This window comes from Vipera ursinii (assembly GCF_947247035.1).
Source record: "Vipera ursinii genome assembly, chromosome: 7".
NCBI classification, from domain to species: Eukaryota; Metazoa; Chordata; class Lepidosauria; order Squamata; family Viperidae; genus Vipera; species Vipera ursinii.
The window spans coordinates 33218089-33290177 of record NC_139521.1 but is presented as its reverse complement, the minus strand read 5'-3'; the positions used below and the strand labels follow the sequence as shown (position 1 = coordinate 33290177).

The following is a 72089-nucleotide window of genomic DNA, read 5'->3' as shown; positions in this document are numbered from 1 at the left end:
AACTAAGATCATAGCATCCGGCCCTCTCAATTCCTGGGAAATAGATGGGGAAGAAATGGAGGTAGTGACAGATTTTATTTTCCTGGGCTCCAAGATCACTGCAGATGGGGACTGTAGCCAAGAAATTAAAAGACGCTTGCTCCTGGGGAGGAAAGCCATGGCAAATCTAGACAGCACACTAAAAAGCAGAGACATCACCCTGTCAACAAAAGTGCGTATAGTCAAGGCTATGGTCTTCCCAGTTGCAATGTATGGCAGTGAAAGTTGGACCATAAGAAAGGCCGAGCGCCAAAGAATTGAGGCCTTTGAGCTATGGTGCTGGAGAAGACTCCTGCGAGTCCCTTGGACTGCAAGGCAATCAAACCGGTCAGTCCTAGAGGAGATCAACCCTGACTGCTCTTTAGAAGGCCTGATCCTTCTAATACTTTGGCCACCTAATGAGAAGGAAGGACTCACTGGAGAAGAGCCTAATGCTGGGAAAGATTGAGGGCAATAGAAGAAGGGGACGACAAAGAATGAGGTGGCTGGATGGAGTCACTGAAGCAGTAGGTGTGAGCTTAAATGGACTCCAGAAGATGGTAGAGGACAGGAAGGCCTGGAGGAACATTGTCCATAGGGTCGCGATGGGTCGGACACGACTTCACAGCTAACAACAACAAGCTGCAGTATCTTTTTATTCATATACAGCAAGATTTGATAGAATTATATTAAAAGAAAATGTTATTTAGAAAAAGACTATTTCATAAGGTAACATGCTTTTTTTAAAACTGAAAGGGCTTGAATCACATCAAAGGAACTGTCATAGTTCAAATAGACAGAGATGAATAAAGTGGAATTCCGAGGCTTGAAAATTCGTCAAAGAACATGTTTATTAGTTACAAAGTATCTGCACAATCAAAAGTGAAACCAAATCTGAAATTCCCACTAAAAGTTCCCAGTTACAAAGTATAATGTCCCACCCACAAAACTATGCCATCACTAATGCATTCATTTGGTGGGATTTCTAATACAACGCCCAGTCTCTGATCACAGGAACAGTAAATGACCTTGGTTCCCATGGGACAGAAGATTATTATGACTAGTGAAGCAACTGGGCAAGCCCCCTCCCTCCATTCTGTGTGGCAACCTAGAATGAAGAGAAAGATGGCTGCAGCCAGGCTCATTGTAGAGTTGACAGAAATCTGCAAATTATAATGTAAGTATTGAAAGAAAACCCTTTATCCTATCTATATTAATCTGCACTTGTTCTGGGCTAGTAAGTGGAAGAAAGGATGGTAATTGCACAGTGCACCAAACACTCTGTAAACTTCAAATGGTATTCATTCATGAAAACTCACATAAAGTATTTGATTACAAAAGAAGCTAACTGTAATCTTTGTCGTAGAGCTCTTTGACTGAAGTAACCAAACAACCAAAAGATTAGCTTAGTGCTACATCACTAGTTTGATTTCAAAATATTATATTTTAATTTGATGTATTATTTACAATATTCTTTCAATGTATTGTTCACTATTTATAGCTTTTCTTTTTACTTTTATTGATTTCACTTGTGTTAACCAAATACTATTACAATTTATTAAATACATCTTTTGCCTGGAAATGGGTATGAAATCTTTTATGCTAGGTATTTTTTAAAAACATATATTTTGTTTCAATTCTTGTTACTGTAGTTGCATTGGAGAGATGGAGAGCCATATCAGACAAGATGAATGAATGTATATATGAATGAATAAATAAATAAATAAATAAAGTACCTTACAATATATTGTTGTTGTTGTTAGCTGTGAAGTCGTGTCCGACCCATCGCCACCCCATGGACAACGTTCCTCCAGGCCTTCCTGTCCTCTACCATCTTCTGGAGTACAATTTTGAACCAATCAGTGGTTCCGTGTCCAGTTCTCACTGTTGCTTCTTGACCCGCACATAGGTTTCTCAAGAGACAAATAAGGTGGTCTGGTACTCCCATCTCTTTAAGAACTTGCCACAGTTTGTTGTGATCCACACAATCAAAGGCTTTAGCATAGTCAATGAAGCAGAAGTAGATGTTTTTCTGGAACTCCCTAGCTTTCACCATGATCCAGCTTATGTTGGCAATTTGTTCTCTAGTTCCTCTGCCTCTTCAAAATCCTGCCTGTACTTCTGGTAGTTCTCGATCCACATACTGCTGGAGTCTAGCTTGTAGGATTTTAAGCATAACTTTACTAGCATGAGAAATGAGTGCAATGGTGCGATAGTTTGAACATTCTTTGGCACTGCCTTTCTTTGGAATTGGAATGTAAACTGATCTTTTCCAATCCTGTGGCCAATGTTGAGTTTTCCAAATTTGCTGGCAAATTGAGTGTAGCATTTTTACTGCATCGTCTTTTAGGATTTTGAATAGCTCAGCTGGAATACTGTCACCTTCACTGGCTTTGTTGTTGCTCAGTTTTTTTAAGGCCCACTTCACGTTCTAGGATGTCTGGCTCGAGGTCAGTGACCACCTCATCGTGGTTATCAGGGACATTAAGCTCATTCTTGTATAGTTCTTCTGTGTAATTTTGCCACCTCTTCTCAAACTCTTCTGCCTCTGTTAGGTCCCTGCCGTTTTGGTCCTTTATCATGCCCATTTTTGCACGAAACGTTCCTTTCATCTCTCCAATTTTCTTGAAGAGATCTCTGGTCCTCCCTATTCTATTGTTTTCTTCTACTTCTTTGCACTGTTCATTTAAGAAGGCATTCTTATCTCTTCTAGCTATTCTCTGGAATTCTGCATTCAATTGGGCGTATCTTTCTTTTTCTCCCTTGCCTTTTGCTTCCCTCCTGTCCTCAGCTATTTGCAAAGTTTCCTCAGACAGCCATTTTGCTTTCTTGCATTTCTTTTTCTTTGGGATGGTTTTAGTTGCTACCTCTTGTACAATGTTACGAACCTTTGTCCATAATTCTTCAGGCACTCTGTCTATCAGATCTAATTCCTTAAATCTATTTGTCACCTCTACTGTATATTCAACAGGGATATGGTTTAATTCATACCTGAGTGATCTAGTGCTTTTCCCTACTTTCTTCAGTTTAAGCCTAAACTTTGCAATGAGAAGCTCATGGTCTGAGCCACAGGCAGCTCCTGCTCTTGTTTTTACTGACTGTATAGAGGTTCTCCATCTTTGGCTGCAGAGCACATAGTCAATCTGATTTCTGTGTTGACCATCTGGTGATGTCCATGTGTAAAGCCGTCTCTTGGGTTGTTGTAAAAGAGTGTTTGCTATGACCATCGTATTGTCTTGACAAAATTTTATCAGTCTGTGCCCTGCTTCATTTTGTACTCCAAGGCCAAACTTGCCTGTTATTCTGGTTATCTTTTGGCTTCCTACTTTAGCATTCCAATCCCCCATGATGATAAGGACATCATTTTTTGGTGTTAGTTCTATAAGGTGCTGTAGGGCTTCATAGAACCGGTCAATTTCATCCTCTTCAGCACCGGTGTTTGGGGCATAGACTTGGACTACTGTGATATTGAATGGTTTGCCTTGGATTCGAACTGAGATCATTCTGTCATTTTGGGGATTGTATGCCAGTATTGCTTTTCCTACTCTTTTATTGACTGTGATGGCTACTCCATTTGTTCTGAGGGATTCTTGCCTGCAGTAGTATACCTGATGGTCATCTGAATTAAATTCACCCATTCCTGTCCATTTTAGTTCGCTGATTCCTAAGATGTCGATGTTCAGTCTTGTCATCTCTTGTTTGACCACTTCCAGCTTTCCTTGATTCATGGATCTTACATTCCAGGTTCCTATGAAGAAAAAATCTTTACAGCATTAGACTTTCCTTTCACAACCGGATACATCCACAGCTGAGCGTCCTTTCGGCTTTGACCCAGTTGCTTCATTCTTTCTGGCGCTACTAGTACTAGCCCTCTGCTCTTCCCCAGTAGCATATTGGATGCCTTCCGACCTGAGGGGCTCATCTTCCAGCATCATATCTTTTTTTCCTTTTGTTACTGTCCATGAGGTTTTCATGGCAAAGATACTGGAGTGGGTTGCCATTTCCTTCTCCAGTGGATCATGTTTTGTCAGAACTCTCTGCTATGACCTGTCCATCTTGGATGGCCCTGCATGGCATAGCTCATAGCTTCATTGAATTATGCAAGCCCCTTCGCCACGACAAGGCAGTAATCCATGAAGGGGTACAATATATTAGCTATTTGTTATTTTAGACCTGCTAGGTATTTGCTCATTATCCACTCACATTGTATTACTTTTTTAAATTGCATATTTTTTTATTTGTTATATTTTCTACACTCTTTTAAATGTACATTTGTATCAGTCCCGACTACTAGGCCATTATTAAGATGATCTGAAGTTGTCTTCTATAAAACAACAATGAACAGAAAATTTTCCATTTCTACATTGAAACAGCATGGCTTCTACATGCAAACTATAGAACTACAGTATATGACAGCATGCAAAAGAGAGTTTTTCCTTTCTCCAGAAGTTGTTTTAATAGAGATTATGAAAGTTAAACAAGGAAATACTTCTTTGGAAATATGCTGCCACTCATCTGTGCACATATACGTACTTTCCCTGCTCTCTCCTTTTCCTTTCATGGTATTTTGCAAAAAGGATTATGTAAATGCAAAATGTTATCAACTTACAATACAATTTTACAATAATGTTCTTAAAGCAGGCTTGCTGAATATTATTTTTTTTTAAATCTAGGGAGTCAATTCCCTGCTGGCATTAAAAATCCAAAAACTTTGGACATGTTTTTCTGATTTTCTCAGTGTAATAATGTTTTTTTTAAAAAAAAGAGGTGAATAAGTAGTAGAAGACTTCTAAATTCCCATATCTTTCCATGACCAAGGCAGAGCTACAGCATAATAAAACCTTTGTTTTAATAATTCCTGCTGAAAGCCAGATCCCAGCCCAATTTTAAATACTTTTTTTTAAAAAGTCCTTTCAACACTGTTTGTGTATGTAAGCAATATTCAGAATAATTGTCTTTCAGGCAGTTCATTGATATAAACTTAAATATTTTCTTATAAATTTGAATAATTTGGGTTTCAAAGCAGGCTTCTCCTTTATAGCCCACCTTTATTATTTTTTAAAATAACTCAAGGCAGTAAACATATCAAACACACCTCCCTCCTATTTTTTCCACAAAAACAACCCTGTGAGGTGGGTTGGGCTGAGATAGAGTGACCGGCCCAAAGTCACCAAGCTGGCTTTCATGGCTAAGGTGGAACTAGAACTTACAGTCTCCTGGTTTATAACCTACTGCAGGGGTAGGCAACCTTGGCTCTTTTATGACTCATGGACTTCAACTCCCAGAATTCCTGAGGCAGCTGACTCAGGAAATCTGGGAGTTGAAGTCCATGAGTCATAAAAGAGCTGAGGTTGCCTACCCCTGGCCTAGTGCCTTAACTAATACACCAAACTCAGATGAGTAGATTTTAAAGAAAGCATTAGATTATATTCACTTATACACACACACACACACACACACACACACAATGAATTTTCCAATGAAATAAAAGTATATTGTATTAAAACTTTAAGAAAAAAAGAATATAGAAAATAAGAACAAGAAAGTAGAAATGAAATAAAAAACATAGAATTATGATTTCCAAATTTTTTCTATCGAGTAATTATCACCTTATGCTTTTCTGTTCCTCTTTGACCCCGTTTAATTTTCACACTTTTATTTTCTAAGAATGGATATGGGGTTGGTGTGAGGTCCATTGACCACATGATATAAATAAAGATGAAGCTATTTGTAGCATGCCAGATTTCCCATTTAATTATTTTTAATTAAATATTTATAATTAAACTCCAGTAACTCAAGAGTTTCTCAGGTAGCCATGGAAGTGTCTGGAAGTGTAGCTATGCTGCTGGGACTACATTCCCTATTGTGGCTCAACAGAATATTATTTTATATGTAGATAGGTGGAGTATCATACACAAAAGATGGTGCTGCAATACATTTGTGTTTAAAATACACCAGGCTATATGCTGTTTTTGAAAGGACAGATGGATAATAGCTGAATTTTTACAGCTCTGTTTTATAAAAATAGAACAGTTAGCTGCTGTAATCAGCAGGTTCTACATATTTATTAAGTAGTCTCTAAAATAATATTGCAAAACCCATTCAATAATCAATGTTTTTCAAAAGAAGGGCAGTATTAATACCACCAATGTTGTTGACAATATGTTTGCAGTTTCAGTTTACACAACAACTTGCTCAGCTATTCCATGTTGCCATAGTAACAGTTCATTGCCTTCCCATGGTAACAGCATATGATTTCTTAGTACCTGAATGACCTTTGTGCTACCGATAAATTCTTAAAAAAATAAGATAGGCAGGGTAAATATAAGCTGTTTTGTGCAATCCAGCATTTCTGAAGGCTCACAAGGAAATGCAATGTACAGACAGAAATGCACCCTTCCCTGAAAGAGGAATTAAAGCATCGTTTGGCAAACTAAGGTCCTGTAGCATTTTGGTTCCATCAATAACTCATTGTTCCTAGTATGTTAAGTATCTTTATAGATATGGATAGGTTGCCTGGTAATTTGGGGAAAACCATGGACAATGTATTATTTAGAGCAAGGTTGTCCAACCTCGGCAACTTTAAGTCTGTGGACAATACTGAATTTCCCAGCAGCCAGCCAGAATTCTGAGAGTTGAAGTCCACAGGTCTTAAAGTTGCCAAGGTTTGACACCACTGATTTAAAGTAATGAAATATCCAGCTAGCCTAATTCTGCGAATCTTTATGTACTGTAGGTATCAGGAAATAAAAATACCAGAAAATATATAGAAATAGTGGACAGGTTGCAGCTTTGTGTATCAAAACAAATGAAGAAACAGAGTCATTTTTTTCCATATTTGCCTTCCTCTTCTTTTATAACTCTGGCTCTCTGTGAAAACAAAGAACACCCATGATGCAACCTAAACAAACATTGCATAATAGAAATAATCATATTTAAAAATAAGCCATTTGCACTAAATCAGTTCAAAGGTTACAATAGAGTATTTGAAACACTCCCAGCTACAACTGAATGGCTCAGCCACTTAAAAAAACCTGGAACAATCAACTTCCCAACCAATTAAAGCATTTACCAATAAATGGGTATTATTTTAAGCAAGTCACATGTTTAAAGCATCTCTGTTCATTCCCTCTTTTCCTCAGGTAAGCAATAAACAAAATAATGTAACATTTAAAAACTTTTATAGCTAGCACTCACTTTTTTAAAAAAAGTACAGAATTAACACTATAAAATCAATCAAAACAAATAAAAGGTTAAATCTATTCAATAAAACAGAACTTTACAATTCAAATATATTTACTCTCCTGCAGAACTCTGGTAGAGATAAGCCCCCTTTGAAAGGAGTTTAACAGATAACATATTTTTGAAGATCCTGAAACTCCAATATGTCTCTGAAGATAGCAGAGAAAGCCAACCTCTCAGATATTCTGCAAAGGATGTCAATATATTTTCATGTTGTACTTTTTCCTCCCTGACTGGGTTTCTTTATTTCAAATCCTACATCTTTCTCAAAAAGAAAGGTCATGAAAATGCCAGCTTTAGGGTTGGTCAAAAACAATGAACATGCAACAAAGATATATAATTCATAAATACAAATGTTAAAATCACTGCAAATTGTCATTGAGATTGGCATAAAAAGGGACAAATTGGGTTATCTATTGGAAAAATAAGAAACTGAATTCATTTTAGAAGTGCAGCCATAACAGGAAGTACTGATGTACCTGATGTTGGAGCTGCTTACCTCCAATCTGACAGTCATTATACCAATATAGGTTTTCCTGCAACCATCTAGACAAATATTGGCAGGAAAGAGGCCCTCACATGTTTCAGCTATCATGCAAAGTATTCCAGACAATCTGAAACCTTCTAATATCAGAAAATTGTAGTGTTTTTCCGCTTTCTTAAGGAAAAAACATGATGGCATCACATATGTCAAGTTTTCATTTGGGAAATGATGTGATTTGCCTCAGTTGTGTCATGATGTCATGACTGAAATGAAACCCAGTATAACAGTTATCTAATTTATACAATCACTCTTTCCATTTACAGATGCCCCCGACTGCACATACTGTATCCAGAGGAATACCAGTTTTAGGCTTAGGGTGAAAAGGGTAGAAGTCTGTGGCTGAGGGTGGCATTTTGAATACCCAGTATGATGAAAGAATGGAAAGAACTTGGCAAAAACTAAAATATATTATTGTAAGTTGTTACAAGGGTAAAGAAGATAATCCTGATGGAGAAATGCATGATGCAAGATCTAGGGAATAAAAGATAAAAATGTTTTTAAAACCACAAAAGACAGATAGTGTGTGTAAGCAGCTCAGATAGACACCTCCCTAATTCATCAAAGTATGAGAAGGAGAAGAAATTCTGTGGAGTTGATTTCTTGATCTGGTCTTCCTGGTGGGCTGAATGTTTATATAAACTGAGAGGTAGGGATGAAATTTAATAATAAAACAACCTTAAATGATAAGTGGACATATTGTTTCTTCCCTAGTTAGAATAGCTGGAAAACCTCTTGCCCCTCAATGTATCTTTGTGCAGAACAATAGGCACCAGTGACTTTATGACACATAGCAAGGCTTTAAGAATTCATTAAACCTGCTAATAAAAAGTGGAACTTGTAGACTTATTGTGTTTATCTTTTGATTTGATGTCTGTTACTAAGGAACAGGACAGGAAGGCCTGGAGGACTGTTGTCCATGGGGTCGTGATGGGTCAGACACGACTTCGCAACTAACAACAACAACAACAAATCCCACATACACCAATAAAACTTCTGACAATATGAAAGTGTGCTGTTGCTGTTGTAACATGGTGTGTTCCAGGAGTTAGACAAGGTCACAATAGATCCATGAAGACTATCAATACAGTTGCCTTTTTCTCTTCACCGAAATCTCCATGACAAGAATAAGACCTCCTGCCTCACTTATTCAACGATAAGTGAATATTAGGCTGAGTTTTGTCCAATTTAGCATAGTTTCTTCCTCATGAGCAACTACATAACCCATCCCATATTACCCAAGAAGCCCTCAAACACCTCATAGACCTCTGGAGGAAGAGCAGAAATGCCTTCGGGGGGAGGGGGGGAATACAAAGAAGACTTTTCTTATTTCACTTAATCTCTTGGCAATAATCATCATTTACACCATTTGGAAGCGATATTTCCAGGTATATCTTCTAAGAATTGTTACAGTTATATCTATAAATACAATGTTATTCTCACTTTCACTTACCACTGGAACCAAGCAGAGCCAAAAATAGAAAGATGAGTCTGGGAACTAGTCCAAGATATTAAAAATCTCCCTGTAAATAAACTGTGGAATATGCAGTCATTTCTGGCTTATTTAAAACAAATGTTTCCTTCTCTATTTTGCATAAATATTTGTCTTTAAATTAGAATGGTCAGTGTCAGTATTAGCAGAACCTAAAAGTCAGAGTTGAATTATTCTTACCTTTGGTTACATCACATATTCCTATGTGTGCCTAGATAGACGTCTTTAGTGAGTAACTGCAACTGTGTCAGATGAAAATACTAGCCTTTTTCTAGTATTACTAAAATAGAAACACTCTGTGCAGATGGAGGGAAAGGCTGAAAGCTTTCTTTGCCTCCTTCCCTGGCCTTCATCACCTCTTAAACTCTCCATATCATTGAGGATCTTAGAAAATCTGGCTGCTCGCCATTTTGCCTCTGAGTATAGAAGAACCGTTGATGGAAAGAAACTTAAGAATGAATCATGCTCATTCAATCCAAGGGTTGTTTTTTCTTTGCTGTAGCAGCCATGGCAACAGTTATTCATTTATTAAACAGTGGTTGGGATGTCAGCCAAGCACCCAGTTAGAGGAGAGGAAATAGCAAAGATGCTAGCATTTTTTAAAAACAATCCAAGGAAGACTTATATTTAAAATGGTGCGTAATTTCTATAGCATACTCTTAAAAGAAACCTTACTTTCATTTATATTTCCTGGAAAAGAAGTCATACGAGACACATGACATATGAGATACCTGAGCAACTTGTATCCTCAAGGCTGTCAGGATGATAAAGAGAGAAAGAACAAGGATTGCCATTCAAGCCCTCCAGAGAACAACTGTATAAACATCTCTACAGAAAAGGAGAACTGGGAAAAAAAAAATTTCTAAGTGCTCATCTTCAGGTTCCCCTAATCACAGAATAGAAACCAGTAAGTCAGGAGTGTCCAACATTGGCAACTTTAAGACATGTGGATTTCAACTCCCAGAATTCCCCAGCCTCGTGGCTGGCTGGGGAATTCTGGGAGTTGAAGTCTACAGGTCTTAAAGTTGCCAAGCAGAATAACTCTGCAGTAAATTCTCATCACATTCATTTGTCTCATCTGTGTTCTCATCTCAGCAGATCAAAGTTATCTTTAGCTATTCTGGCTTAAAATGAATATTTTTCCTTCTGCTAAGACAATTTTTCCCTACTTATGATGATGAGTATGATTTGTTTACCATAGGTATGATTGATTTCAACATACAATGATGGGGATCCTACTGTCCACTTAAAGCTGGTATACATATGTTCCCTCCTTGCTGAGGCATGATTGCTGAGCATTATCCTATGTGTTTGGTTATCCTGAGCTGGAGGAGACAGAGAACAGGCCCTGGGCTTAAACAACCTTCATGCGCACCACTCCCCAGCCTCATTACTTAGCTAAAATAGGTCTTAGCTAATCAAAGCAAGATATTTATGGAACATTATTTGCCAGTTCTTGATAGGACTGGTAAATTGCACTTTAATATAATATATATCTGGCTGGACCTAGGATCTAGTTAATATACTCCAAGAATAGGTTTTTTTTAAAATAACCAAGACAAACACCAATTCAACCCATTCATTTTTGTAGCACCCAGAAAGTCAATTCACAGTGTCTGTAATTGTTAAAGCATGGAAGGTGTTATATATTCGGTTCGATAGGCATAAAGCGAGATGAGGCATTGTAAACAGGAACTGGTTTATTCGGAAGGTTAACAGGAACAGAAGCAAAGCAATTGCTGCTGCACAGCTATTTATACAGTTGGCCACTAGGCGGCAGCCAATAGGTTTGAAGGAGGCATTCCCCACCTTAACCTCATTCCTACGTGTAAAATAGCTTTTCCTGGGCTATTTTCAAGCCATCTGGTGTGAACCCATGATAACACCCGACTCAAGGTTTTGTCTGTGGCTGTTTCCGCAGCAATGTCTCCTGCATGGAGAGGAAACTCTGGCAATTCTTGAATAGATAAGATGCGTGCAGCTGGAGCCGGATCTGGCTCCACGTGCAGCAATGGCAATCTACTAAGGCAGTTTGCGTGGCCCATGTCTTTTCCTGGTTTATGGATCAGCCTGTAGCTGTAGGCTACAAAAATATAGACCATCTCAACATTCTGGGGGACAGTATTTGAGGCATCTGCCTGTCTGTTGTGAATAAGCCCAACAATGGCTTGTGGTCAGTAAAGACCATAAAATTTCTGCCATACAAATAATCATGGAATTTTTTGGCCATGATGGCTAAAGCCTCTTTGTCAATCTGAGCATAATTCTGCTCAGCTGAGGACAAGGGCCTTGAATAATAGGCGATAGGGGACTGAGTCCCATCAGCCAACAAATGGCTGAACACAGCCACAACCCCATAAGGGGACACATCACACGCGATGCAAACTGGCAAGTTTTTGTTAAAATGCATAAGCACTGAATTTGAGGACAGTAATGACTTTAGCACCTTGAAACTGCTTTCCTGGACCTAGTCAGTGCTTCCATGGAGTGTTTTTGTCTAAGAGCTGGTGTAATGGCTCTGCCACCATGGCCTTATTGGGAAGGAAGGCATGATAGAAATTTAGGAGGCCCAGGAAAACCTGGAGCTCTCCCCTTGACTGGGGACTTGGTGCTAGCTGAATTGCCTTCAGCTTTGATTCTGCAGGATGGATGCCATCGGCATCAATACAGAACCCCAGGAATTCAGTAGAAGGAACCCCAATCTTAGATTTATCTTTTCTCAGCTTGAGTCCCGCTGCACAGAACTGCTGAACGGCTTTGAGCTGCCCCGCCAGAACCTCTGTAGATTCCCCGGTGATGAGTACATCATCGAAGTAAGGGCAGACTCCGGGGATACCCTTGAGCATGTGCTCCATTATCCTCTGGAAGATCCCTGGGGCTACGCTAACCCCAAATTGGAGGCGCTTGACCTTAAAGGCCCCCCTATGTGTCACAATGGTTTGTGCAGCCTGGCAGGAACCATGTTCCTCCCCTCCCGCCGGTCTGTCTAGCAAGCCATGCTGGAGACCATCACGCCCTAGGGATCCGTCCCAGGGCCTAAGCAGAAGCTAGCAGCACGAGGCAATGAGAGAGGCAAGGAGAAAAGAAGGCTATTCATCATGGTGAAGATTGGCAAGCTCGAGGAGTTTGATGTCACACATCTGGAGACATGGGCGTCCTACATCTCATGGGTGGAAAACTATCTACAAGCCAACCAAGTCGCCGAAGATGGACTGAGGGCCGCAACACGTCTCTGTGTGTGCAGGCCTGCAACATTTGATATCACCGAGAACTTGGTAGCACCGCCACAGCTGGAGTCCGTCACTTATGCAGACCTGAAGAAACGGCTTGGTGACCATTTTCAACCAAAGCTGTCAGTGATAGCATGGAGGCATGCCTTCGAACTGCGTGAACAACAACCCAGTGAGATGGCCACGGAGTTCATCGCTGCGTTGAGGCAGGTGTCTCGTCTTTGTCAATTCACTGACTTGGAAGAAATACTGCAAGACTGCCTTGTATGTAGACTCAGGAGCCAAGAGCTCCAACAAAAACTTTTTGTGAAGGAGACTCTCACTCCAGGAAGCCTTGAAAGAGGTCATGGTGGACGAAGCCGCTGGCGGGGCCATGAAGGTGTTGCAGCCCGCCAAAAGCACACTTCACACAGAAGCCGTCCACCACGAGGACACTGAGCAATGGGAAACGTCTACTCTGACCACGAAGTCGACAGGATTCAACAGCACCAAAACAAAGGACCAAGACCCCCTGACAAGGCAGTTCCCTTCCTTCGATGTTTGGGCTGCGGAGGCTGCCATCAACGAGCAGATTGCCGTTTCAGAACAGCCACGTGCCAGGCGTGTGGGAAACCAGGCCACATAGCTGCTGTCTGTAGAGGTCGCCAGAAGGACTGGCAACTGGATGAGCCATTCAGGAGAGGTACCAGGGCCCTGGGGGAACATCAAGTAGGGTTCTTCTCCAGTCACAGGAGTGTCTGCCACACAGGAGTTCGCCTCCCCCTTAAACAAAAATTTCGACTTCAAGTCGAGCTGCAAGGCATTCCTTGCAGGATGGAACTGAACACTGGTTCAGCTGTGTTTATTATTTCCCTTGGAACCTTCCGGCACATTTGCAGCCTTAGCAACAGATGGGCCAAACTTCAGCTGTATGATATTAATTTAACTGACTTCCAGAATTCCCAGGTGGTCGTCGAAGGAGAGGCCACTTTGGCTGTTAAGTTCAAGAGGTTTTGGGGGTCCCTCGATGTGATCGTGGTGGAAGGCCAGCGATTGAGTCTTATAGGGCTTGATTGGTTCGATGCATTGGGCCTCCAAGTAACCGGAATTCACTGGACACAAGTGACTGACTCGGTGTCAGTCTGCGAGGAATTTGCAGATGTTTTCAGTGCAAGCCTTGGAGAGTACAAGGGCCCTCCAATAGCCTTTAAACTTGACCCCTCAGTAGCGCCAATTCGGATTAAGCCCCATCAGGTGCCTTTTGCATTAAAGCACAAAATCGATGCAGACCTGGACAAGCTAGTCAGTCAGGGGGTATTGCAGCCTGTAGATAGTGGGCAGTGGGAGACTCCCATTGTAATACCACTGAAGGCCAACAGGGAGGTCAGGATATGCACTGATTACAAGTGCACCATTAACCGGGCACTGCGTACCCCGTACCAGTGGTCAGCCACATCTTGGCATGGCTGCAAGGGGGTAGCGTGTTTGCTAAATTAGATTTGGCACAGGCCTATCAACAGTTACCAGTGGATGAGGCCACAACGGCTGCACAAACCATTGTGACACATAGGGGGGGCTTTAAGGTCAAGCGCCTCCAATTTGGGGTTAGCGTAGCCCCAGGAATCTTCCAGGGGATAATGGAGCACATGCTCAAGGGTATCCCCGGAGTCTGCCCTTACTTCGATGATGTACTCATCACCGGGGAATCTACAGAGGTTCTGGCGGGGCAGGGGATAATGGAGCACATGCTCAAGGGTATCCCCGGAGTCTGCCCTTACTTCGATGATGTACTCATCACCGGGGAATCTACAGAGGTTCTGGCGGGGCAGCTTAAAGCCGTTCTTCAGCGGTTCTGTGCAGCGGGACTCAAGCTGAGAAAAGATAAATCTAAGATTGGGGTTCCTTCCACTGAATTCTTGGGGTTCTGTATTGATGCCAATGGCATCCATCCTGCAGAGTCAAAGCTGAAGGCAATTTTGAAGATGGGAAGCACATGTTTGGTCCTTGTACCTTAATGACTAGCTAAACCAGGTTGGATAAATCTACAGTATATTGGATAACTTTTGTCAAAGGCCAGGATGTCTGAGTAGTGTGCAGCCACTAGGTGTTAGCATTCTTTAAACATACAGCAGCTGGCCTCACCCCCAAGTGACTTCAGGATCTTACAAGGATGCAGCACAATCCCATCTTTGTCGCCAGTGTTGTATATTCGGTTTGATAGGCATAAAGTGAGATGAGGCCAGTGGCGTAGCGTGGGGGGTGCAGGGGGGCCGGCCGCACCGGGCGCAACATCTGGGGGGGCGCGCTCGCACTCGCAGCTCTCTGCCCCTGCCTGGCTCACTCACTCTCTCTCACTGCAGTGCTGGCTGTGCGAATCCGATCCGAGCCACCGGGTCGCCGCCCACTGTGGAGGGGGGGTGCCAGGCGTGCGGTGCGGTTAGGGGGTGCAAATTACTTGCCTTGCCCCGGGTGCTGACAACCCACGCTATGCCACTGGATGAGGCATTGTAAACAGGAACTGGTTTAACAGGAACAGAAACAAAGCAATAGCTGCTGCTGCAATAGTTTATGCAATTGGCCACTAGGCAGCAGCCAATAGGTTTGAAGGAGGCATTCCCCACCTCAACCTACGGCTCCGCCCTCGTAGACAGTCAGTCTGGCCAGACAGTAACCGATACCCCATACATACAGTAAGGAGCAGCAGTTTAAAAATACATGTGAAATTAACCCAGCATTCAAGCCAATACATTACAGAAGGCGCATTCATCTGGTCTACATTTTGAAGTAAGGCCCATTCTTCTTGGGCCTTGGACAGAACAGCCATTGCTAAGGATCCTGGTTACCTTGACATAATGCCCTTCTAGAATTTTCTTTATTTTATTTTAGAAAATGTATACACCTACTCCCTCTCAGAGAGTGTAGGCAGCTTACAAACAGTAAAAACGCACAATAGAAATAACAATAAAATAAAATAAAACATAAAATAAATAAAATAAAATAAACACAATAAAAAACAACCTTCTCCCTGCGACAGCACATGATTAAATAAGCCATTTGATGGGCTCCCTTGCGCTCTGGGTTCATTAGATATGCTGGCACAACATAGTCAGGGCCTTCCAAAAGACTGTCAAATCCTTCCATCATCTCGGGATAATGTTCCAAAGGGAGAAAGCCACCACAGAGAAGGCCCTTTTTCTGGTTCCTGCCAGATGTACCTCCTTAGGGAATGGAACCCACAAAAACAATTCTGCTTCCCTCATCCTTTTTCCCTCGGTCAGAGATGAACTAAAATATCAGGTGTTTTCAAATACTGCATTATTTGACCTGCAGCTTTCACCTTTGGAGAAGGCACAGGGCTCTCTCCCTGATTCCAAAGGTTTCTTTGATGGAATTAATTTGAATTCTTGGAATTGCTAGTTGATGGGAAGATTCTTGAGCGACTACTTTCTTATCATTTGCTGGGCTGGAAATACCATTTCTTCTTTTTGAAAGATATGGTATAGATAATGTAGTTGGATGCCAGTACCAGTATCAGTGCTAGGAAGGAACTGCTCCAAAATATTCTAATCACTTGAAGACTTCATTCCCAAAGTTCAATATATTTGTAGTTTTGAAGGAAAAGTCTTCATCATGGTTCAGTCCAAGCCGGGAATAAACAACATGGTGATTGCTTTAGAAAGAAGATTGCATTTTATTGAAGAGGAGAGCCAGAGAGAAAGATGGCTCTGGAAAAAAGAGGGAGCACATGTAGGGATGGGGTTTTATACCCTCTGGGGCTCTTGAGGTTGTTTCCTGTTCCTGTTTGAGGCTTTGTATTTTCTGTGTCATGTATTTTGACCTGAGTCTGAGTGTGTCCTTTGGTATCTGTGAATTAATCCTATTATGTCCTGTCTTAGACCTTGGGTGGGGTATGTAGATTTTAGGTGTCTTTGTCTTCCTAAGCTTCTAGCTGGCGGCCTCCAACCTTTCTAGATTTACATCTGCATTTCTACAGAGCTGGTTTCTGCTTGGAGGAGGGAGACTTGGGGCTATTAAGAAAACTGGGCATGCTTTTCTGCCTCTTTAAGATCCTTTGAGGAAATATATTTTTCTGCCCTTTTAATATTTCCTTCTCTGGGGGGCTGACTTCCCACAGTAGAACAAGTTAGAATGGATCATGTTCCTTACAGGTAGTCCTTATTTACTGACCACAACAGAGGCCCAAAAACCGGGTCACTAAGAGAGGCGGTCTGACTAATATAACTTCAGTTTTCCTTTGCTTCTTGCTACTACCTTCAAGTGAACTACATTCTTTCTCTGTGAGGAAATCTTGGTATGGTATAAATAAGCAAGTGAAAATAAGAGGAGAGAGATGTTGCAAAGATTGTAAATGAAAGAACTGGTTACTAAGGGTTTTTTAAGTATCACTACTGGAATCACCTTGTAGGCTGGTGTATGTTTATCTAATTATAATTTTTGTGCAGCATCAGGACAAGAAGAAGAGGCAAAAGTCTTGAGGCTTAGTTTCTTAGCATTAGAGATTTGCACAGAAACTCAATTCCTCTTTTACAATCAAGGAGAAAAAGCTATTTCTTTTCTGAAAGGATTTGAATTAGAGCTACCAAATTTGGACAATCAGTAGATGGTGATAAATCAGTACTTTTATCTCTTTTCTAACAGATAGTAGAAATTAGGATTTTTGCAATCCAGACCTGCCAGATTTAATCTATACACACCTCTGAGATGCTTTGAGAGAAACTCAAAAGTATGTTTAAAGAATGCTGACACCTAGTGGCTGCACGCTACTCAGACATCCTGGCCTTTGACAAAAGTTATCCAATATACTGTAGATTTATCCAACCTGGTTTAGCTAGTCATTAAGGTACAAGGACCAAACATGTGCTTCCCATCTTCAAAAATGGGGGGGGGGAAACAGATCCAGGAAACTACAGAGTAATCAGCCATTCTGAGAATATTCTAGAAAAGATAAGCAACAGATCTGTGAACATCTAGAAGCAAGCAAAGTTAAAACCAGAAGCCAACATAGGCTTGTCCTTTTGTTATGCAACCTAGGATTGTGTTTCTTTTTTTTGGTTGCTGCCGCACACTGCTAGCTCATATTTGAGTGATTGTCCACTAGGACTCCGAGATCCCTCTCACAGTTACTGCTATTGAGCCAGATTTCACCTAATCTGTACCTGTACATTTGATGTTTCTTGCCTAAGTGTAACACCTTACTTTTCTCTAGACTGAATTTCATTTTGTTAGATAGGGCCCAGGGTTCATTTCTGTCGAGATCCATCTGGACCTTTAGCCTATCTTCTGGAGTGTTGGCTATTCTTCCCAGTTTAGGGTCTTTTACAAATTTGATGAGTTCCCCTTCTATTCCTTCATGTAAATTGTTTATGAAGATGTTGAAGAATACTGGGCCTAAAATGGGACCTTTCATATCCTGATGATATGAAAAAGGAATAGGTCTGTTAAGTAGTGGGCTCTTGGGTGCAGGAATGATGACACGAGGCTGAGTACAGGATAACTCATACTTTATTCTTGCTAGAACTGTACTGAAACTTGGGCTGCAACCAGCCACAATATATAGTCTAGCCCCTAGGCAGCAGCCAACAGGTTTGAACCCACTCTTGCCGCCTGGGGCTAGCCAATTGCAGGACAGGAGACAGCCAGTCTGGGTTGCTGGAGAGCTGTTAGCTGCTCCAGCAACGCACGTGATGTATCACCACAAGCCCACAAGGCCTATCTTTAAATTAGATTTTTTCCATTCTCTTTCTTAGAATTCTAAAGTTTCATGAGAATTTGGGGGCCTTGAGAGGGCCAGAAATGTTGACTCAAATCTCAAATGTAACCAATTTTCTATCATGTGGCACCTTGCTCTTTTAATCAGTTATAAATGATCATCTCCCCATCACAGGCATATGACTGCATGTTGTTAACCTTTGTGTTCTGCTATCAGATGACTGGGATTCACAATATTTGCTGTTGGTTTTTGGCATTTTTTGCCAATTTCAAAGAAAAAAAACTGCCCATTCAAATGAATGGGTTCATTTAACAACTGCCATGTTCACTACCATGGGTTCATTTAACAACTGCCATGTTCATTTTTTCACTGCTGTGAAAAAGTCTGAAAAATTATTTCTGGTCACATGGGTGCCTTGATTTATGACTGCAAAAACTTAAAACCATAATTCCAGTTCAATTATGGTTGTAAGTTGAGGAATACCTATAGCATCAAACATCTGACCACCAGAACACCAGATTTTGAATCATGAAAACCAAGTGATTCATTTTAATATAAAGATCCTGGACACAGTGCACTTTGACCCTGAGTAAAGTAAACATTTAACTACCAACTCATAAATGTTTTGCCTGAGCTAATCCACCTATTTTTTTCCAAACAATGAACACAGAGCAGCAAAGGATGAGAAGCAAAGACATCTATTAGTGAATAAACAATTTGTTGTATGTTAAATAGGCTGGAAACTTGTTATAGTTAATTCAATAATTCTGTAATTGCCTTATTAATGAATATTTTGATAAGATGCAAATCTGTCTGCAGATACAAGAGCTAAGATCTTGAAACTGCGTATTACTTATTTTTCAGTTCCTGCTCTGTTATTAGGACATAGAGCCTGGTTTGATTGGATAAGCTTAGTGTGCTGTTTTTCTGCAAGTCATTTGTTTCATTAAAAGACCTCTAGTTGTTAGTGATGTTTGAAGACATTTAGAAATATATAGGAAATGAATATGTCTTCTTATATATCTAACTATTTCTTGAATTAAGTCAAACTGTCCAGACTATTTTTCTCTTTCTGTCCAGGACTTGAGAAGGCTAGGCTGAGAAGAAATTCAGGAGGAAGAATCCAGTCCATGATCCCATCCAGCGCAATTTCTGAAGAAGCTAAGCAGTAAGATAGAGGAAAACTGCTGCTTAACGTGCTATACTTCTACAACAGCTTATTTCAGTGTAATGGAATTAGCATTACTTCTTTATTTTGGACTCTCATGAGTCCAAAAATGCATCATTGAAAGACCAAGTGAGGCAACTGATCAGACCACTTTACAGTGCAATTTGTAATAAAGTTTTGTCTGTTCCTTATCCCTAGTGAGCTCTGTTTTTAAGATCTATACTATCGAAATATGTGAAATTCCCAGAGTGAAGATTTAATACACTTTTAATTACACTTTTACACAGACCTAGTCAGTGCTTTTTTTCTAAAAAAAAAAAGGTGCCAGAACTCAGAGGTACTGTCACTGGGAGCGATGCTGGTGTCTTGCTACGGCATCGCCGCCCATCCTTTACACACCCGCCCCTGGGGCTCGGAGCCCCATGCCATGGGGATTCCCCTCCCCACAGTTGCCATGCCATGCCCCATGCTGAGCCCCCACCTGGAGCTGCTCCAAACCCCGACCTAGAGCTGTGTTCCTCATGGCAGTGGTCTCCAGCGCCAAACAGCCTCTTTCTAACCACATTCAGAAAAATTTGTAACTAACATTGGAATTCTCAAGGCCATGTTTGGTATTTCCCAGCAATCTGTTACTGGAAGGAAAAAGCAATCCCTGCTGCGTTACTGATCCCAGAGAAGCATTTGCATGTATGCAGGTATCCTTAGGGTGCCATAGTTATGGATGAGAAATAATGGTTGCAATGTTGGCATTTCTGGATGTAATACAGGTATTTTGGACTTATTTTTGTTTCTTTGCATGTTTGATATTTTTAAAAAGGCATATGCTACTGACTACACTTATGCACATATGTAACATCTTTTGCTAGGATACATGACCACTGCTTGTCCAGAATGTGAAAAGTGAAAGATTGTGACTAAACAAAATTTTAATGTACAGATAATACCACCAGAAATTATTTTAGCCTTTTTAATAAATGTTGTTATTGATGTTAAGCTCACCATGGAAAACATCATATATTGTTATGTATATACTAGGTTAATTATTTAAAGATTGAAGTTCAACATAATTAGATTCTAAATAATCTATTTTTCAAAACACACAACAGTCCAAACAGTAAAAGTAAAGTCCAAATTAAGAATATTTCATTCTTAAGAATTGTTTAATTTAAAGTGGTTTAGTTGTAATAGATGGTTATAGATTCAAAATACGGTAGTTTTCAAGGGTGTACAAAAGATGCTATTTTTTTCTAGCATCAGCTAAATTAGACATATTACATTGAGAAAAATGTTTCTCATTTCTTTCCTGTTACCTTTATTGATTTCATTGCTGAGATGTTAACATAGGAAATAGATTATTTTGTTATCTAATTTTACCTTCCAAAAGACAGATGAAAAATGTGAGGTTCTTTCCTGTTGGCTTTTTTGAATTAGCTGTTTTAGATTCTAAAAGTTTAGTTCCTAAAGAAGTAACTGTTAAGTAGTGGGTTCTTTGGTGCAGGAATGAAGACGAGGTAACTGAGTACAGGTAAACTCATAGTTTATTTCGTGCAGAATCTGTACTGGCAAATGCTGCAACTAGCCGCAATATATAGTCTAGCCCCTAGGTGGCAGACAGTAGGTTTGAAGCAACCATTGCCACCTAGGGATAGCCAATTATAGCCCTGGAGACTTGTAGCTGTTAGCTCCTCCAGCAACCCACGTGGTATTACTAATGAGCCCAGTACATAACAGTAACCTTGTAAATAATTTTAATGTCCTCCTCTAGTGCAGGGTAGGCAACCTTGGCTCTTTTATGACTCAAGGACTTCAACTCCCAGAATTCCTGAGCCAGCATGGCTCAGCTTGGAAACTTCTCTCTTTCCCCTCAGCGTGGCTGGCTCAGGATTTCTGGGAGTTGAAGTCCACAAGTCATAAAAAAGAGCCAAGATTGCCTACTCCTAAAGCCAATAGAGGGAGCTTTTTTTTGCAAAAAAAAAGTGCCGGAACACCGTTCTGAGCGTTCTATGAGAAAAAAAGCCCTGGGCCTAGTTAAGTGAGGAAAATGTGCTAACTTGGGCTGATCTCAGAAAACTTAGGAGGCCTGGTCTTTGTTAGGATTTGCATAGAAGATCATGAGGGCTGTAGGCTAGAAATAAAAAAAAATATCAAGGAGGACAAGTTGAGTGGGATCTCCAGTAGATTAATTTTGAGTCTATCGATGATAATGAAATTATCATTAGCTTTATTTATAATGAATTAATTAGACATTAAAAATGTAGGACTGGAACTCTGATTCAAAAGATTGTTGAAGAAACAGTTTGGCCTGGACTTTGAACTGAGCTGTGGCAATCATATCCATCACAAATGTGCTGCTATTGAATAAAAGACTTTCCCAATATACCAGGAGTTCAGAGCCCACGTTGTCGTAACGGCATCTTCATTTACTGTATGTAAATCATGATGGATTAGTTTTTATGGAGGCCTAAGCTAGTTCAGATATGCTGTCTCAGCAATGAAACATTCTGCAAGCACCTATTTTGATCTTTTTACTACTGGTTTTTTTATACATAATGTACATACCTTTGTGTTTGGCCCTTTGTTTTATGATCTTTTTTCTGTTATTATTTTAAAAGCAATAAGATTATTTAAAAAATGTCTAGGGGCTTGCCTGATCCCCTCCCGCAATATAACATTTATATACATAATACTATGATAACACTAGTGAAATGGAGTCAATGGCTTTTACTATTGACATATTGTATGGTTTGGATTTTTTTTCTCAGCAAAAGCCATTCAGCCTGAGAAAAAGTGATTGCATTTTATCAGTCAATTAAATTTTTTTAGAAATGTCTTAATTTTTACAAAATATATTATCATCATATAATTCTAGTTGCACGATCATTAAAATGCTGTCCAAAATACAATGTTTACTCATTTATTTCAATCCTGGTTTACATATTTCCACACATTTTTGGAATTTTATATACAGTTGTGGTTGCTGATTATGATAACGTGTGTGTATTCACGAATGGCAGCAAGAAAAGAATTTGAAAATGCCAAGAGGCACATCAGATATTTAACAGCCACTTGACAAAGCAAATGGTTGTAAACACAAGAAATCACTAGGATAAAAATATCTCTCATACATTGATCCATTAGTAAACAAATCTCTTCCTTAAATTATAAATATATGCAGTTAACAAATACATTCAAACTTTAAAAAGCAAATCAAATAATCCTTCAGGTTAAAATTATAGTTAGTTGCTGATTGTAAACCTAAGACTTATCCCTGATTACATTTTCAAATTTATTCACTGTTCTGAAAAACTGACATCTAGGAAGACAAGACACATATTAATGTTTTTTTAACTCTTTGTATGGCAGTGTAGCAGCGTCAATCAGCAGGCATGCAGCTCGGTCCCTGTGACTCACTTTTTCATGCTTCTTTTGTTCTATAATTAGTATTCATTACTGGAGCGCAAGCAACCATAGTAGCAAAGTTCAAAGCTTCTTGGTAACTAGGCTGTAACTTGGAAAGTCTGGCAGGTTCAATTTGTGCTGCTGTACCTTTAAACTCTGGGGTAAGTCCAGAGAACTGTGAGGGCCAGCCCTTGGAGAAAAAAAACAAACCTCCAGATGCTTTTTTTTTTTCAGAGCAACTGCATAAAGACTAAGAGCATAGAGAAGATTCTGGCAAGCCTCCATCCAGCAACATGGAAAAGTATGTTGTGTATCTCCTGGTAGTCCTTACCCTGGTACACTCATCTCTTGCACAGCCAAAGCTCCTGTTGTTTTTGCTTGATGGGCTTCGACATGATTATATTTCTGAGGAAGCACTAGAGTCTTTGCCTGGCTTCAGAGAGATTGTCAACAGGGGAGTGAAAGTGGATTACCTAACCCCTGACTTTCCCAGTCTTTCTTATCCAAACTATTACACCTTGATGACTGGTGAGTACCCTCTTAAACTTTCTGCTGTTGTGTTCATCAGGGCCACCAGCCTGAAGTGCCACACTCAGATTTCCGTAACTCTCCCTGTGGGAGCTAATGCAGACAAAAGTATCTGACGAGTATTTGTCTTGGCAAAGGTTAACGAATTTGGTGGAAACAAACTGTACAAATTAAATCTGCTTGATACTAAGAAAGCAAGCTTTTGTATAAATACCATCCCACCAATTATTTAGAATTTATCATCTCAATTTGAAAATCCTCAAGGTAAAAATGCCACTCAATTTTTTAAAATAAATCTGAGTACCGATTTCAGTTAATTATTTGTATTCATTTAAAATTTAAATTTTAGGCACTGCCCATTCATTAACAACTCTGATATGTTTAGAAGGATTACAAAGATGAGTTCATTGCACTATTAAGTCCTGATTAGACATGTCCTATCTGGAAAAGAGAATTCCTGGAATTATTCAAAGCAATTAAACGGTTATAGAATGCAAGATGTTTTTCCAATTTAGCATAGAAATATAAATGGTTCTTTGTGTGCTTTTCAAAACAGACAAATGAGGAATATTTAGCTCACTGATAAAAATGAATATTCGAATTTCAGCATATTGTAAAAATACTTTGATGAGATCACCAGTCCTTTATCAATAAAACTGGCATTTTTTTAAACTAAACTTGGAAAATCACATTAGGACAAGAAATATGTTGTCCTATTTTTAAATGATAGTAAATCTGTTTATGGTTTGCTAATTACTCCTTGTTATGAGCCTGAAGAGCAGTTCATGTACATTGAGAGATGCAACTTCGTTTTTTCAGTGGACAAGTATGATCATTCCCATTTATATCTACCAATTCATCCTTAGCGAATTGCAATGTATCTGCTTTCCTAGAACATTCTAACATACTGGTACAAAGTACAGGTACCAGTGCTCGCCCATGTAACATTTGCAAAATAAAAATCTTTGCAGAGCGTCATAACATCACAATTAATTGAGTTTGAACTGATGCAGTAATAGCATATTGCATCCTATGATGAGAGAGAAAGCCTTCAACACTTGCAATTATTTGCTTAGGATGCTGGCATGTATTTCGTCCCATAGAAAAGTCCTTTGCTTTTCCACAGGACTCCTTCAGAACCAGCATTTATGACCTGTTCTCAAAGTTCATTTTTCCTTCTTGATCTGGTTGGAACAGTAGGAATGCCAAGCAAGCCACAGAAAATGTGTCCAAAAAGAGCCTACAGGACCTACAATTAAGAGGCAACACATCTTTTTAAAATGCCTACTGATTGGAATATCCCACCAAAGAAATAGCTGTATTTCATGGGATGAGAATTTTTTTTTTGCTGCCTTTGCATTACTAAACAGTATCTAAGAACAACACTGTGAACTATAATAGTTGCTCTTGTGAAAGTGGACAAATATCAGCTTCTTCTGACTGAGCTGCAGAAATCTTAAGTAATCAGCAACACACTTTCTTGCGATTTTCAGTTTAACAGCAATGGTGTTAAAGTCAGAAAGGGAAGGGAATTTGGTTGATGAGCTAGCAGCTAATAAATAGACATGACTTAGAAAAGAGTTGGTATTGCTCAAAATAAACAGAGGTCAACGCCAGATTTATTGATTTATACTTAAGGCACAATTTATCACATTCTGATTCTGACTTGCTTGCAGTTGTTTCTTCCAAGATAATAATAATAATAATAATAATAATAATAATAATAATAATAATAATAATAATAATAATAATCCCCCAGCGAGGCACTACCTTGATATGGTTGTGGGGTTTGTGTACTCTGAGGAAGATGAGAGCTATGCCAGACAGGTCTCATCAGAGGAGGCAGACAAAGAGTGTCTCTCCAATAAAAAATATGGTGAGACGTAAATTTCAGAATGCCATACCAGCTCGGATGTCACCTAAGTTAACAAGATCCGCATTAGATGTTGGAGTTCCTGATATCTGGTGAAAAATGGGTTACAGGACTCAGGACTGTTGGCTCAGCAACCAGGGCCAGCAGCTGCAGAACTACTGGAAGAAAAGGTGTTTACTTGTTGCAGGTACACAGTGATTTAAAACAAAGAAATAATGATCTGTTATTACAGATCAAGTCCAACAAAAAGAGGATATCTAAAATGAATGCACCAGTTCTGGAAAGAACAACATCCAGAATCAGAAATAACAGAACAGAGACTAGCAGATCAACACCGATTTATGATATGAAATAAAGTATTCACAGAAACAGAATTGGACGAACTGCAAAGGTTTACCCAGGGCAAAGAAATCAAAGCCTTGCCAGAAGTAATTCAGAATGTAGAGGCAAGCCAGGGGGAGTTGGCAGTGAAGGAATACAACAGAGATATACAACTGTTCTCATTTGGAAACCAGGCACCTTTTCTTCAGGAAGAACAAAGCCCTCTAACTAAAGAAATAAAAGAATTGAAACAAAGAATAACTGAGCATCTAGAACAGCAAAAAAACAATAGAATAAGGCTGCCTGCATTGAAGCTTGTTCCAAAGAAACAGCTAGCACAAGCATTAAAAGTTACAAATACTGCAATATCAAGTATAAGCACCAATTCACTGCAAGAAACAAACCAACTAATGTACAGCACAGCTGCAGTTATAACTGAATACCTGGGATGCAAAATCAACAAAGAAGAAAAACAAACAGTGCACCACAAAAATGGAAAGTTAGACTAGAAAATAAGATCAGCAAGTTAAGATCATATGCAAGCAAGCTAGAACAGATGAAAGAAAAGAAGCTGAAGAATAAGAAGACCAAAGAATACCTAATCAAGAAATACCACTTAGAAACAAGGAAGATCAAGGAAGCCCTGGGTGCCCCAGGGCTCTGTTCTGGGCCCAGTGCTCTTCAACACAACGATTTGGATGAGGGGATAGATGGGGAACTCATCAAATTTGCAGATGACACCAAGCTGGCAGGAATAGCCAGTACTCCAGAAGATAGGCTTAAGATACAGGAGGATCTGGACAGACTCGAACACTGGGCACTATCTAACAAAATGAAATTCAATTGTGAGAAAAGTAAGGTTCTGCATTTAGGCAGGAAAAATCAAATGCACAGGTATAGTATAGGTGGTACCTCCCTCCCTGTGAGAGGGATCTCAGAGTCCTAGTGGACAATCACTTAAATATGAGCCAGCAGTGTGCTGCAGCTGCCAAAAAAGCCAACACAGTGCTAGGCTGCATTAACAGAGGAATAGAATCAAAATCACGTGAAGTACTAATACCACTTTACAATGCCTTGGTAAGGCCACACCTGGAATACTGCATCCAGTTTTGGTCACCACGATGTAAAAAAGATGTCGAGACTCTAGAAAGAGTACAGAGAAGAGCAACAAAGATGATTGGGGGACTGGAGGCTAAAACATATAGGGAACGGTTGCTGGAATTGGGTATGTGTAGTTTAATGAAGAGAAGGGTGAGGGGTGACATGATAGCAGTGTTCCAATATCTCAGGGGCTGCCACAAAGAAGAGGGAGCCAAGCTATTCTCCAAAGCACCTGAAAGCAGGACAAGAAGCAATGGATGGAAACTAGTCAAGGAGAGAAGCAACCTAGAACTAAGGAGAAACTTCCTGACAGTTAGAACAACTAACCAGTGGAACAACCTGCCTCCAGAAGTGGTGAATGCTCCAACACTGGAAGTTTTTAAGAAGAGACTGGACAGCCATTTGTCTGAAATGGTATAGGGTTTCCTGCCTTAGCAGGGGGTTGGACTAGATGACCTCCAAGGTCCCTTCCAACTTCTTCTTCTTCTTCTTCTTCTTCTTCTTCTTCTTCTTCTTCTTCTTCTTCTTCTTCTTCTTCTTCTTCTTCGCGGAGGGGAGGAGCGGGGGTCGGTCGCCCCCGGGGCTCCAGGGCAAGTTGTGGGAATGCCTATTCCCACGACGTTAGGGAATGGCAGCAGGTGTAGGAACAGAGGGCCGTATCGATCTCAGGGAAGGCCTCTCCGCTACTTGCAAGCGGTGAGGCGTTCCGACCCTCTTGTTCTACCCCGAGGTCCCGGGAGTGAGGATGTGCAGCCGCCTGAGCTCCGGCTGGTGTACCTGAATGCCAGGTCTGTCGTTAATAAAGCTCCTCTCGTCCGTGACTTGGTCGAGGGTGAGCAGGCGGACCTGGCTTGCATCACGGAGACTTGGTTGGGCCCAGACGGCGGTATTCCTCTGGCTGATCTTTGCCCACCAGGTTTCCGGGTGCTACACCGGCCTCGGGCTCAGGGCAGGGGTGGGGGAGTGGCTGTTGTTATGAGGGAGACCTTAGCTCCGCGGGAGGCCACCGTTCCGCAGATAGTCGGGTGTGAGTCTCTCTTTTTGAGATGCGGCCCTGGTGCGCAGTTGGGCTTGCTGCTGGTGTACCTTTCGCCTAGTCACGCAGCAGCAGCCCTGCCTGAGCTTCTCGATGTCCTCTCTGGGTTGGTGGTTGAGTTCCCGAAACTTATAGTTTTGGGGGACTTCAATCTACCGTCTCTGGGAGGATCATCTGAGTTGGCTCGGGAGTTCATGGCTTCCATGACGGCCATGGACCTGACGCAAGTAATTTCAGGACCGACTCATGAGGGAGGCCACACCCTTGACCTAGTTTTCTTATCTGGTCGGTGGTTAGATGATCTTGGTGGGGGCTCCCCAATTATTATGCCCCTGTCATGGACCGATCATCATCACCTGCGGCTGGTCTTCCGTTTTGCCACCCCCCGCCGTGGGTGTGTGGAACCAGTTAGATGGTACCGCCCCAGACGCTTAATGGATTCCACGAGATTCCAGGCAGCACTGGGGTCCCCACCTGCCTCCCCCACTCACAGCTCGGCAGATGCCTTAGTGGAAGCTTGGGAAAGGGCAGCCACTGAGGCTCTTGACCGAGTTGTACCCTTGCGGCCCCTGACCCGATGCAGATCCCGTCGAGCTCCATGGTTCTCCGCGGAGCTCCGGGAGATGAAGCGCCGGAGACGGGGCCTAGAGAGCGGTTGGAGGTCCAGCCGATCCTAATCCGACCGATTGCGACTAAGAACCCATATTAGGTCTTATCTCGCTGCGATAAGGGTGGCGAGGTCTAATCACTTCGCTGCCCTTATCGCGTCCGCAGATAATCGCCCGGCCGCTCTGTTTAGGGTGACTCGCTCCCTCCTTAATCAGGAGGTGAGGGAGGAACCCTTGCAGGGTCGTGCCGAGGAGTTTAACAATTATCTGTCGGACAAAATCACTCGGATTCGGACCGGTCTGGACTCTGACTGGGCAGAGTCTGGCGATCAGGACACGGGTGGTCTTGTCGATATCACTTGGGAGGAGTTTGATTCTGTAACTCCGGAGGAAGTGGACAGGATTATGGGGAGACTGAGCTCCACCACATGTTTATTGGACCCGTGCCCTTCCTGGCTGGTTTATGCAGCCCGGGAGAGGACACGCAGCTGGTTCCAGGCAGTTATATCAGCTTCTTTGAGTGAGGGTAGCTTCCCTGCTGTCTTGAAAGAGGCGGTGGTGAGGCCCCTCCTCAAGAAGCCTGCCTTGGACCCAGCTGTATTGAACAACTTCCGTCCGGTCTCCAACCTTCGCTTTCTTGCGAAGGTTGTTGAGAGTGTGGTGGCGCATCAGCTCCCTTTGGTCCTGGATGAAGCGGATTATCTAGACCCGTACCAATCGGGTTTCAGGCCTGGGCACAGCACGGAGACGGCATTGGTCACGCTGGTGAATGATCTCTGGAGGGCTCGGGACAGGGGTCACTCCTCTGTTCTAGTCCTATTAGACCTCTCAGCGGCTTTCGATACCATCGACCATGGTATCCTGCTGCGGCGTCTCAGGGGATTGGGAGTGGGAGGCATGGTTTTACAGTGGTTCTCCTCCTATCTCCAGGGACGCTCGCAGTCGGTGTTGACAGGAGGGCAAAGGTCGACCGCGAGGTCTCTCGTTTGTGGAGTTCCTCAGGGGTCGGTCCTCTCGCCTCTCCTGTTCAACATCTATATGAAACCGCTGGGTGAGATCATTCGTGGCTTTGGAGTTGGGTATCATCAGTACGCTGATGATACCCAGCTTTTTCTTTCTACCCCAAACCACCCCAGTGATGCCCTCAACGTGATGTCCCATTGCCTGGAGGCGGTTCGGGTCTGGATGGGGAGGAACAGACTTCAACTCAACCCCGACAAGACCGAGTGGCTTTGCATACCTTCATCCCGGGTCTATTCAGATATTCCATCTCTCTCTATGGGGGGTGAACTATTACCCCCCGTAGATAGGGCTCGCAACTTGGGAGTCCTCCTAGATTCGCGGCTTACCTTGGAAGATCACATGGTGGCTGTGACTAGGGGGGCTTTCGCCCAGGTTCGCCTGGTGCGCCAGTTGCAGCCCTATCTAAGCCGGGATGATTTATGCACGGTCACTCACGCGCTCGTGACCTCTCGTCTAGACTACTGCAACACTCTCTACATGGGGCTTCCCTTGAGGACCACCCGGAGGCTCCAACTGGTACAGAATGCAGCCGCGAGAGTTGTGTTGGGAGTTCCCCGATACTCCCATGTGACACCTCTGCTCCGTGAGCTGCATTGGTTGCCAGTTGTCTTCCGGGTGAGATTCAAGGTGTTAGTAATGGTGTTCAAAGCCCTCCATGGCACGGGGCCGGAGTACCTCAGGGAACATCTGCTGCCGGCATCAAGCTCCCTGCGCCCTGTGCGTTCCCACAGAGAGGGCCTCCTCAGGGTGCCACCGGTCAGAGAATGTCGACTGGTGGCCCCCAGGGGGAGATCCTTCTCTGTGGGCGCCCCGGAGCTATGGAACCAGCTACCGGTTGAGCTCCGGACGGCGCCCGATCTGCGCTCCTTTCGCCGCAATCTGAAAACATACTTATTCGATCAAGCCGGCCTGGCCTGAGGGGGAATTGGTGGGGTTTTTATCTTTTTTATTGGGGTTTTTACTATGTATCAATTGTATTTTAATCGGGCATGTATTTAATTATTTTTTAGTTTTTGTAAATTTCTGTGTTTTATTCTTGCCCTGTACACCGCCCTGAGTCCTCCGGGAGAAGGGCGGTATAGAAATATTAATAAATTAAATTAAATTAAATTAAATTAAATTCTTCTTCTTCTTCTTCTTCTTCTTCTTCTTCTTCTTCTTCTTCTTCTTATTATTATTATTATTATTATTATTATTATTATTATTATTATTATTATTATTATTATTATTATTATTATTATGGTTGCTTATCAAGAATCCAATCCCACTTTCCTGAAAGAGGTTGCTTCCAAGATGCTATGCAAAATACAGCAGTTTGATTATTTCTGAATGCTAGATAACGATGGCAGTGATTTGTAATGACAGTAGTGAAAGTTCTACAGACAATAATGCTCTGTTGGAAAAATATTACTTACTTAGCTATTAGTTTGACTCTCCTATGTTTGTCTTCTCAAGATGACAACACCCAGAATTAACAATACTTCAACAACCAGAATTACCAGTTGCCTTACCAAGAACTTCATTGGCCTAGATGGGAAAGTAACCTACTTATTCAAAGGCTGGTTTTTAATTTGTCAAGAGTTTTTCAAACAAGTAATCCTTTAGTGTTATCTTTAGATTATAATGAAGTTAATCCTGACATTGGTTCTATTCTGAAAATCCTAAAGTCTGGAAGTTCTTAGAAAATATAGAACATGAAGAATTGATAGAAAAAATATTTTCAGATTATCAAAACATGTTTCTGAAATTGCTTAAGATGTAAGTATCCCATAGAGTGTTTGGTAACCAGATAATTGTTGCAGTTTTAAAATTTCAGTTTAACTCTTGTATTCCAATTTTATCCAGTAATTTGGCTGTTGTCAGGACCCACCTCAATCCACATCTTAGGAAATAAGAACTCTTGGATGCAAGTTTAGTCCAAAAGGAAAATGTTTACTAGGAAGGAATCGATTGTGGGAATACAAGACGGAATCTGACAAAGGTTACATTTCAATCCTATATAAACCATTCCCATTTCAGCCCCTCCCCTCATCCATTTGGTCAGGCTGTCGTCAGTTGCTAGGTGTCAGGTCCTTCCATGGGAAAGGGAACTCTCCTTGGTTTTATGGTTATTGCTTTCCTTTTCAGTTGTAAATGAAGATACAAGCCAGATCTGTCTGTCCCCCTCCCTTCCCCCGTTAAAACATCCCCTGTTGTTTGAAAATCGCTTTAGTAACCATCCTCTCCCCCCCCCTCGGAGAGATGGCAGAATCCCCAGTAATAGCACGTTGTTCTACCTATACAATTATGAAATGTTTTAGCCTCCTCACTGGGATGCTCAATCTCTCCACCAGCGTTGGGCTGATAAGGTAGCGGATGCACCCAGAGTCTATCAGAGCTTTTATTTTGGCTGCTTCAGGCATAGGGGAAGCTATTATAGTCACTGTCTTAAGTATGGGTGGAAGGGGTCCACTTACCAATGGTTCTCCCTCTGAGCTGTCTTCCGAGTTGTCCACCGTCCCTGCGGTGCAGGCCGGAGTCCAGTCCCAGTTCCTGGCAGGAATTGTGGACTCTACAGCCTCTGTCCCCTTCATGGAAGATTCTTTTGTGTTGCCTTGGGGCTTCCCCGGCTTCTTGGAGGATGATGCCTCTGGTTTTCGTGGGGGGGCTTTTGAACGACATTCTGCAGCACGGTGGCCCTCTCTCCCGCAGTTGAAGCAACTTGTTGATTTTTTGGCTGTGGCTGGTGGTTTTTCCCCCTCGCGTGTTTGCTCGGGTGGCAGGCGGCCCCATGGTTTTCCTCTGCGGTGTCTCTTCAGTAGGTCTATTTCCACTTCCTCCACCAGGATGTACCAGTCATCGAGGTGGGGTGGGTCTCCTCGAGGCAGGCAAGCATCATACAGGTCGTAGTTCAGACCGTCTTTGAAGTGGCTAAGGAGGATGTCTTCTGGCCAGTTCAGCTTGCTGGCAATGGCTCGGAATTCTTGGGTATAATCAGCCACTGCTCGCCTGCCCTGCCTCACCGTTTTGATTCTCTCCCAGGCCTTACGGTCAGCCAAAGGATCCTCGAACCGTCGCCTCAAAGATGACATGAGTCGGTTGAAGTCGTTGAGTTCTGGGGCGTTGGAGTCATGCAAGTTCACCACCCAGTCTGCAGCCGTCCCGTCCAGGGCAGATTGCACAATTCGGATGCGTGTTTTGTCACTGGGGATGTCCCGTCCGTACTCTTCCATGTAGCTGAGGACTTGGGTTAGGAAAAATCCCAGTCGTGATGGCTCCCCCTTGAATTTGACTTCCAGGGGCAGGAGTCTTTGGCTGGAGCGTTGTCTGCGCCGTGGCCGGTATCGCTCCTCATCCTGGTCCCCATCTGTGGTTCTGGGGGGGGTGGGTACTGCTGAGGCAGCAATTCCTGTTCCATTGGATGGCCCCAGGGTTTCAGGTGTTGGATCCCCTCTGTTACCTTTCCAGTTGCGGCCCCAGGCGCTGCCTCGGTTGCGATTTTCAGCTCTCTCCTCCCTCAGTGAACTCAGGGTTACTTTCATCAGATCAATGGCCTTTTCCAGGATCCGCTCCTCCTCGCTGGCGTGCAGGGAACTCTCCATCTCTTGCCTCCATTCCGGTTGGTGGTTACTACGCCTCAGGGTCTTTTCTCCTGAAGCCTTTTCCCACTCACTTTTCCTTCCAACGCCCATCTACCACCGGGGTTTTTGGTCGTACTGCTCCACCGCTTCTTCCCCGGGGGAATATGCTGCTTCAGCTTCCCATTGTCTCTGGGATTCCATTTGGGGGGAAGACTCCCCCTCCATGGGGCTTCCCTCCTCTCTTGCTTCGTCGCCAGACATTTGTATTTGTTGCAAAGTCCCCCGGTAAGGTTTTCCCTTCCAGGTTGACTCTTAAAGCAGATTCCGTCTACTGTCAGGACCCACCTCAATCCACATCTTAGGAAATAAGAACTCTTGGATGCAAGTTTAGTCCAAAAGGAAAATGTTTACTAGGAAGGAATCGATTGTGGGAATACAAGACGGAATCTGACAAAGGTTACATTTCAATCCTATATAAACCATTCCCATTTCAGCCCCTCCCCTCATCCATTTGGTCAGGCTGTCGTCAGTTGCTAGGTGTCAGGTCCTTCCATGGGAAAGGGAACTCTCCTTGGTTTTATGGTTATTGCTTTCCTTTTCAGTTGTAAATGAAGATAATTGAAAATCGCTTTAGTAACCATCCTCTCCCCCCCCCTCGGAGAGATGGCAGAATCCCCAGTAATAGCACGTTGTTCTACCTATACAATTATGAAATGTGATATAAATGGATTCTGACAGCTGTATTTATTTTTTCATATTATTTATGTTGTATAACATTTTGATTTTTATTACATTTGCTGTGTGCCTTTTTATTGGATGTAGGTTTTGCTGAGTTACTATAAATTACTATGAATCTTTTTGAATCAGAATTAGACAAATAGAAAAAATGCCAATAAATAAAACAGAATTTAAATATAGTTTCTATTACTAAAGAAAGTTATTCTGCTCAAATGCAGTTACAACAATGTTTTAAAAAATCAAATATATAATCTAGAAGTATATGGGCTTCTTTATTAATGCATTAAATTAATAACAACACCCACTTTTAGAGAGAGATTTATTGAAGCTAACAATTTTTTTGGAGTCTAGACCTGTTAATGTATTACATATATATATTGGATTGGATTCTGAATTGGATTCTGAAAACAGGAATCATCAACAGATTTCTTTCTTAAAGCTGAGATTGATCTATTGTGATCTAATAGTGACTTAACACATTATGGTGTTATTTGTTAGTTCTGAACTTATTTTATTGTGTGAACCAACCAGTCCGATGTGAAGAGTGGAAAATCTGCAGGCTTCACTGCAGATCAGAAGTGCATTTTTTGCAATGTTAAGCTATACAAAATGTAGTTTAATTCTTAAATTAGGCTTTTAATTTTTTTTTATAAAATCTGGCCAAATAAATGAAGACCGCAGCTTGACTTATACATGTTACCTTGTTCACTGCAAATCTAGCTAACTGTGGTTTATTTCACATACCTCATTTAACATGGTTAAATAGAACATGATTAATTAATGTGTGATCATATCTTATGATAGTCCGTAATGCTAAACACTACAAGATAGGATACCATTATCCTGCATCAAAACTTCCGGTAGTTCATTCTTTCATTCATTGCATTCATTTCACAGGTTTCTTAAAGTTTACAATATTTTTCCATTGGAGTAGATTATCATATCAGGTAAAAAAGGAGCAAATTAACCTTAAAAAGTTTTTAAAGTAACATTAGCAGTATCCAGAGACTTGAAACATTAAACAGAAAATGATGTTAATTTTTTCCCGTTTCCCAACTAAACTGCATTACAAATTTAGAATAGAATAGAATAGAATAGAATAGAATAGAATAGAATAGAATAGAATAGAATAGAATAGAATAGAATAGAATAGAATAGAATAGAATAGATCTGGAAGGGACCTTGGAGGTCTTCTAGTCCAACCCCCCTGCTCAAGCTGGAGAACTTATAACATTTCAGACAAGTGACTGTCCAGTCTCTTCTTAAAAACCTCCAGTGATGGACCGCCCACGATTTCTTTTCTTTTTTTGTAATATATTTTATTGATTTTTTTAAAAACATAAATCACTTAATAATTGGTGAACAATGTGTTGTCTGGGTTACATTTGTAAAACAATCATTAACAATTGATTTCTATAATCCATAATCCACATAATGGTTTTGGTTGATTTCCTCTTTTCCCAAAATATCCTCTTTTGCAAACATTAATACAATTCTTATTGTTTTGTTAGATAACAATTAAATATATATTTTCCCAATATTCCTAAAAATAATGATCACATCAATATAGTATTTCTTTTCTGTCCAATCATTCTGGTTGCCTTATCATAGATCCTGTTACAGTCCTTATTTTAATTTGTTTCTCCCACCAAATTCTAGGTATTCTTACTGGTTAAGATTTTCTCAAAAATTAATTGCATTTAAAAATTTAACTCTATTTTTCCATATGAACCCTCTCACTCTTACATTTCTTAAGGAATAGATAAAACAATGAAAAAAGAGAAAGGAGAGCAAGAGTAAAGAAACATAAAAAATAACATACTACTTAAAATATATATCCCTCCTAAGCTAATATATATTTATTTCCTAAATTTCTTATTCTTTTTAACCATAATTAAAAATATGTTTAATCTTTAAAATTCCATTTAATACATCTAGTCATCTAGTCCTTTAATTTTTATTCAAAACATTTTTTATCCATTATAATTTTCTTAAATTCAATCACATTTAAGTATCTAAAACATTTCCTTTATCTAAGTCATTTCAACTTTTTTATATTACTCATATCAAGAAAGAGAACAAAAAAGGGAAAAATGCATACTATATTATTTAGGGAATTCATCCCTCTTAGAATGACATATATATTCCAAAACTTTTCTATTTCTTTAACCATATTCAAACAAATGTTTCTTTTTTAAGTATTCTCTCTGGTAAGTCCCACCATCTATTTTCTTGGTTTCCACTTTAGTCTTTTTCCTTTGCCCAGTATCTTTCTTAATTAATGTATTTTGCTGAATCAAAAAGTTTTTCTGTATGTTCATAGGTGTTGCTGTAGATACAAAACGTAAATCAGGTGAAGTACCGTATTTTCCGGCGTATAAGACGACTTTTTAACCCATGAAAATCTTCTCAAAAGTTGGGGGGTCGTCTTATATGCCGGAAAATAGTACATAAATCAATCGAGCGCCCCCGTTCTTGCAAAGCAACTTCAAGCCTCCTTAGTCCAGTCCCCCCTCCAACGTGACTCTCCCTTCCCACCCCCAAGAGCCTCTAAGCCCCTTCCCCTCCCCCTTGCAAACACCAGACCCCAGGAGCGGCAGGAAGCCCCTCCCCCCTCACCCAAGCAACATCTGAACATAAGCAGAGCGCACCCTGCTACCCGCTATCTCTCCTGGCAGTCTGGACAGCGGTACTTGGCAGCCTGGCACCACTCTCGCCCGCAGACTACGCAGCGGCCCTCGCCAGCAGGCCTCGGCATGGCTGCCCCAAGCCCGGCTCTCCAGCGCGTCTTCTGGGCCCGCCTGGCCGACCACCTCCTGGGCAGGGCTTGGCTCCAGATGCGGCAGCTGCTCAGTCTGCAAATGTGCTCTCAAAGCCGGATTGCGCTCGGCTGTGCAGGCTGCCAAAAGGCGGGGACTCGGAGTTCCCGTGGTGGTTGCGGCTTCTGGCGTGCCGTTTGCAGAGTCTGGCCTGGAAGAGCGCATCGTGTGAACGCAGCTCTTGCATTTATTCCAAAGGGTGGGTGGAAGGAAAAGCCCCTTTGGGCTTCAAAAGGGAGGCTTTGCACCATCTGCATCAGACGGGCTGAATCGGGCTTGTGTCGGACACTTGGCAACTGGCATGTAAGTATTTTCCAGCGTATAAGACGAAAAATCTTGAAAATCTTCTCAAAAGTCGGGGGTTGTCTTATACGCCCAGTCGTCTTATACACCGGAAAATACGGGTATCTTTGTACGGGGCTTCTGCCTTTCCATGTTTGTTAAAAATATTTTTCTTTTTCTTTCTCTATGCTTCTCTTGTCATTTCTTTTCTTTCCGATGTTCCTGGCATCACTACAGTCCATTTTATCCAACCTGTTTTCTTCTCCTCAGATTTATTTTGTAGTCTTAAGGGATAAGTGTTAATACCACTTTATAATGCCTTGGTAATGCCACACCTGGAATACTGCATCCAGTTTTGGTCACCACAATGTAAAAAAAAGTTGAGACTCTAGAAAAGTGTAGAGAAGAGCAACAAAGATGATTAGTGAACTGGAGGCTAAAACATATAAACAACAGTTGCTGGATTTGGGTATGTCTAGTTTAATGAAAACAAGGACTAGGGGTGACATGATAGCAGTGTTCCAATATCTCAAGGGTTGCCACAGAGAAGAGGGAGTCAAGCTATTTTCCAAAGCACTTCAGGGCAGGACAAGAAAATGGATTGAAACTAATCAAGGAGGGAGGCAACCTACAACTAAGAAGAAATTTCCTGACAGTTAGAAAAATTAATCAGTGGAACAACTTGCCTCCAGAAGCTGTGAATGCTCCAACACTGGAAGTTTTTAAGAGGAGACTGGACAGCCATTTGCCTGAAATGGTATAGGGTTTCCTGCCTGAGCAGGGGGTTGGACTAGATGACCTCCAAGGTCTCTTCCAAATAATAATAATAATAATAATAATAATAATAATAATAATAATAATAATAATAATAATAATAATAATAGTAGTAGTAGTTGTTGTTGTTATTTCACTTCCATATATTTTGATCCTCCATAAAAAGATTAATTCAATGCTTCCGTTAATATAAGGGTGGGGCAGAAATCCCCCTCCTTCCCTTTTGGAAGTATTTTGCTTCTTGGGGATCTTTTCCAGGAAATTAAATGTAGAATAGAAAAGAGAAGACAAAATTCCTCACCCAGTTTCAAGCATGCTGTTCACAGTTGTGCTGGTTAGTGCTTTTGGACTTCGGTTGCTAGTAGCTTGGGTTGGTCGATGCAATATGGCCAGCCTTTCTCCTGTCAGCTTAGAAGGCTTTCCCCAAGTTGAATGGAATGGCCTCCTCATTCCAGAATCACTGGAGCACCCTTCTTTCTTCGTCACCTCTCCGGGGCGACATAGACCCATTTAGGGTCCCCAGGCAGGGCAAAATTACCCATGGGGGTGCAGAGAATCCGCAAGCCCACGACTGGTCGCTACTGTGCAAACCCGGAAATTGGAGCGCCCACAATTTCTGAAGGCAAGCTGTTCCACTGGTTAATTGTCCCCACTGTTAGGAAGTTTCTCCTTAATTCCAGGTTGCTTCTCTCTTTGATAGGTTTCAACCATTGTTTTTTATCCTGACCTATGGTGCTTTGGAGAATAATTTTACCCCCTCTTCTTTGTAGCAGCCCTTCAAATACTGGAATGTTATCATGTCGCCCCTATTTCTTCTTTTCTTTAGACTAGCCAAACCCAAGTCCTGCAGCCATTCTTCATATGTTTTAGTCTCCAGGCCTTTGATCATCTTAGTTGCTTTTCTCTGACCTTTTTCCAAAATCTCAACATCTTTTTTCTAGTATGTTGACCAAAACTGGTTGCAGTATTCCAGGTGTGGTCTTACTAGGATTTTATAAAGCAATACTAATACTTTGCATGATCTTGATTCTATGCCTCTGTTTATAACAACCCAGGATCATATTAACTTTTTTGGTTGCTGCTGCACACTGCTGGCTCATATTCAAGTGATCATCCACTAGGACTCCAAGGTCCCTCTCAGAGTTACTGTTTTTCAGCCAGGTCTTACCTAATCTGTACTTTTACCTTTGATTTTTCCTGCCTAAATGTAAAACTTTGCTTTTCTCCACATTAAAGTTCATTTTGTTGGATAGTGCCCATTGTTCACGTTTGTCAAGATCTTTTAGGATCCTGAGCTTGTCTTCTGGGGTGTTGACTATTCCTGCCAGCTTAGTGTCATTTGCAAATTTGATAAGTTCCCCTTCTATTCCCTAACCTAAGTCATTGAAGAGTACTGGGCCTAAGTTCATTATGACTACTCATGTAATGACTGTTAATGAAAACAGTGACTTATGACCTGCACGTATAACTGTTGTATCACCCTCATGGTCCTGTGATTGCAATTTGGGAGCTTGGCAACCAGCTTGCATTTACTGCCAGTTGCTGTGCCCTGTGGGCATGTGATTGTGATTTGTGACCTTGCTTTGCCAATTTCTGACAAAAAAATGCCAGTTGGGGAAGTGGGATTTGTTTAATGACCATTGATTAATTTAACAACCATGTGATTCATTTAAGCACCACCCAAAACATTGTAACGCCTGGCCTGACATGACTCCAATGACTTATGACAGAAATTCTGGTTCCAGTTGTGGTCATAAATCGAGGACTACCTGTACATCTTGAGATTGAATGCTTCAAAACAGGAGTATCTTGGCTTGTAAGGCTTGTCAAAGCAATTAATGTAATCAGGAACATTTTAACAGCAGGGAAATGTGCAAAAATATTTTTCTAAGATAATGAAAGATCTGTTATTGATAAACTTGGATAAGGCTGTATGATGACTTGAAGGTCTAGCTGGAATGCATGTCTCTATCAACTTTCTTTAAAACATTCTGGAGAAAGCTGTTGTGAAAGCATACAATAAGTAAATTGCAATAAGACATGGTCAAATTGTACTAACTTGATTACTGTATCTTTGTAGTTTGCTTTACACAAAAGAGTTCACTATTCTTTGAGAGTATTAAGTCTTCTACAAGAAGCCTCACTAGAGGTCTGAATGCCTGAAAGATTTGGAAGAAGCACAGCTTGAACCCCACATCTTTCATCCAAACAAATAATGACGATTCAGATCTGGGTTGGGAGATATAAGAGAAAAACTGCACTGAGCAGGGTGAAATCTGAGCATAATATTTGTAGAAGAGAAATAGAAATGGCATTCTCTATACATTTTTCAAAGTCCTTTGCTGTTGGCAACCCTAGCCTGGGTGATGGGAATTAGAGATCTAAATATCTTGCATCAAAATTTTTGCCTGGAAAAAAACATCAGTACAGGAAGATTTCTGCCTAATTCCTGGCCAAAAAAGAAAGCAAAAGGGAGACCTCCCAACTCTAACCTGCAAAAATCCTGCCAATCCATTGATGGCACTCATAGAGTCCTCTCCCAATTTTTGGAGCTCAGATTGGCTAATCCTGGTTACTATGGAACTAAATGTTTAAGCTACAGGCCTAGATGATAGAGCAGAAATACTGAATCCAGCTCATGACCAAACACACTAGTTCTCAGACTCTAGCCATGATCTACAACAGACTTTTTTGAAATCAGTTCAATATGCTAGGAAAGCAGAACAATCAAGGTTATGAATACAACTGCAGAATAATTAAGCACTACTGTATTGGTTTATTGGTTTATTCCCTTATAACCTTTTCTTTCCCAAAAACACTAAACACTAAGAGTAAAAGGTAAAGGTAAAGGTTCCCCCGCACATGCGTGCTAGTCGTTTCCCACTCTAGGGGCCGGTGCTCATCTCTGTTTCAAAGCCGAAGAGCCAGCGCTTGTCCGAGGACATCTCCATGGTCATGTAGCCGGCATGACTAGACGCCAAAGTCACATGGAACGCTGGTACCTTCCCACCGTAGTAGTCCCTATTTTTCTACTTGCATTTTTATGTTCTTTCGAACTGCTAGGAGGGGGTGGTTTAATTCAGCAAGATAGTCCTTGAAGAAACCCATAATTATTGTTATATTATTTTTTCCGTATAGAAAATCCCACGTGATATTTTCAAAGTTCATCTACTGAATAGATTTCATTTGCAAAAAAAAAAACAACCACCACAACCTGGTAGCATGAAAGAAAACTGCTGCATGTGTGGTGTAGTAGTTAGAATGTTAGACTTGAGAGGATCCAGGTTGATTTACTAATTTATTCAATTGATATGGTTTATCAATTTGGTTGATATGGCTTATTCAATTGATGTGGCCGCCCTTCTCACCATGGTGACTCTGGTCAGTAACAGAAGATTGAAGTCCTTTCCCAGATGGACCCACTTGTTGAGTGATTGGACCAGGAATTATCTCCCAACATAAACTACTTCATACACAGTTTACTCTATGGAGAAAAATGGAAAGAAGAAATGCTATTTATCTTCAGTTCCTATGAGAGGGTTTAAATCTAATAAATATATAAACAAATATCTGGAGTTATTTATTGAGCAACAGCAGTAGCATCATTCTGAAGATCCTTTCCTGTGAGACCATACAAGCTGTTCTGTCTATGGAGGACATTTATTCCATCACAAACACTCATCCAAATGCCGCTCTAGTTTGTTTTAAGTTTTAAGATCAGGAAAACAAACAATGCTTATCTTTGTCAGGATATTTTTTTTAAAAAAAACCACCATAATTTTTGCACAATACACATTTCCTGAGCAATTCTGAAAAATAATTTTTTGATATTTGAAAAATGGGGATAAAACATAAGCATAAAATATAAGTAACATGGATAAAAGTTTTTTTTAAGGCAAATAAATTTATAATTAAGAGAAAGGCAAGGTTCCAACAGAAGAAAATATTTGTAGGTCAAAGTTGAACTGTGGAGTCCTTGGTGCTCTTGGAGCTTGATTGTTTTCTTACAAACATTTCCTTACTCAACTGTGAAACATTTTCAATGCACCAAGAAAACCAAACAACCACAAGCAAGATTGTTAACTGATTGAGTCCAGTGGAATTCTTTGTAGCTGATAGCAGCTCACTGATAAGCCAAGATTGTACTGCAAATGAAAACCTACTATAATTTCTCTTTGTATCTTATATATTTCTTATGATGCCATACAACAAGGGACCAGTATAAAGCAACTTTTTTCTCTTCCAGGTCGCCACTGCGAAGTCCATCAAATGACTGGAAACTACATGTGGGACCCAGTGACAAATGTATCTTTTGACATTGGCATGAACTCAGAGAGTCTCCTGCCTCTTTGGTGGGATGGATCCGAGCCCTTGTGGGTCACTATGACAAAAGCCAAGAGGAAGGTCTCTATGTACTATTGGCCTGGTTAGTACTGCCAAGCTCTCTTCAGTTGGCTGACTAATATTGTATATTCTCTATCATATAAGCTTATAATCTCTATAAGGAAGATGAAGCCATGGGAACAAAATTCAGCTCAGCCTTGTTTCCAAAATCATAACTGAAAAAACAATTTTTTTCCAGCATCTGTTTAGAGCATCTGGAAGAAAGCTTTTGCATATAGGTTTCCCTTTTCTGAATGGAAATATTTTTTTCAGGTATACCAACATTTTTTATTCATTCATCCATATGCAGAAAAATGCATATTTGTCCTGAAGATTTTTTTAAAATTTTATTTTAATCCAACAATTCATTGAGATGGGAGTTTCATGTTTCAGAGTCCAATCAATAAAGGTACAGGAAACCATGTATTTCATTTTAAGGTGAGAGAAATGGAAGAGCTTTTTCCCCCCCAAAGGTCAAATTATTCAGATGAAATTATTCAGTATAATTCAAGATGGTACTACTTTGGTCTTGAAATATTTCAAGCTCCTGATGATTTTAATGTAGATGAGAACTATTTCAAAATGCAGGTGGGGAGTTCTGTATGAGAAGATGTTCTACAAAATGCACTTCTGCATTTGAAATAACTTTTTTTTAATTTCTGGATTTGGTCTTGGCAATGGAAAAGCAACATAAGAGTCAGTTTGGAATCTAAAGCCTACTGTTTTAATGGGGCAGCTGAAATCTGAATATAAATGTAATGATCAAATTGGTCCTGTTACATGATTATCACCTTTCAACATGTTTTTTTCTTGGAAAATAGGCCCAATATTGTACGATAAAGATTTTTAGAAATAGCTTCTTTGTAATTTAGAAATTTTATGTTTTAACCTTCTCCAACCATACCTCAAATCAACTAAGCTGGCATTCATCAACTTTCTTCAAACCATAGTTTCTTATTTTAACCTCCATCTGTCCAACCTTTGATTGAAGGATATTTGCTACCATCAAAGGAGGAACAAATTGTCCCAATTTATGAAATCCAACCTGTTTGCAAAATTTTCTACATTTCCCTTAATTCCAGAATATCTGAATTATTAAAAACTAAATTCTTGTATTTTTAAGTAAGTGGAGCACCAATACATGTTAATGTGGTGGTTCTCTTTATCCATACTTGCTGTTTCACTTTGGAAATTGTTACTACTAGTTTCTAAATCTCAGTATAACATATTTATTGAAAAAGAATTGTAATATCTGAAAGTGGATTGGTTCAAACAGCTTTAAGAAGACTGTATGGGGAAATAAAGTCAAGAGTCTGATACACTAGTTTTATAAAAAGTACTGAACTGGATAAAGCTATTCTTTGACTTACAGTTAGTTTTTGAAAAATTAATTTGACAACCAATTTTGTTAAATAATATTAGTTTACTTCTAATAGAAATCAAATTGTTAAAGATCATGTAGAACTCAATTGAGGACAAAGATGGTTTGTCTGAGTGTATGTATGTATATGTGCACACAACAGAGACATATACTACCTGCATCTGCTGCCATCTTTGAGTGAAGATATTGAAATTAGTATTTTCTTATTGGAGTCTGAGATACCTAGTTATAATTAATTTAGTGCAATGATAATTCAAATAAAATTAAGTTGCATTATAGAGTTTTTTTATTTATAGACAAACATGCACATATGTGCACATGCAGATACATGGATTTGATTGTCAACTGATTGTCAATAGTTAACTTTCAGTGTAAATATTTATACTGATGCTTTTCATATGAATTCTTCTAATCTTATTACTTTAAAAAAAACTTTCAGTCTGAGAGCCAAAATCCATCCAAGAAACAATCTGAATTTATATCACACAATCTAGGTTTAAAATTTAAGCAAGGTTTAACTAATGAAATGTTTCTTCTTAGGCTGCGAAGTTGAAATCCTTGGAATCAGACCTAACTATTGTATACCATATGAAAATGTTCCAACGGATGTCAATTTCTCTGATGCTGTAAATAATGCCATTGAGTCTTTAAGGTAAAATCACCTTTAATTATTTCCTTGACAGAAAAATCTTTGATCTTGTTGTATCAGTTTGAGAATAGCATCTATATTATCTATATAGTATTGTTTGGCAGTAGAGGGAAAAATGAATTCAAATAATGCAAAAAAATCTTCATGATGGCACTTTTCCTGCTATGTTTACTTGACAAAGCTACTGTTCTTATGAATCTTAAAAGACACATTTAGTATGCTAATATACCCAGCCAACATATGAACATTGGGAAACAGAGGTGTAAGTTGATCCAGTATGTGTTGCATATAAAGGACAATGAGGACTGAAAATTGGATAACAGCATCACTGTCAGACCAAATTAGACATCATACAACTCATGTTGAAACTGGCTGGCTTTATTTTGGATAAATAATGGTTGTGGGACTTAAACTAAAAACATCCTTCCAGTCTAAAATAGGTCACCATGTTGAAAATCTCTCCTGCAGAATTTGCTTTCAGATATTCTATTTCCAGCTGCAAGCTTCACTTTTAAGGTGAATAGAGAGGGACAATTTTCACTCAAAAACTATCAGAATCTCTAATTAAGATAGGGAGCCTCAATTATTGATATCCAAACAGTGACTTGAAAATTAAGCAGATGAAGTAACATGAAGTTTGCTCTCATAGACGCAAATCAAGGGGTTTGTATTGTGCTATTGATTTGCTTAATGAGGCTATTGCCTTATTTTGCCTGATAATATTCTACATGCAAGACTTATTTAAACTTTGTGGGATCTGAAAAATTTTGGTCAAATCATTTTTTTTAACCTAGCATTTCACTTCAAAAGAAGTTACTTCAAGAGATAGAGTATGAATCACAAATGTTGCATAATATTGTTAACGTATTGCCTTGTACTTGCAAAGAAATGTTTCTCAATGCCTTACAAAAAGTGACAAAGGACAATTAAAATATATTGCTTTATTTAGTACTTTTAAGAAAAGGCAACACAGAATACAATAGTTATGTTTTCTGTAAGCACAGTACTATTAACATTTATCTCTGGAAATATTTCCTTATATATTATTTTGATACCGATAGAATAGTAGCATGTTAGGTACCGTCATTCTATTTTTGGAGATTAATTAGAGACATAATCAGACAGGACTTACCTTCATACACTTACTTGAAATTAAAGGTTGATTAGAGACAACCTGGAGAAGCCGTCCTCCATTTCAAGGTTTCCTTTTAAACTTTTATATCATGCATTGAGACAATACACTGAAGTAAAAAAAATTGTACCATTTCCTGAAGTTTGCGTATTTTGAATTTGTCTTGCATGCTTACCTCCGTGAACCAAATAGGAGAGGAATGATAAAGAAATACAGATGAAGAAATTGGTGCATCTTTTCCATTCCTTGAACTACTTTCAGAAAGTAGATGATATCTATGATTGGAAATCTAAACATGAATATCCCATAACTTTCCATATCTGGCTTTGATAAGGACTTAATTGAAATATTCAAACAATGCCACAACAGTGTGTTTAGATCTGCAAGATGGGGAGTGGAAGTAACCTCATGAAGCAGGTTCTTCCTTCCCAGTTCAGATTCACCTGAACATCAGAAAAGTTACCTGCACAATCAGGAACTTTGAAAAATCTATGAAAAGTTTAAAATAGGGGAAAGGAAACTCTTATCTCCCAAAAATGCTTAAATTATAATTCTGTGCAATCTCCTTCAGAAGGGCCAAAGTCAGGAATGCTGGCAGTTAAAGTTCAATTGCTTCTGTAGGACAACTGATTCATCAGATCTAATTTAAAAGAATCAGATAGGAATAACAATGCTAATTAAATAATGAGGAAGTGGGAAAGAAGCCATGGGGTTAGAGCTGGGAAGTCCATCTAGGCTTATTTTAGACTGAAAATAAAACAAGAAGAATTAAAAGAATTAACTCTTCTCTTAGAAAACATGCCAAGAGAGCAGGAAAAAAATCAGATCAGATTGAAAAGGCACACTAGAAGTAAGTTTATGTTACACTTGTTCCTATTACAGCAGTGGTGCAGCAGATATGGCAGCCATATACTATGAACGGATTGATGTAGAAGGTCATCGTTTTGGCCCTTCATCTTATCAGAGGAAGAATGCTGTAAAAGCAGTGGATAACGTTTTGCTCAGGATGTCTAAGCTTATCAAGGTTTCCGTCACTTAGAAGCTATAATATCCTTTTAAAGTTGTTTCTTTTATTCTCTTCAACTTTTTTTTATTAAATATTGGAAACTATTCAGTAAAGACTATTTCATAGGTTACTTACTGCTTCTATTCTGAATATTAAGGAACATGCATATCCTAGGATGCTTTATTCAGTCTGGGGAGTTTTCCCAAGCCAGTGAATCTCCATTAGATTCCATTCTCAGAATATTTTTTCTGGAAGTTTTCTAAGTAATTCTTCTCACGTGATTTTGGCACACCTTCACTGAAGCATGGGCTTTTGACTTTGGGAAAGGCCTTCACATTTGTGAAATGATTATTGTAGCACAAACTGTATACACTGGTGGTGAGCTCCATGTTTTTCTAGAAACCCCAAATGGATAGGGTCCATTATCTTCAAAGAAACTAATTTGGGAAAGCAGAAATTGTGGTAATAAGGTGAAGATTATCTGTTTGCATGTGTGACTTTTTTCATGTTAAAAGATCCTACATAAAGATCCCCAAGTTTCCAAAATTACAAGTTTGTGTCCAACTTCTCTGTTACCTGGAAATGCTTAACTGGAAGAAATTATATAATGGTCTTAATTCTTATTAATTAATTCTTAATTATCAAGGTGGGATGAGTTGCAAATAAATCTAATTAATTAATTAATAATAAGTGTAATAAAAGGAGCTGTCAAATAAAATGATGGGTAAACAGTTTCTGTTTGCCTCCTTATCAATTGAGTAGGACTGAGAGAAAACTTTGCTTCAAGTTTTGGAAGCACAACTTGTGCTTCCAAAGCATTCCTCTGATTCCCCTGATTTCATTCCTCTGATTTCAAATATTCAGATCAAGTAAAAAATGACCAGGCGTCTGAAATCATGTGTTTGAATATTGTCAATGTAGCTGACCTTCTATGCATTGTCACCTACAGTGCTTTTTTTGTAAAAGAAAAAGGTGCCGGAACTCACACATGTCATACAACCTGCCCTACAAGGTTCCATCCAAAAAAGGTGCCGGAACTCCGTTCTGAGAGTTCTATGAGAAAAAAAGCCCTGGTCACCTAACAGCAGCAGGGCAACTATTAGTGGAATTGTTAGCTAAAAAAGACAGCGAGCGAGAAAGTAAATAGTCTTCTTTTCCTACTGTAATTATTTTCTTAACTTTCTTGACAGGACAAGAATTTGCTGAATTATTTAAATGTTGTTTTCTTTTCTGATCATGGGATGACTGATATTAATTGGATGGATAAAGTGATTGAACTGAAAAACTGCATCAACATGAATGATATTATGAAAGTGAAGGACCGAGGGCCAGTTGTAAGCCTGTGGCCAAAGAAAGGCAAAGAAACTGAGGCAAGAGCAGCAACCTTTTGTTTTTCTTAAAGTGGTTTAGGCTACTTGTGGATGTGCTTAATATACCAAGTTGTCTTGATAGGTTTATGCATTCACAAACAGTCCAGTATGTTCTACAAACGACAAGTACGTGGAGAAGAATGCCAGGAATCTTAGTTTTCATATTTTCCACATTAATAACAGGGTGGAGTGTCTTCTTCCTTATCTTCATAGGAATATACTATAAACTGTCTGTACTGTATTTATCCGAAAGGAAGAATATCTGAATTTGATGACTTTGATAAGAAAAGGGAGCTGGGGGAAAAAATCAGCTCAAACAAAATTCCAGTTTACCCATAATATCAAACTCCAGTTGAAATCAATCCCGAAATTGTTCCCAATACTGAAATGAGTAAATATCTCACACACATCCACACATAAATATATGCAGACAGACAATGCACGCATACTGTATATTGAGGGATTATAGATTTATTTTATTTACTTCAGAAAAAGGCTGTGCCAAAATAAAAACTAATAACTAATTAAAATTGCCTAAAATAAAAAAAATAAAAAAATAAAAAGATGTACTACTACATTGTTCATGTCTTCTGTTTCACATATGCAAATTTCAGCCAGAAACAGAAAGTCAGGAGTCATGCAGTCATTTCTCTGGGAATGGCTAATCTTATCCATCCCTTTTCAGCAGGGATGTCTGCAGCCATTTGCTTGTTTTCTGTTCTTTTCAGTAAGAATAAGAAGGCATATACTTGCATCAACAAAGAACTATACATTTCTATGGATTTCCTTTGGAATTGGGATTTCCATCAACCTATTGGAATTATTATGAAGGCATGCTTACTATAGGTTTACATTGGTTTACTGTAGCATAGAGTAGAAGTAAATATGCTTTACATGGTATATATTTTTAACTGGCTGGTTTACTGATCTATGGTTTTTGTCAATTTGTATGAAAGTAGCGAAGGCTGTCAAGGTGCTCCAAGCTACATTTCCTGCAAAGAGATGGCTATTGTAGTTACAAACTTGAAAAATAGTGAGGTTGTTCTTTTTCTTTCCCACTGAAATCTCTACCCCTTTCCTCCAAAATACTCTCACTGGAAGAAAGAAGAAAATCTTCCTTAACTAGGTTTGAAGTTAAAGTGTCAGTCACAAAGAAGACCCATCTCCCTTTTCCCTTTATCTTTATATAAACAGCTTGGAATCCTTATGTACTCTCAGCTTGGTTGTTTGCTTGCAGGCATTTTATTTCCTGATGAGGCAATTTTAAGTGCACTGAGCTATGTACAAGTGGTCCTTGACTTACAACCACAACTGAGCCCAAAATGTCTGTTGCTAAGCAAGACATTTGTTAAGTGAGTTTTTCCCCATTTTACGACCTTTCTTGCCACAGTTGTTAAGAGAATCACTGCAGCTGTTAAGTTAATCACATGGCTATTAAGTGAATTTGACTTCCTCATTGACTTTGCTTGTCAGAAGGTCACAAAAGGTGATCACCTGACCCTGGGACCCTGCAACTGTCGTAAATATGAGTCAATTGCTAAGTGTCTGAATTTTGATCACGTGACCATGGGGATGTTGCAACGATCATACGTGTGAAAAATGGTCACAACTCATTTTTTTCAGTGCTGTTGTAACTTTGAACAGTCACTAAATGAACTGTTGTAAGCCGAGGACTACCTATATATTCTCTTATATTGGAAAGAGCTTGGGGAAATGTAATAATTTCCAAGAACTCAACTAAGTTGCCTAAGACTACCAAAAACCTAGGATGGCACCAAGTTTTCTATTTATTATTTATTCATTTATATCCCGCCTTTATTACTTTTACAAATAGCTCAAAGCAGTGAACATATCCAACACACCTTCTTTCTCTTATTTTCCCCACAACAACCCTGTGAGGTGGGGTTGGGCTGAGAGAGAAAATGTCTGGCCCAAAGTCACCCAGCAGACTTTCATGGCTACATTGGGAATAGAATTCATTGACTCCTGTTTTTTAGCCTGGTGCATTAACTACCATAAACTTTCTATCTTCCAAGATATCTCAGAATAGCCAGCAATTTTCCCAAGGCAAGGTTCCTGTTAAACAAGAATTACTTTTGTTCTGAGTATTAAAATTACTCAGTCTTAATAATAGTTGTATGCAAAACATGTTTAGTACAGACCCCTGGTTTGTATTTAAAACATCCTGATCTGATCATTTTAAATGCCTCCCAGCTCAATATAACCAGGGCAACTTTGAGATTGGAATATTTCCAGTATGGTCAATATAGCATCAAAACACTTCCAGCAAAACTAAACAGCCCCTTTCCAACTTGAAATTTCTGTCATTATTTTTAACCACATAAAATGTTTTAATGCATCTGTTATTGAAGGCTTCATGTCATAAAAACCATAAAAAGAAGAGCAGAAGAAAATCAAACTCTGCCCTCTAATTTCTCACTTTTCATCTGTTTATTATTGGGAATTTTTCCTAATAGAGTGCAAGCAGCCAAAGTAGGAATATTTAAAGGAAAGTCTTCACAAGTGGTTTGATTTTCAGTATGATTGGTGTGGAATAATTCTGTACACTGAAAGCAATTTCATGCTTTTATTCCTTTGCAGATATATAACAAACTGAAAAATGTGCCACATATGACAGTCTATAGGAAAGAGGATATCCCTGATAGATTTTATTATAAAAAAGGAAAATTTGTCTCTCCGTTGACACTGGTAGCTGAGGAAAGATGGTTCATAGTAGAGGTAAGTGCTTCTTACAACCTGATTTTTATCAATTGGGATTTTCTATGAACAATTTAAAAATCAATTTGCTTTGGACTACTAAGTTACTACTAAATCTGGAAAGTTTACTGAAAAGCTGGAATGCTACCAATCATGCTGTATTTTATTGGAAAGGTAAACACTGCATATACAAAATGATTCTCTCTCTCCCTCCCCCCCTTTCTCTCACACATGTACACACAGAGAGATACACACACACTAATAGACCTTTACTATTATATAATGGACCTGTGTCTCCATTATCAATAAAATAGTGTTTTTTCTATGTTGTTATTTGCGAAGTCGTGTCTGACCCATTGCGACCCCATGGACAACGTTCCTCCAGGCCTTCCTGTCCTCTACCATCTTCTGGAGTCCATTTAAGCTCACGCCTACTGCTTCAGTGACTCCATCCAGCCACCTCATTCTCTGTCGTCCCCTTCTTCTATTGCCCTCAATCTTTCCCAGCATTAGGCTCTTCTCCAGTGAGTCCTTCCTTCTCATTAGGTGGCCAAAGTTTTTTCTATAGAACTGTGTTAATTTGAAATATGAAATATTAATTCACGCTGACATCAAGTGTGATCCAACTTTATATATTACTTCTATATTTTTTCCATTTTATTTTTCTAGAATTGCAATAGAGGTCTCCCGTGCACACATTTGGAATTCTGAAAGCAGAGGATGGGCAGTCTTATAAAATGGCTGCTACATAGTCTGAAGGAGGAGGTTGAGTTCCCTAGACACCAAGGCAACTTTAGATAGTTCTCCCAACTGTTAGACGAGTCAACTGCCAATTTGCTGGCAGCGCACCCTTTACATTCCCTTCCTTCCATAGACTCTCCACTCAGTTGCCTGAAAAACTTTTACGCTAACCATCTCTGGTCTTCAAAATATTCAGAAGATAGTTGGCAGCCGCAAAGAATTAGAAGGCTTCTTTTTCTTATGGTTGCCATCTAGTGCTCATCCTAGGGTTTGCATCCCAAGACATGGTATATTCCATCCTTTGTTTCTTTACATGAGATAGAAACAGAAATGATTTATTCTAATAAGTGATAACTCACACTTCTGCTCTTCATATTTTTCAGTAGAAATACGTTTATTGTGAAATAAACTATTGGAAAGAGAACAGTTGCTTAGAAAAGGTATAAATTGTTGCCATCAGTGTTTGCTGCCAGGTCACCATATAATACTGAAATAAAAATACTATATCTTGAAAACTATCAGTAGCAATGTAGAAAAATACAAGTATAGCAAAAGTTAATAAGAACAGGCTGAATGGTAAAACTGTTATCAAATATAATAAAATTTTTGGCAAATCTCTTATAAAATGTTTGTTCTGATGCCAAAATGATGTCAGAGATAGCATTCTAAATCATAAGTATCAGATGAAACAAGATATTTTTCTCTTCATCAATTCTCTAACCTTAGATATTTAATTTCTGCATTTATTCTATAAAACATTTCTGAGATAGCAGTAAAACTCATGAGAAATCTCTAAATCAGAACCAGAGGTTTAAAAACAGCATTTGGGCTACATTTGTTTAATCTTATGGATAATTGCCTCTTTTTCTTCAATTACCAACATTCATCAGAAGTTAAGAAATATCTGGAGAACAAACAAATTTGGTTGTCATGATGTACATATAAACCTCAAGTTCCAGATCAATCTCAGCTGTAACTATTGAAAGATATTTTTCAATAAAGGTTGCCTTTTTAAACTTGTAACTGTTCAATTGTTAAGTTCTGTTTTATTGTTTTTAAATGATTTTTTAAATTATGTCTGTTATATGACTGCATGGTTTTATTTATAATTTTTATGGGCAGTGTAAAAATTTGATAAATATATTAAATAAAATATACTACAAATAGAAGTCACTATTAAGTTTATTAGGACCCCATTGGGTCAGTTGACTAGGGTCAGTAGAGATTACCTTACCTTTTTAGTGGTACATACCTATTCAAAGTTGTGTGTTCAGTGGAAAAGGATAGCTATAACAGAAAGAAAAGAAACAGAATAGTTCTTGAGAGTATTGACATGTTCTAGAATTTCTCAGTCAAAGTATTCTGATTGTTATCAAATAAATATGTGCATGTTGGTCAGACATGATATTATCCCATTTTCTAAAAAATGCTTAGTGAAAGGATCATTTGTCTTGATTGTGCTAATGATAAAAATGCATAACTTATGAATAATAATGCATAATTTCAATATTATTATACATAATTGTCTCTTCTGGTGAATGCAAGACACATAATTTTAGCTACAGCCAGGTTCATATAAACATTGCCTCTACTGATAGCAGATGTCATGTTTCCGACGTATGGGCTTTTCAAGTGACTCTGAGGCATTGTTTACCTTAAAAGTCCTTTATTAGCCTAATACACCGGCAAATGCTTGCTCGAAGGAAGCTGGAATCTGAAATCTCTGCCCCCTTGCACAATATATTAAAACACAATTCTCCACCTTTCTAATTTTGTCATTAATCATATTCTCCAATTAATTTAAAGAATCAGTTTCCCTTCCTTTAGAAAACCCGCCAAGCTCTTATTTTCTTTAATTTCAGATGGCCTTGAGGAACAATCCTCCTCTTCCCCCCTCCCAACCTTAATCCAATCTCTTAAAGCAATAAACAAATTTAACATATGAAATGGCTACTTCTTCATCCCTTGTCAAGCAATAACATTCGATGTTAGCAGCGTTGACATCCGCCCCCCCTTACAAAAAGGACAGATCCTGTAATGTAAACAAAACACAAGTTAGGAACTGGCTTTTGGTTTGTTGGGATGTTTCTTGTAAAACCTTTTGATAAGTCTGTCAGCTTTCACATCAGTAGATTTCACCCAAATGGCTTCAGACAATGGGTATCCCTTCCATTGTACTAGATACTGCAATTTTCCCTTAAAGATTCTAGACTCAAGAATACGTTTCACTTCATAATGGGTTTGGCCTGCTACTATGAGGGGTTCAGGTGCTTTCTTAGGGGGAGGTCTTAAACTGGAGGTTCAAAAAGGTTTCAGCAAGCTACAATGGAACACCGGGTGAATTTTCCCCAAAAGTCGGGGTAGTTTCAATTTTACTGTGACCGGGTTGATGATTTTCACAATGGGGAAAGGCCCCTCAATGGTTGTTGGACAGCCGGGGGTTGCTGTTGTCTACTCTGGATTTTGGCTGCAGGGAATGGTGGCGCCCTCTGCTGCTGATCTACTAACAGTTGTGTTAGTCTCAAAGGCTGTGGTGCCTCCCTCACTTGCGGGCCCCTCAGTGGTTGCTTGGCATTCGGGGGTGGTGACTAGTCTCCATGGGATTGTCATCCCCCAATTGGCTGCTGCTGTCCAGGCTTCTGCAACACCCCAATCTGTTGCAAGGCCTCTATCAGCTGATTTAGGCTCAGAGGTTGCTGCCCCTCCTGTTTGGGCTGCTACACTGCCCACTGCTGAGGGGGCCCTAGTTCCTCTTCTTCTGGGGGACTGGAGGCCCTAACAGGGAACTCCAGGGGTTGGAGGGCCATTAGCTCTGCGAAAAGGGGGCTGGGGGCCTCTTTTGGCAGGAGCTGTTTTGTGCTTCTCACTTCTAGTTCTTCAAACCTTTCTGCTAAATTGTCAACTGATTGGCTTTGGGCTGCAGACAGATATTTCCACTCACCCGAGCATTCAATCTCAGCTGGCCTGGCTGCTACCCACCGGACTGGGGAATATGATGTGCAGGATTCTCTTTGTTGTCGTCCCACCTCCTCTTCCTTTGAAGCCCTTGGGGATGGCAAGGCTGCTCCAAGGCGCTTGGAGTTTCTGCTGGGCTTAATCCACTCTGACGACCAGACCATTTCTCCTGGTTGTTTGTGTCTAGCTCCCAGCTGGAAGGATTGCTGAAACTCTTTCCCTGCCAGCTCCTTCTCTGGCCCTTCCCCCCCTGGGGTGGCTGCTGGTGCCGTGGAGCTGGCTTCAGGCAATTTTTCTTCCTCCATTATGGGATCTTCCCCAACTCTTTGTCAGACTGCCTCCCAAACTTAGAGACAGTGACGGGAGGTCGGGACTCCCTAATTAGTTTAAAAAGTAGGAAGATTCCAGTTTGATGTCAAGTTTCTGACATATGGGCTTTTCAAGTGACTCTGAGGCATTGTTTACCTTAAAAGTCCTTTATTAGCCTAATTCACTGGCAAATGCTTGCTCGAAGGAAGCTGGAATCTGAAATCTCTGCCCCTTGCACAATATATTAAAACACAATTCTCCACCTTTCTAATTTTGTCATTAATCATATTCTCCAATTAATTTAAAGAATCAGTTTCCCTTCCTTTAGAAAACCCGCCAAGCTCTTATCTTCTTAAATTTCAAATGGCCTTGAGGAACAATCCTCCTCTTCCCCCCTCCCAACCTTAATCCAATCTCTTAAAGCAATACACAAGTTTAACATATGAAATGGCTACTTCTTCATCTCTTGTCAAGCAATAACATTCGATGTTAGCAGCATTGACAGCAGAAATTACCTCTACTTTTTCAGCAATGCTGAATGTTTCATGATGTCAACAAATAAATCACTGATTAATAATTCAGTCAATCAGTGATTACTTCCAATTTATAGTTTGGTGATCTAATAATATCATAAATTAATCTTGGGTGTTTTTTAAAATTTTCTCAGCTTGTATTTGTGCTACAATTTTAAAATAATGGTAGCTGCAATGGCTTTGAAAGCAATGGGAGGAGGAGTTCCTGGTAGAGTCACTCATTAAGATTGAAATTAAAGCTAATCCAGAAACAGGGTAGATGCATTGAAAGCCCCCCCCCCAACCATGAACAAAGCCAATCTATATAGGGGCAGGAACTTCAGTGCTTTTTCTAATGCTAATGTAGGCTTACTGTATGAATGAATGTTGGCCACTGTGGAAAAAAATAGGAGGAAAGACTTTGAATTAAGGATACGGAAACAGTTTTTATGTTTCTAAGAATATAATGAACTTATTGTGAAGAACCAATTAATCTTTTTTTGACCAAGAAAGAAAATCTCTTTTATTGAAATGGTCATCTGCAAGCATAAATTCACATGCTTTGGACATGTGATCTTCAAGCTTCACATCAGACTCAAGAATAAATCTTAATTTTCTAGAGACTCACTCCTCTTTAGGAATTGTCTTATAGCTGGCAGATTGTTTTAGGGAATAGATCAAGGTGATGCATGTTTGATCATAGAGTTGCCATTGGGAATGCACAATTCAAAAGCACATAGAAATGTTCGAGGTCCCCTCCTTACTGGGCTGCTTTGTTGAATTCAGTTCCAGGAAGCTAACTATCATGGTTTGTACATGATGAAATAACATCTGTCATCTTTGCTAGCATTAACTTATGGCCTGCCAAGTTTTACCTAATTTGTACTCTCTGCAGCCAGCAAGCCATAATACAAGTTAAATCTTTCAACAATACTATCAAAGCCAAAAAACTGAAAGTTTTTTGTTCAGCCTGAATCTATCAGAACAGTACATAATAAGAATGCCACCCCAGAACACAGTGTCTTTCCTTGTCAGACCAGCGGTTCAAATAAGCTATATGTTTGGGAACATACAAATAAATAGTGATCCCATGTGTTACCAAAGGCATTTAGCTATTCAGCTGAGGTGACTAAGGAGCTACCTTGTTTTGTTCAGATCATGGGGAATGACTCAGTAGGATTCGTTTCTAAGTAGGGATAGTGTGATTGCACTAGAAAAAGTACTTTTCTGACAATCACCACCCTAGAAATAGTTGGTGAAGTGAGGAACCTGGTGCATTCATAGAGTGTGATAAAATGGGAAATGGAGACCTGGAAACACCAAAGAGAGAGTGAATACCTAAATTATGGAATCCAAAAGGCAGCTAAAAGAGATATTGTAATCTCTTCAAACTTTACTAATGACCATATACATAACAACAAAGTAGTATTTTTAAGCTATTAGCCACAAGAAAAAAATAAACATGGGTAACATGCAAAAATAAAATAAAGCACACATATAAACGAAAGATGGGACATAATGGGTATTGTGTAGTGAGTTCGTTGTGCAGGAATGGAGACGAGGCAAGTGAGTTCAGCGACGGTCATGTTTATTTGCTTGCAGGATCTGAACTGGGTATTGGGCTGCAGCCTGCAGCAATTTATAGCCTGGCCCCTAGGCAGCAGCCAATAGGTTTAAAGCAACCCATTGCCGCCTAGGGGCAGCCAATAGCAGCACTGGAGAAGTGGAGTCTGAGTTGCTGGAGAGCAGTTAGCTAGCTCCAGCTTACCACGTGGTGTTACAATTGAGCCCAATACATAACGCCCCTCCCCTCTTAGAACAGACAACATCATAGCAACAATTAGCAAAACAATACAAGTTACAAGATTTAACATCATAGCAACAGTTAGGCAAGTTATACAATTTTAACACCAGAATAAATATGCTTCCATTAACAGCACACTAGACAGTTAACAACATCATAGTTCCATTATTGTTTCAGTACAGCAACAAGTCAATAGTACAGACAACATTATAGTTCCTTTATTTTACAACATAATCTGCTAGATAAGTAGGAGGCTTGCGTGCCCTTGTGGAACATCTCAGGGTTCCAGTCACTTTCTGGTCTATCAGCTTACCCATCGGGCCAGGCAGACCAGTGTTCCTTGATGCACTTGAGTCAAAGGAATTAGATGCTCTCTGGCTAGCCTCTCCGGGTTGGCCTACCTCAGAGTCAGATTGTTCAGCAGAGTTAGCACAGTGGTTGTTAAAATCTGGTTGGCTTGCTCCCTCAGGGGATCCATGTTGCACTTCTGGACTCCCCTCCTCTACACCCAAGTCCTCATTGCTTATGAAGAGTCCTGATAGTCCATGTGTGGGCTGGCTTGGCTGCAAGCTTGGGGACTTTGGGAGGGACTTATGATGCAGTCCTCGCTTAGTGGCCATTCTGGAACTCGTTTTCTGAGTTGATCAATGTGGCGTCTGATGACTCGCCCTCCCTCCAGCCCCACTTCGTAAGAGAGGGGACCAGATGATTTGGTAATTTTACCAGGAACCCACAGATTCCCATGTCCATAGTTTCTGGCCCATACCCAATCACCCACTTGCAGCCCCCTTGGGGGTTTTGGTTGAGAGGCTTCTGCTGCCACTCTATCTGGATGCAACCTGTCCAGTTTAATGATCAGTCGCCTCCCCCAACAAAGTTCTGCAGGACTTTTGCCTGTAGCAGTGCAGGGTGTAGAATGCTGGCAAAGTAAAAAATCTGCCAGTCTGTGATGCCAGTCCCCTGTTACTATGAGTTTAAGTGACTCCTTTGTGGTTCTCACCATACGTTCGGCTTGACCATTAGAGGACGGGTGAAAAGGGGCAGACGTTGTGTGTCTGATGAGATTTGCTCTTAGGAAGGCCTGAAATTCAGCAGCAGTGAATTGGGCCCCATTGTCTGAAACTAAGACATCTGGCAACCCATGTGTGGCAAAGAGTTTTCTCAGCACCTGGATGGTCCTAGCAGTAGTCATGTTTGCAACTGGGATTACTTCAAGCCATTTGGAGTGGCTGTCTACTACTATGAGGAAGAGCTGCCCCTGAAAGGGCCCAGTGTAGTCTATGTGAATTCTAGACCAGGGAGTGTGCATCTCCTCCCACCTGTGAACGGGAGCGTGTGGCATTTCAGGCCTTGATTGCTGGAATGTATAACATTCATGTACCTCTGCCTCAATGTCCTTGTCTAGGCCTGGCCACCAAAGGTAGCTTCTTGCTAAAGCTTTCATTCTGACAATGCCTGGATGGCCTTCATGTAGTGACTGTAAAACTTTATTTCTCAGTGATGAGGGAATTATGACTCTGTTCCCCCATAGGATGCACCCCTTATGAGCTGATAGCTCGTGTCTTCTAACAAAGTAACTCTGGAACTCAGAGCCTGGGCTTTTATCTAACCACCCCGTGTGTACCCACGAAAGTACACTACTAAGTGTTTTATCACTAGCTGTTTCTGCAGCTATGTCCCCAGCGTGGAGGGGTAATTCTGGCAGGTCCTGAATGGACAGAATTCTGGCCGCAGGGGCCGGGTCTGATTCTGTTAGTGGCAGTGGGAGTCTGCTCAGGCCACATGGATGGTCCTAGCATGGCCCATTTCTTTGCCAGGTTTGTGAACCAGCTTAAATGTGTATGCAGACAGGAAAATAGACCATCTCAGCATTCTTGGGGAAAGTATGTGGAGAGTTTGTTTGTCTATTGTGAAGAGTCCTAGCAGTGATTTGTGGTCTGTGAAGACCCTGAAGTCCCTGCCATATAAATAGTCATGGAATTTTTAAATTCCTGCTACAATGGCTAAGGCCTCTTTGTCAATTTGAGCGTAGTTACGCTCAGAAGGGGACAGTGTCCTTGAATAAAATGCAATAGGGACTTTTATTCCATTCTTTTCTAAATGACTCAAGACTGCCCCCACCCCATAAGGAGATCCATCACATGCTAAGCAGACTGGTTTGGACTCCCTAAAATGAGTTACAGTAGATTTAACTGACAATAGCGCTTTTAGGTCCTGGAAACTTTTCTCGTGAATGCTGGTCCATTTCCATGGAGTTTTTTTTATCTAAGAGCCTGTGAAGAGGCTCTGCCAATGCGGCCTTGTTAGGCAGAAATGCATGGTAGAAACTGAGGAGGCCCAAAAATGCTTGTAGCTCTTCTTTGGATTTAGGACTAGGAGCCAATTGAATGGCCTTCACTTTGGATTCAGCAGGGTGAATACCGTTAGCATCAATTCGAAATCCCAGAAATTCAGTTGAAGAAACCCCAATATTACATTTACTCTTTTTTAATTTGAGGCCTGCTTCATGCAGCCTTTGTAGGACAGCTCTGAGCCTGCTGGCTAATACCTCTGTAGATTCTCCAGCAATTAGTACATCATCAAAATAAGGGCAAACACCCTGAATGCCTTTAAGTGTGCGTTCCATGATTCCCTGGAAAATGCCTGAAGCAACACTAACCCCAAATTGTAAACGCTTCACTTTGAAAGTCCCCCTGTGAGTCACGATCATCTGAGCTGCGGCTGTGGCCTCATTGACCGGCAATTGCTGATAGGCCTGTGCCAAATCTAACTTTGCAAAAATAGTGCCCCTTTGCAAAGAAGCTAAAATGTGGTTCACCACTGGGACAGGGTATGCGTGTTGCTTAAGGGCTTTGTTAATAGTACATTTATAGTCTGCACATATTCTAATTTCTCCATTGGCCTTGAGTGGTGTGACTATAGGAGTTTCCCACTCTCCACCATCAACTGGTTGTAAAACGCCTTGTTCTACAAGCTTGTCTATTTCTGTGTCAATTTTATGTTTGAGGGCAAAGGGGACCCTTCGAGGCTTAACCCTAATGGGGACCATGCTGGGATCTAGCTTGAATGAAATAGGCGGGCATGTGTATGTTCCTAGGGCTGAATCAAATATGTCTGCAAAGTCCTCACAGACTGACGTTAGATTTGCAGCTTGTGTCTGGTTGATACCGGTTACTTGAATGCCTAAAGCATCAAACCAATCGAGTCCTATTAGACTCATTCTCTAGCCCCTCTACTACTATGACATTCAGGTGCCCATAAAACCCTTTAAATTTTACAGCCAAGGTGGCTTCCCCTTTAACTTTGACTTTAGCTTTTTGAAAATCAGTTAAACTTATGTCAGAGGGCCTTAGCTTGGCCCATTTTCTACTGCGACTGCACATGAGATTAAATGTGTCCAGGGAAATAATGGAGACAGCTGAGCCTGTGTCCAACTCCATTTTACAGGGGACGCCTTGTAGCTCCACCTGAAGTTTAAATTTTGGTTTGAGGGGGCGTCGGGCCCTGGTGCAGCATACACTTCTGCGGCTTTTACAAAACCCTACACTAAATGGTCCCTGGGCCCTGGTACCTCTCCTGGTCAGATCTTTCAACTGGTGTTTCAGTGGCCAGTCCCTCTGGCGAGCTCTGCAAACTGCTGCAATGTGGCCGGTTTTTCCGCAGGCCCTGCACGTGGCTGACCAGAATCTGCAAACAGTGCATTGGTGGCTGCCGCCACAACCTTTACATCTAGGTAAGAGAACTGCTTTGTAAGGAGTCACTTGTTGCTTGCTGCTGCAGTGCTGTGCGTCGGGCTGCTTGTGTAGCTTGTTGACTTCGGAATCTTCTTCTTCTGATGATTCCTCTGAGCATTTGGCATCCTCGTGGTGGACTGTTTCTTCATGTTTCGTCATTTTGGAGGGCTAGACTGTTTGGACTGCACCCCCAGCGGCTTCATCTGCCATGACTTTGTCCTGGGCTTCAGTGAAGGTTAAATTCGGTCTAGCAAAAAGTCTTTGCTACAGCGTTCGGTTTTGTAGGCCGCGGACGAGCCGGTTTCACAGTCACTCTTTTTTTTTTTATTGAAAAGTTTTAAGATACAATTTTCCTTTAAAAATCCCCCCTTCCCCCTCCCTCCTCCCCCCCCTACCTCCCCCCCTCCCCCCTCCCCCCCGACTTCCCAGAGCTAAATACAAGGTATATATATAAAAAGCAATCATAAACAATCATATACTAACAACTATAAACTCTAAAATCCATCACTCTCTAGCTTATATAGGATAAAACAAGCCTTAGTAATATTGAATATGTATAAAAAGAAACTAAAATAAGAAAAGAAAAAAAACGAAAGAAGACTTATTCAAATGCTACATAAAACTTCTTAACCCTATACTTGTTCTGGATAAACTCAATCCAATCTTTTTGAATTTTCCCCCATAGTTTTTCATAATTATTTTTATATAGCTTTGTATTAGAGGGCGACAAAATCACCCCCAAATATTTAACCCTTTTAACAATCTCAAATCCAGTTAATCCTTCTAAGAGAGCCTTTTGCGAAACTGTCATATTTCTGGCCAAAATTTTGGTTTTCTGTGTATTAACTTTAAATCCAGAAACCTTCCCATATTGTGTTATTATCTCCATCAGGTCCACAACAGAGTTCTCTGGCTGGGTCACTGTAACAACCAGATCGTCTGCGAATGCTCTCAATCTGTAATCCTGATCTCCAATTTGTATCCCCTTAATTTTTTCCGAATTCCGAATTTTAACCAATAATATCTCTAATGTTAACACAAATAACAAGGGCGATAACGGACACCCTTGCCTTGTGCCCTTCTCAATATTACATGCTTCTGTCAAGCTATTATTAACTATAATTCGGGCAGTTTGTTTTTGATATAATGCCCTAATCGGTTGTAAAAAATTTTCCCCAAAATCCATTTTGTCTAAAACTTTCAACAAAAATTTCCAATTCAATTGATCAAAAGCTTTTTCAGCATCTAAAAAAATTAGCACCGCAGTGATCTGGTTGTTCCTTTCCAAAAACTCTAACACATCAACTATATGCCTCACATTATTTTTCATTTGCCTACCACTAATAAACCCCGTTTGATCCCCATGAATCACCTGTTGCAGAACCCTCATCAGTCTATTAGCCAAAACCTTAGCAAATATCTTATAATCTGTATTTAAAAGCGATATCGGTCTGTAATTTTTAACTTGAGTAGCATCCTGGTCTTCCTTCGGAATCAAAGAAATAAAAGCTGTTCTCCAAGACGGTGGCACCTTTCCCCCCCTCTGGGTTGTCTGAAACAGTTCCTTTAACAGTTCCTTTCACATTGGAACCGTGGCTAGGGGGGCATTTGCCCAGATTCGTCTTATATACCAATTGCGCCCCTTTTTGGACCGAGATGCCCTACGTACAGTCACCCACGCACTCGTTACCTCCCGTATTGATTACTGTAATGCTCTCTACATGGGGCTGCCCTTGAAGACCACCCGGAGGCTTCAGCTGGTGCAGAATGCAGCTGCATGGGTTGTGATGGGAGCTTCCCGATACTCCCATATTACACCCCTCCTGCGTGAGCTGCATTGGCTACCAGTTGCCCTCCGGGTGAGATTTAAGGTGCTGGTACTTACCTTTAAAGCCCTACATGGCTTAGGTCCGGGATACTTGCAGGACCATCTGCTGCCGGGAACAAATTCCCATCGTCCAGTACGCTCACACAGAGAAGGCCTCCTCAGGGTACCGTCAGCTAGGCAATGTCGGCTGGCGACCCCCAGGGGGAGGGCCTTCTCTGTGGGAGCACCAACCCTATGGAATCAGCTCCCCCCTGAGCTTCGGATAGCCCAAAACCTCCAATCCTTTCGCCGCGGCCTCAAAACACACCTGTTCCACCAAGCTGACCTAGACTGACAGGCATTTTAATTAATTTATATTTAGTATTTTTAATTAATTTTTAAATTCTCTAATTTTTTATTGCACTGATGTTCTCAATTTCATTTTATCTTGATTTATGTACTTATTATATGTTTTATTGTGAGCCGCCCTGAGTCCTTCAGGAGATAGGGCGGGATATAAATCCCATCAATAAATAAATAAATAAATATAATCCAACTAAAAGCGTCTTTTTACCTTCTAACAGCAGCTCAATCATAACATATCTTCCATGCTTATCTGCTTCAATTAAGTCTGCTGTTAAGGCACTTTTAACATAAACAACCACTCCATTTTTCTTGTTCTCTGCAGAAGCAACAAATTGCGTACCCAACCTCGAGTTCGATAAATACTTTTGATCCAAAACTCTAATATGCGTTTCTTGCAAACATATAACATCTATCTTAAATTGTTTTAAATATTGAAAAACTTTCTTCCTCTTCTGTGGTGAATTTAGTCCATTAACGTTCCAGGTTAAGAATTTAGATGCCATACATATCCTCCCAAAGCTCTTGGAGCACTGCTTTGATAGGACTATCTTCTTTAGGCCGTGCTCCTCCCACTGCTTGGCTGTAAGTACGTTGTGAAAGTTCCGAAGACTTTTGCTGATCTTGTTCTTTTATTTTCTTTGCTCGTTTTAAAGCAGCACGCGTTACCCTTTGCTCTCTAGGATCATCCAAAGAAGTTATAGCTTGATCTCCTCCAGCACCATTTTCCTCTGTTTCATCCTCTTGATGTTCTCCTTCTCCAGATCCCTTTGCAGCTTCCAGAAGTGTTAATGGGGTTGCTTTTAAAACATTATTGTAGAAATCACGTGCTTGCTTCACAGTAATCAGCCGATACCTTTTACCTTCATACATCACCATCAGCCCGTCTGGAATCTCCCATCTGAACCTTATATCTCGTTGCTTGAGCTCTTGCACAAGAAATGTAAAGTCCTTCCTTCTCCTTAAAATCTTTGGAGGGATTTCTTTTAAAACCAAGACTTCTTGATCAGCAATCACAACTTTAGCATCATAGGCAGCTTGTATAACTTCATCTCTAATTTCTCTTTTTGCAAAGTAAACCACCACATCTCTAGGCAACTTTCTCTGTCTGGCAATCCATGAATTCACACGGAACACTTTATCCATAGCTGCTCTTATTTCAGATGCTGGCTGGTTCAATACCACTTCGAGAGCCTCAGAAACCAGCTGCTTTAAATCTTCCTTAATATTCTCTTTTAAATCTCTGATTCTAACAGCAAACTGCATCTGGTAATATTGGGCAAGGCTTAACTCCCTTTCCATTTTGTCTCTTAAATTTTCATTCTCCCGTACTTTTACTTCTAATATTGCATTCTTTTGGGTCAAATCATCCACTTTTTCATCCAAATCTTCCACACATTCCACCACTTTATGCACTGAAGACAAAATGTCTACCTTCATCACACTGAACTTCTGTTCCATCCTCTCTTCCATTCTCTCCTCCAGTTTCTCCAATTTCTCCTCCATCTGTGCAAATTTATCACCAATTGATTGATTAATTGATTCCAGAAGTACCTGGGCATGTTTATCCAGAGCATCTCGTAAGTCCTTCGGTGTCAGTACATCAGGAGGGTGCAACGCCTGTAATGATGATTGTTGCACCGGAGAAGATCCACCACTCCGAAGAGTTTTAGGGGGAGGTTTAGCCGCCATCTTTTACTTTTCAATTGTGACGCACTTTCACTTAAAGTTTAAAAAGTCCATCAAGCTCGAGAGTATAATAAAATAATCCTCTTCACCTTTTCCTCTTGTACCGCTCTGCCTGCTCCTTTAATCCATAGTCCTTTCTTCAGGCAGGGGTGGTCGCAGACGCCTGGCTCTGCTCCAAGAAATCCGGAGCAGAGACGCTAGCCAGCTGGGAGCAACCCAGGCTTCGGGGGAGTTCAATCCTTCAGCCGCCCAAGCTCCAAGCTCAGGCGGCCCCGGAGAACTCGACCCCTACCTGGGGCCTCACCCCCTCCTCTTCTCCCGAGGAGGGGGCTTCAAATTCGCCCGAACAGCTGATCGGCGCTGTTTCGGGCGAAAAAACACACAGCTGAGCCGCGGGCAGCCCGGGAAGGCTGTCTCCGGCGCCGCGCAGCCACCGGAAGACTCACAGTCACTCTTCAATGTCCGCAAATTTACACAGGCATGTGGCCTGCCTCAAGGCCGTGATGTATTCTGACGCAGTCTCACCGGGCTGCTGCATTCGCTGTTCAAATGTGTAACACCAAGCAATCACTGACATCTTCAGCTGGAAATGTTCTCCTAGCTTCTTCTTAAGCTCAGCGTAGGAGACTGACTCCAGCGGCGTCGGGGCAAACAGATTTTCGGCCAGGTCGAATGTGGCTGGGCCGCACACACATAGCAGTGTGGCGGCCTTCAGCCCATCTTCTGCAACCTGATTTGCCCGGAGGTAGTTTTCTACCTGGGACCAGTAGGATGGACATCCCTCTGGATGCTTGATATCGAACTCTCACAGCCTTCCAACCTTAGGCATTCTTCAGGTCTTCTTGGCTGGTTCCTGCATCTTCTGATCCTGCTTCTCCGATGCCCAGGGACTGATCCACTGAGTGCATGGTCGCTAGCGTGTCTGGCTAGCCAACCGTAGGCGAGGAATGCCTTTTCCCTCCAGGCATGCGCTGCCTCTTCCCTAGTGACTCTCAGCTCCTTCGGAGAAGCAGGATCCCATCCTTGTCGCCAGTGTTGTGTAGTGAGTTCGTTGTGCAGGAATGGAGACGAGGCAAGTGAGTTCAGCAACGGTCATGTTTATTTGCTTGCAGGATCTGAACTGGGAATTGGGCTGCAGCCTGCAGCAATTTATAGCCTGGCCCCTAGGCGGCAGCCAATAGGTTTAAAGCAACCCATTGCTGCCTAGGGGCAGCCAATAGCAGCACTGGAGATGGGGAGTCTGAGTTGCTGGAGAGCAGTTAGCTAGCTCCAGCTTACCACGTGGTGTTACAATTGAGCCCAATACATAACACCGTGAATATTTGTAAATTAAACCAACCCTATACTGGAGACTTTATTTAAGCACCGCTATCCACAAGCTCTCCCTTCTCTACTTTTTTCATTGCTCTTTTGAATGATACACATTTTTAAAGGATTGCTATTATTTAATACCATATTATAGCATGATCTTTATAATGATCAGCTGGACCAGATATTCTAAGAACTGTGCAGTATGTACTTCTCTTGTCTTTAGTTTTTGTTTAATTCCATCAAAAGGAATTGGTTGGATTAGACAAAAACCAGAGAAACCTTAATGTGACTTGGGGCATTGTGTAAGCCATAAATAAGCATCCTTTTAATTTCTTCTCTTTTTTGTCTTATATATTCTCATTTTTACTTGTTTCTCTCTTATCTGACTGCTGTATGGCTGAAATGAAAGTTTGATTATGAATATGCACCTTCATTTTAAAGCTACCTATACTAGATCTCATCAACATAGCACATTCATACACTGTGCTCAGCCATAATGTGGTTTATTTGTTACAGCTGTAATATGCTAACATAAATCTCTGGGCACAACTCAAACTAAGACTATACTCTGTTACCAAGAATATGAACTATTAAGTATTTTTTTCCTTATTTGTGCTTTTCCTGATCAGATTAGCTGTCTGCAATGATCCATATTCTAGGTTGTTTTACCATAATATTTTATATATCAGGTTGCCTATGAAGTTGCAATCATCTCCAATTTCAAGCAGTGTAGAAGTTGACACCGAGGATTCTAAATTATCTATGTCCTCCTGTTATATCAAGATTGTATCATAAGATGAGAGCCAGTGTGGTCTAGTGTTTAAGGCATCAAGCTAGAAAGCAAGAGACCATGAGTTCAAGTTCTGCCTTAGCCATGAAAGCCAGCTTGGTGACTTTGGGCCACTCACTATCTCTCAGCCCAACCCACCTTACAGGTTATTGTGGAGAAAAAAGGAGAACGGTTGTTGGACATATTTGCTGCCTCATTTGTAAAAATAATAAATGTGATACAAACAAACAAACAAACAAATAATATAAAACCTGGTGTGTAACACTGAGGATTACAGGTAGTCCTCAACTTATGACCACAATTGACCCCAAATTTTAAGTTGCTAAGTGAGAAATTTGTTAAGTGAGTTTTGCCCCATTTTACAACTTTTCTTGCCACATTTGTTAAGTGAATCACTGCAGTTGTTAAATTAGTAACATGGTTGTTAAGTAAATCTGGCTTCCCCATTGCCTTTGCTTGTCAAAGTTTGTAAAAAGGGGAATCACACGATCCCAGGATAACGCAATTGACATAAATATGAACCAGTTGTCAAGCATCCAAATGTAAATCACATGACCATGGGGATGCTGCAACAGTCATTAGTGTGAAAAATGGTCATGGGTCACTTTTTTCAGTGCCATTGTAACTTTGAACGGTTACTAAATGAACTGTTGTAAGTCGAGGACTACCTGCTTACTGCAATGATTTAATCATTCTATGCCTACAGTATATAGTAAATAATTTTTTTCTCATTCTGAAGAACAGAGAATCACTTCCATTTTGGGATAATGGCACCGGAAAACGAGAAGCTTGGCAGAACGGATGGCATGGCTATGATAATGAATTCCTAGATATGAGAGGAATCTTTTTGGCATATGGTCCAGGTAGGACAACTGAAGATTATGATGACCATATTGCTTTTCCTCCCTTCCTTTCTTCCGTATATTTACTGACTACAGTTGCTTACAACTGATGGATAGATTTGCAGTGGCGTAGCGTGGGTTGTCAGCACCCGGGGCAAGGCAAGTAATTTGCGCCCCCTAACCCGTGGATTTTAGCACTCGAGTCTCTTCCACTAGCTCAGGAATTCTGGGAGTTGAAGTCCATGAGTCATAAAAGAGCCAAGGTTGCCTACCCCTGAGTTAGGTTCAAGGCAAAAAAGGGTCTCTGGAGAAGAGGGAAAATGCTAGTTTAAAACTGAAACAAGGCAACTTTAAGGTGCCTCAGCAGTGATTTAGGATGAGACAAAGAGAGGACATGGCGTTGAAAATGGTTAATGGGGCATGTTTGTTCCACTCTTAGTGGACGTCAGGATAAACCCCACGAGAGAATGACCTTACAACAGATGTGAATAGGTTTGGACTACGTTTGTAGATTGAGTGCATACATCACATGGAGCGATGATGGGCTTCATCAAGATTTATGATCCCACAATTGGCTAGTTTTCTCCATCTTGTCCTAAACCCTGGATACCAACCACGGTTTATGGCTTAGCATGTGGCGTGGGGTTGACCCAACATGTTAGGCGACAAACAATGACTTCCAACTTACAATGCCTCAGCTTCCCAAGGTTATTCCAAAGCCGGAAAAGCCAACCAACCCACCCTGCAGCTTTGCCTGCTTAGGCTGAACCCCAGGAATTCATACTTGCTGCGGCGCCCGACCTATTTTCTGCCCAGACGCTGCTTATCCAAGCCAAGCCGCTTCCTTCTCTTTGGCACCTCACCCCAAAGATTCGCCGGCCTGGCTGGAAACTCTCACTGCTGGCGACGTGTTTCGCCTCCTGCAGGGGGAACCGAGTGGCCGCAGAGAGTCAATACAGCAGGAGGAGGAGGAGGAGGAGGAGCAGCAGCAAGCAGCCGCAGGTGCGGCGGCTGCAGTTGTTACCTGACTGCCAGTCAGTCTGACGTAAGGGAATTGAGCTTTACCTGTTGGTTTAGCATCCTGCCAGCAAAAGTTTCAGTCATTCAAAGTCAGCGGACCAGGCTGGGTGCCGAAGACTTAGGAGCAGACAGAAGGGAGAAAGTTGGGAACTTTAACTGAGTTTCCGAGTGAGGTACTATCAATCCGGTTCGCGCTCCAGAAACTGAGATTGAAGGCAGAAGAAGAGTTCAAGCTTTTAATGGGGGGGGGGGGGCGAGGGCTGCTTTTCTGCATTCCAGCAGGACAGGATTTATTTTTATTTTTATTTTTTATTTTTTAAAAAGCGCCTTTTGCAGAACAGAGACAGCACGGGCGCGCCCACAAACACACACACACACAAACACACGCACCCGACCACGTCCTCTCGCCCCCAAAGTCTGCATGCACGGTTGGATTGGCAACCTGCCGACGCAGCTTTCGTTCCAGAGCAGGGACCCCCGGAGAGACGCTGCAGCGATCTTCCCCCCGTGGGAAATCCACCCTCTTTCAAGCCCCGCCGCGCCCCCCCCGCCTTTGGCAACCCCGGGAGGGCCTTGGGAGAGCCTCCGCAGCGGAGCCCCGGGCTTGCAGGAGGGCCATGCTCTGTGCACGCTCAGGAGCCGCCTTCTCCTATGCGGGGGGGAGGAGGGAGAGAAGGCTTCCGCTTCCGTCCAGCGCCGGAGCGAAGGTGGAGCGGCCCGAAGGAGGAGTCACGCTGTGTGGTTGTGTGTTTGTGTGTGTGTGTGTGGCGCGCCGTGGGGTGTCAGGCCCTTCCCGGCTGGGGCTCCGGTGCCTCCGCCCTGCCGGATCCCGGCGCCGTCGAGCGCGCCCCCCCAGATGTTGCGCCCGGTGCGGCCGGCCCCCCCTGCACCCCCCACGCTACGCCACTGTAGATTTGGATTTTCCAGAAAAGTAAACAATATGGTTTCAGAATTTATCCATTTCCAGCTTTTATGACTCATTCCCAGGTAACATTCTCCTTGCTTTGCCAAAATGATGGCCAGCCATGTCATTAAAATTTGTTTCAGCAGTTACAATCCATTAACAGGTGATAATTAAAAAAGTCTCTTTTTCATTAATGCATATATGACTTGCTATAGTGTTTTTTTATTATTTTTAAATCCCATTTATATCCCGCCCTTCTCCGAAGACTCAATCTAAGCACAAATCAAATGTGCTTAGCAATAGCCTTCATTCTATGTATATGCCTGCTTATTAGGGCTTTCGCCCCCCCCCCCCAGCGGCATTATTACAAAGTCAGCTTATTGCCCCCAACAATCTGGGTCCTGTTGGTAGAACAGGAAAGCATATAGTTTCAAAATTTGAAATTTAAATTATTTAACCTGACATCAACCCAGACAACACTGATTTCTAGAGTATTTAAGGCTAATCATCTTCATAAATTCATTTTCACCATAAAACTCGAGTACAATTGTTCTTAACTTAACCAAGTCTGGGGAAAGACATTCTCTGCTGCTGATTTGCTAATGGGAGAGGTTCAAAATTGAGTTATTTTAATGCACATTTCTATATTTATTATACATTTCTATATTGACTATACATTTCTATACTGACCATACATTTTAAAGTGCCATTATTCCCAGGATAGATAAGCTGCATTATGCTACAGATAACATTCCTCGCCAGCCTCTTGTTATGTTGTCCTTTGGCTATTCTCTTGGCCTTAATGAGTCATGATTTTTTTTCTGTTGTACCATTCACCCGTTGGAAAACCTCCCCTGCCCATCCCCCAAATTAAACCAGGTACAGTGATGGCCTACATACATGCTGAAAAGATGCTTATTAACTTTGGCACTAAAAGTTAATGATGGAACTCCTGAATTATGTATAACCACTGTGATATTATTATTGATGTATTTTATTATTTTATTTGATGGGTTCTTAGCTTGCTCTGTGTCATACATTATCCAATGCATTCTTAATTTTATACACCCCCTGGAGACGCAGTGCATGACAGGCAACATGTTCACTTTTTTTAAACAACAGATGTGCTTAAAGCATTCTGGTGAGGACTGCTGGTCTGAAATGCCTCTTTGTATTGTTTCAGACTTCAAGTCTAACTTCAGAGCTGCACCAATCAGATCAGTTGATGTGTATAATCTGATGTGCAAAATTGCCGGAATCCCGCCACTGCCAAACAATGGATCCTGGTCGAGAGTGGCCTGTATGTTGAAAGATAATGCGAATTTGGCCCTGTCGTTCCAATGGAGCAGCTCTGTGCTGGGACTTATTCTGTTTTCATTGTTTGTATAACAGATCTTGTAATACCAGTCTCAATACAATGTCAGTCAGTGTATCTAGTTTTTTCCCCTCCTTTCAATGCTGCCATTGAAATGAAAAACGCTGTTGGAAGAAAACGATATAAATTCATTTCTGAGAATCCTGGTTCCAAATGCTGTGAGGGGTATAAACAAACAAAAACAAGCATGAGTTGGTTCCAATGGACACATGTCCATTTCCAAAGTAAGCACTGTTTCTGCCTTCTGCCATCAGAATTAATCCCCAGGGGGCTGAAACCAGTAATCCAAATGCACCAACTCAAAGCAGACAGACACACTTGCTAATCACATCTTTTCCTAGCAGTTTTCTGCATTTGCATTATCTAAATTTAGATCAGCTTTTCACAGTCAGTCACCTCCCATGACCTGTTATTTCTATGCTGTCCATAATTCTCTAACAGCCAATCTGGTGGGCTAATTTGCCAGAGATAGTGCATGTTGGATCCAGTTGTATGGACAGCAATGGAAAAATAGACTTAAATGGCACTTTAAAAGTTCTAGAGCAGGGGCGTCAAACTGCTGGCCTGCGGGCCAGACGCGTCACAAGGAAACCGTGCCCACCCTTATTGCCGGCAATAGGGAAAAAGCTCCAATATGTTGCGCGGCGTCATGTGATGTTGCGAGTTTGACATGTCTGTTCTAGAGGGTGCTTGTGGGGGGCCCCAAAAACTTTTCCTAGTATACATACGTGGAAGGTGACAGTCTGTAACTGATCAATAGTACGTAGCATTGTATAGGATCCATTGGAGCCTCCTGGCAACCTCTCTAAGAAGAGCTCCAACAAAGAGCTCAGCACTTCATGTGGCTGCTTGTTCCAGCAGCTGATAGGTCAGGAAATTTCTTCTGATGACAGCCTGAACCTGCTTCCTTTAGTTATTCTTTGTGGCAACCCTTTGAAAAGATGAAAAGGGCTTTATCTCCTTCAATTATTTCTTCTGTGGCCTCAACATAATCAGATCCTTTCAATGCATGCCATTTAGTCACCAAGTGCTGAGCTCAGCTTGAGGAAGGAAGAAGAGAAGAGACTGACCAATGCAGTGTAGTGGTGAATGGTGGTAGTGAACGTTCAATAAAGAGGCCTCCGAAGTTTAGGGAATTGATTTGGGCTGATAATAATAGTTCCAATGGTCCCTATTGGCACACTCGGTGCCATATCAAAAAAATCCTGGACAACACTTAGAAAATGTGCTTATTGACAAATTGTCCACCTGTCCATTACAAAAGGCCACAGCACTTGGATCTGCAATGTACTCCGCTGAGTACATTTCACACACCTATACACATATAAAGCCAGGCAGAAGAATTCCACAATAACTGATAAACATTAATGTGTGCTTTTAAATCTCAAGTGAATCATTGAATCAATTGGAACAGAGGAAAAGAAAACCAATCTTTTGTTACTTGGCTATTGAATATAGAAGGCAATTTAGTGCTTGTTAAGCATTTGCAGTAGTTGGAAAAGAAAGACCTATTGTTTAAAGGTCTGCATACTACACTAATAGAGCAGACTGAATTCTTTGGAGCACTGTTCCCATTAAAACAAAATCATTCAAAACCTTCATTAAAATGACTGAATTGTAGGTTTCAATTTTACAAGACATACAGTACAAACAGAAAAAACAGAACATACAAATTAATCTTCTGTATTCTTGTGATCAAAATGTTTTATTATTTCTTTGTCTCCTCCTCACATCATTTTTAATCTGTTTATTAAAACTCTTTTAATAATAGTTGGATTACCCCAGATTGTACATTGGTGGAATGGAATTTTGAACCAAGGAATTATTTTGA

General features: G+C 40.8%; 1 protein-coding gene across 3 annotated transcripts; it reads left to right on the top strand.

Annotated features, from left to right (window-relative positions):
* The first annotated feature begins 23037 nt into the window (after window positions 1-23037).
* On the top strand, window positions 23038-70315 carry ENPP6 (ectonucleotide pyrophosphatase/phosphodiesterase 6). 3 transcript variants are annotated; one of them, XM_083367449.1, is made up of 8 exons: window positions 23038-23328; window positions 41710-41889; window positions 43768-43879; window positions 45894-46032; window positions 47205-47384; window positions 49986-50123; window positions 66857-66980; window positions 70067-70315. In XM_083367449.1, exons 1-8 carry the CDS (start codon window positions 23094-23096, stop codon window positions 70270-70272), a joined length of 1314 nt encoding a protein of 437 aa, XP_083223575.1. In that variant the 5' UTR covers window positions 23038-23093; the 3' UTR covers window positions 70273-70315. The 3 variants fall into 3 exon arrangements, with proteins under 3 accessions (XP_083223575.1, XP_083223574.1, XP_083223576.1); XM_083367448.1 differs by having other exon boundaries at window positions 23039-23328; window positions 45891-46032; XM_083367450.1 differs by lacking the exon at window positions 23038-23328 and adding an exon at window positions 30915-31048 and having other exon boundaries at window positions 45891-46032.
* Window positions 70316-72089: the final 1774 nt, after the last annotated feature.

Coding starts and splice junctions, on each gene's coding strand:
- ENPP6 (XM_083367448.1), top strand. CDS start 23,094: ATGGAAAAGTATGTTGTGTATCTCCTGGTAGTCCTTACCCTGGTACAC. Junction 43,880..45,890: donor AATGCCATTGAGTCTTTAAG/GTAAAATCACCT, acceptor TTCCTATTACAG/CAGTGGTGCAGCAGATATGG. Junction 66,981..70,066: donor CTTTTTGGCATATGGTCCAG/GTAGGACAACTG, acceptor GTATTGTTTCAG/ACTTCAAGTCTAACTTCAGA.